Here is a 72,089-nt window from a genome sequence, read left to right on the forward strand (position 1 = left end):
TGCAGCTTGTTATTGGGAGGAGCTGGGAAGTCCGATGAGGAGAGCATTGGAACAGTCAAGCCTGGAGGTGAGAAAGGCATGGATGAGATAGGCTTCGGGTGCTGATTCAGAGCAGAAATCAAACTCTTGGTGTGAATATCTGCCAGAGAAACCTCTTCATTTGAATGCGCTTCACATTCTTACGTATGTCTTTCTTTCTTAATTAAAGGCTCTTCTGTTAAATCTGGTAGAGATCTCAATCAAGCTGACATGCTTCAATGACATCAGGCAGGATCCCTGCAGAGTGTCTCTGTGGGGAGCCACTGACTGATGGAGTGTATCTGCCCTTTACAGCCTGCCTAGGAGTTATTTGTTCATGACATCACTGTGGTATTGTTAATGCATGCAGCAAACCTCATCCATGACTTTGCTTAGAAAGAGAATTTCCCAAGCAATCTAGGGAGAGATGAGTGATGTGGAAATTGTGTTCTGCAACGATACCTGTCTAATGACTGCTTTGTTTCTGTTTGATTCGAAAAAGTTCTAAACTCCATGAAGGAGCTCTTGAAACGGACCATTTCTACGAAAGTAAACAAGGCATTTAAAATAAGGGACTGGAGCACATAATAGAGTATATCATTTACATTCAAAAGTACTTACCTTCAACCCTGCAGGAGTTACTTGGGTAATTAACATGGAGTTGAGGACCTTGATATTATCTTGGTTTCACAAACGTGCAACAGTCTAATTATGCTTTTCCAAATTCGCTTTGAATGCATGAAAAAGCAGGCATTGTGATAACGGCGATGAAAGTGACTAGATTTAGCAATCTCCGGAAGCAATTAGCAACATGGATGCAGTAAGTGAAACATCATCTGTTCATAAGATCACAAGATTGTTTCGAATGAAGAAGGCCCTTTGGCCCATCTGATCTGTTCTTCCAGAACACCCACTCTGGCATCCTCCCATCACAGCATCAAGGCCTTTGTTAAACAAGTCCATTGTCCCAGCCTCAACTCGCCCCCTCCCAGCAATCTGTTCCATTTGTAATTATCCTCTAGATACCCTCAATCCATGACTGTTTGTGGGAAATTGCTGTGCATAATTGACCGCTGTATTTTGCCTATAAAATATACATTCGGTTCACTTTACATTACATATATTCTGTGAAGTGCTTTGAAACGTCTCAATGATGTGAAAAGGTTCTATATCAATTGCAAGGATGATTATTATTATTACCCTCTGGGTAAAGAAAGACTTCCTCGTGTCTGTCGAGAAATTGCTCTTTGCAACACTAAACGTATGTGCTCTTGTTCTACCATCTTGGGGCAATTCTAAAGTATTGTTCTTTACTTTATCTATCATTTAAAATATTATACATCTCCGTAAGATCCTCTCTGAGATGAATCATTCTGGCAATCTCTGCCCGCCTTATCCTTTCGATTTCTCTGCTGCCTTCGACACTGTCGACCACTTTATTCTGCTCCACCAACTCTCCTCACAGCTCCACCTTCACGGTTCTGTCCTCGCCTGGTTTCACTCTTACCTTTTCCATCATCTCTACTTTGTATCTGCCATCGGCTTCTCCTCCAGCCCTCACACCATAACATGTGGCGTCCCTCTGACCTTTGTCCTCTCCTCTTTAATATTTACATGCTCATTGATGGCATCCCCAGGTTTGATGGTAATTTCCAAATGTATGCCGATGACACCCAACTCATCTTTCTACATCCACCCTTGATTGTTGACAGGTTGCCTGTCAGACATCAAGTCCTGGATGAGAGCTAACTTTCTCCAATTGAAGGTTGACAAGACCGAGGCGCTCCTGCTTGGCTCCCATCAGCGCCTTCTCACTTCAGGCACTGACAGCATCACTATGCATGGATGCACATCTCACCTCAGCAAGCCAGTACAGAACCTTTGTGTCATGTTCGACTCTCAACTTCCTTTAAATCCCAACTGCGTGCCACGGCCCATTGAGGCTTCCCCCATCTCCACAACATTGGCTGCCTCCATTTATACCTCTCCCCTCAGACCAGAGATCCTCATTCTTTTATTAGGTCCAGGCTTGACTATGCTAACTCCTTTAGGCGTTATGAAGCTAGAGAAAAATATTACTGTGTGCTTGAATTACATCAAATAAAAGAGAACTGACTCATTGAACCACAGGATGCTGACTCATTCCCAGATCCCAACTTCCCTGAAGTGACTCTTGTGACAATATCAAAACGTACCTTCTGCAGCACTTTAGTAATACTCCTTGGACCTTCAAATGCAAGCATTGGGTTTATAGCCATGCTCAGGGTAGTGAATGGACCATGGCATAAATAATTCTACCACTGAATTTATGTGAGGTTTCTGTTGTGCTAGCGGGTAAATCCCTTTAAGTACTTCACAATGTTCGGGACTCAATAGAGCAAAGAATATAATATTCTCTTCAACTATGCATGAGTAATACATTGCAGAGAAGCCTCATCACAGATGATTGAAGACAGCTGAACATCACAACAAAACCTTGCATTTATATAGTGCCTTGCTCATCAGGAGGACACTCCAACTGACGTTGGGCAGTCAAGGGTTTGCACCTGAGCTGAGCGTTGTAGTTAAGAGGGATGGAAAGCAAGGGGAGTGGAGATGGGAGGAAGATCAATGAGAAAGATCTTGAGATGGGCCTTGAAGGAAGCAAGGGAGGGGCTGAGCCAGAGGTACTCTGGGAGGGAGTTCCAGAGGGTGGGGGCAGAAAGGTTGAAGGCCCGACCGCCGATGGTGAGACAGCCATTGTCCACGTGAGCGAAACGCAGCAGCCAATTGCGCGCATCAGTGTCCTGCAAAAGGTCGTGGATTGAGTGACCACATTTTTGTTGCATGATGGTGGGGAAGGGGTGGGTTTATTACGATCTGGCAATCGACTAACAATTAGATTATTGCTAGATAAACAGAGGTGTGTGGAATAAGAAAACTTGCCTAAGGTTTTGCCCCACCTGGGAATCCAACCTAGGTCCTCTCGCTTGCGAGGCGAGGGTGCTAACCACTATGCTACCGACTCCACTGGCCAATTAACGTAGCCAATTTACACTGGCCATGTCAGTTGAACAAATTGAAATACAGTGAATGAAGAAAAATGAATGAGTTCGGGGAGAAAAGTCATTAAAAGAGAACCACAAGTTAAAGCCATATAGAGATTTTGTTACACTAAAAGTGAATTGTTTCTATGAGTGAAAGAATTTAAGAACAGAAATCAACCAGGAGGGAAGTTTTCACGTTACGCAGTCACTCATATATAAGGTCAACATAAAACACTCCCTTCCTCAAAACCCTCTGCACCTGCAAAATCGCAAAATTGTGTTTCTAGCCACCTTCTCGGTAACAAATGAATTATGAATTATGGTCATTAAAAAAGAAATCTGCCAATAAATGGACAGCCTGAACCCAATTATCAAATAAACGTATGAAATTTGCGATGCTTCCTAACAGGTCCATTTATTAGTGTGATCTGTGATGGAATGTGACATTTTTCAGCTGTACTCGGTTCCTTGTCCATCATCTCTTGTAACACTTGAAGAAAATCTCTCTGCTACACCTTCTGGCAGTTTTATTTCCTTTCATTGAGATTCATGTAATATTATTATATGATGACCACCTTTTGCATCAGTGCAGCTAACTGGTCTGCTGGCGAGATCATATCCACTTAAATTATCTAACCAGGGAGATCCCTAAATGTGTAGGAAGATTCTTAAACATCAATAGACTTGACCTTTTGTCAGAGGAGCATATTGCATTTGGTGAGGGGTGAGGGTGTTTTTCTCAGAGAAGCAGTGAATAATGATAATATTCCTTGCATTTGATATGGAGCCTTATCATGTGGTTGAGACATCTCAAACCGCTTCACAGTACATATTGTAAAGTTGTTTGAGTGTGTATTTTGTGGGCGAAATGTCCATGGGATCATTTGGTTACACAACACATAAAGTCCCTCACACCCAAGGGGAGATTGAATTGCTCACTTCCACAAAACACAATCCAGCCCTTTTCAGTCTGGTCACTGCAGGCCCAGATGTGAGGGGAAAAAATACTCTACATTATTAAATGATCCAAATAATAATCCTTACATTTGATATTAAGTCTTTCACGACAAGAGGATGGCTTGAAGGGGCTTCACAGGATAGATATGCTGTGTATTTGGTAGACGAATGCTGCAATAAATAAAATACCAATTGATAATTACAACAGTAAAAGCAACCATAAGGCTTCTTCAGTCTCTGGCCTGTTCTGTCACTCCTGGAGATTGGCCTCTGTACTCTGGGTTATGGAGGGAGTAATCAACTAGAGATTCTGCTCTTTATTGCTATCCAATAACACCCGCAGGTTGTCAATCTACTGTCATAGGTTATTGTCGTACGACAATAGGATCTGGCTCAGTGGCTGTATAACCGACTGTCAAATTACATTCCAATACTCACTGCCAGGGCTCACATTCATAGGCAAGGCACCAGCAAAGGGAAAAGGAGAAGCTTGGCAAGGAAGCTGACAAGGAAAAATAATTCAATCATCTGAGGTACATCAATCAATGAAGCAAATTTTTACACTTTCTTTTTTCCTAGACCTACTGACAAGATTGTTTTTTTGGTGCATGGTTAACAACCACAAGGCCTACTGAGTACACCCTCATGACGTTGGCAGGATTTCAGGTTGGCTGTGCATCACATTAACGGCTGTTGTGCATTAGAACACCTCATGTAAATCATGATGATTTGGTTACTGCTAGGCTATTCCACAGACAAATGTGGACACCTCCTGTTGTTGAGTTTAACACTGGAATCTCCGCTTGGTATTTGTGTTCTCTCTACAACAAAAAGCATGTGTCGAACTGTAATTTGATACAGATTCACTTGTGTCGTGCCATGGGAAGTAAGTCCCATATTCTGTAAATAAGGCCTCAGTTATGTTTATAATAATCCTTGCATTTGATATAGCGCCTTATCACATGGTTGAGATGTCTCAAAGCGCTTTACAGAATATATTGTAAAGTGAATTTGACTGTATATTTTGTAAGTGAAACGCAGCAGTCAATTGATCACAGCTGTGTCCCGCAAGCAGTCGTGGATTGAGTGAATAAATCATTATTATTTTATTCTTGCAGGGAGTTTTACCCCAGAAATTTGAATCATTTACATTCTGTCAGAAATCAAGATGTCTGTCACTGTCCAGACATATTGTTAATAATTTAGAAACTCATTTATTATAGATATGTCTTAAATGTATTCTAGAAAACAAATGTATTGCCGACACGAAAAAAAATCCTGAAATATATTTGTGGGTCTTCTACCATTATTCCAAAGTATATAAATGCTTTTGACTCAATATAAATTATTCAGCTTTGATTCCCAAGAATTTTATTGCCATAGAGATCTTTTAGTGGTCGTTAAAATAAGTTCTGATGAAATCTCAGAGGATATAGTAAAATGTTTGAGATGCACTGTTAAAACCTACTGTATCAGACATGCTTTACGAATTCAGTAGGAATGTCTCACCAGAGTGGAGGCAGTTTAATGGGCTCAGTGGAATATTATGCCTGGTATGATGGTATCACAATCCACTTAGGTAAAATTACACAGCTTAGCACATGAGGTACAAGTGAGAGTGGCACAATTCAATGGAAGGTTAAATCCTTAACCACTCGCTCATTCTGCTTTTATATATCAAAATAAATCCTTCCAGTTAAAATTAAAGTTTTATGATTGGAAACATTTTTGTTACTAAGCAATTCATAGTTTCAGGGCACAAAGTGTCAGATTATGCAGATCGGACAGCCATTGAATCAGTGTTGAGAATCCATTAGGAGCTGTGCCAAACGGTGGCGTGAAGAGGGGCTACTCCCATTTTTTACCTCAGCCAGGTTTGTTAGTGAAAAGTGCTGACTGCTGGCAAAACACATTTCCATTTGAAGATTTCAAATCACATCATGAGTCACCACCTTTCCCAGTCCAGAGACTCCTTCTACGCACCTAGCAAACACTTAAAGCACTTAATCCACAGGGAGTGAATCACCCACAAGCTGTTTTTACACACGTCCACCAGTCAGTTACAAAGCAGAAGACGCATCGGGCAATGTCTTGGCAGTAGGTTTTTCTCCTTCTCCTGGCCAACAATTCTCCCAGATAAAATTGGTCATTTACTTTATGACTTTTTGTGGCACATTGCTGTGCCTAAATTGCCGGCTATAGTTTTCACCTACAAAACACACAGTCACTACGCTTTATACAGTAAATCTCGCAAAGTCCCTTGAAACATCCTCCTGAAGTGAAAAACACCATATTCAATGGAATGATTATAATTTCACTATTATATTAGTCCGGAAAAGAGAGACGCTTCAGCTGTGACATATTCATACCTAGGGTCACCTCCCCCTCCTCCCTTGAGCAGTAATATAAGTATATCCTGTGAGGCCTTTTAAGTCGTATCAATGACGTGATAAGGCGCTATATCAAATGCATGGATTATTACATTATTGTCTTCCTCGGGCTTCACTGGACTAGGGGACATAGGTTTAGAGATGTAAAGGGCGACTTCAGGGCAGATACCAGGAAGTTTTTCTTTACTCAGAGGGTAATCAATGACTGGAAGAGGTTGCCAGGAAAGGTGATGAAGCCCAGGACACAAGACTCATTTAAAGCAGCTTGACCCAATGAATGGGGGAGGAACGTAGGGTAGGTGGTCTGAAGAGATGAGTTCAGATGGGCCGAAGGGCCTTCTTCATCCAGACCAATCTTGTGATGTTTGACACAAAAGCTAATTTTCAGGATCAATTAATTCTCAATGTAAGATCAATACAACAGTGTGAATTTCTTTATTGGATTACAGTACTAACAGTTCTCCTTAACTAACATCTGCTTTGGTGTGTGCTTTACATCGTCAAAGTTCCAGACCGCTCTGGTATGAAAGAAAGTGCAACACCTGCAATGAAAGGTTTATAATGGGATCCACCTGCCTTATTCCAGCAAAAAAGTAGGTCCCTGGCAGTGATGGAGTTAAAGCACGCTTTTGAACTGAAATCTCATGAAAGCAGGTTTCTTCTCCTGACATCAAGCAGTAAGATGTATACACCTGATGGAAAGTGTATCTATATGATTGTAGCTGGACAGATTAAATTCATGAGGTTTATATCTGAACATCATCTCGATTAAGCTAAAGATGCTGGTAAAAACTTCCTGGTATCTGCCCTGAAGTCGCCCTTTACATCTCTAAACGTACGTAAAGACCATTCAGAGTTTGACAGTTGTTCAAGGAAGTACAGTAGCTACCTGCATCCAAATAAAAGCAAAACAGAAAGCAATCTTCTTAAGTTCTTCTAAAAGAGACTCTTTGCTTAGGTTATTTTACAAACTGCCATCGTCTATTCATGTAAACCTTTTTAATTGCTTGCCCCCCAAATACACAGTCAAATATACAGTCAATTCATTTTACAGTATATTCTGTGAAGCGCTTTGGGACGTCTAGAAGACGTGAAAAGCGCTGTATCAAATGCAAGGATTATTATTATTATTATTATTCATTGTTCCTGGTGAAGTTCGTGAAATGAACGTGAAGACTGAGAATAAGTCCAATCTAAATCTTGTCACTTCAGACACTGCAGTGTCTTAAGACAGCTTTCAATTTTGAAAAGGTTATTTTCTTCCCCTCCCCCAAGTTCAAACGGAACGCTGGAAACCACAGCAACTGTGAGCTCTTGGTAATAGAAACGGAGCCATCAGCGATGTGGCAATCCTGTATGTTCAGCAAGCGGATGTGTGTATTCAAAGTGCCGTCTGTTCATCCGTTACACCCACTGTTGAACTACCACATTAGCTTCTAAGCTGGTTGCAGCACTGTGTGCTTCTGTCACTTCAGCTCAGACTGAAGCAACCAGCTGAATTCTGTTCCCCTGCATCCTTCCCACATTGAAATCTATTGCGTCAAAGCAAATCCATCACATAGAAAAGCTCTATTCTCATTAAACACTGGTCATTGTTCCAGTCAGAACAATGAAAGCTGGGACTGATCGTGCACAGAAGATCTGGTTTAACATTGCAAAATATATAGAGTCAACAGAGATATTTATAAGCACAAGTATTACTGTCAAGGGACTAAAGGGAAAGGACGGGTTCACAGGCCTTGCTTCAATTCCCTGGCGTACAGTTTTTTGTTCAATTACAGCTTCAAAATATGGTGCAAAATAATTTCTTAGTTGAAGAAGCTGAATTTATTCTCACCCACAAAATATACAGTCTATTAACTTTTACAGTATATATTGTGAAGCGCTTTGAGATGTCTCAACGATGTGATAAGGTGCTATATCAAATGCAAGGATTAATATTATTATTATTTTATAATAATAATAATCCTTGCATTTGATATAGCGCTTTTCACGTCGGAAGGACGTCCCAAAACGTTTCACAGAATATACTGTAAAGTGAATTGACTGTATATTTGTGGGTGAACGCGGCAGCCAATTGCGCACAGCAATGTCCCACAAACAGCCATGGATTGAAAATGACCAATTTATTATTGTTTTTGGAGGGATTATTATTAGGCTCTGTGTGGAGTAAGGAAACTTGCCCAAGGTTTCGCCCTCTGCCTGGAATTGAACTCAGGTCTCTCACTTGCAAAGCGAGTGCTCTAACCACTGAGCTACAGGACTCCATTTTGTCTTTAGAATCAGCACTAATTTTACTCTGGGTTGCAAACAGCAAAGTTCAGAGTACAGTAAATATGGAGGGAGTTTCTCCCAGTGTTCTGGCCAACAATCCCCAGGTAAAATTGGTCATTCACTTAATGGTTGTTGTGGGACATTGTTGCATGCAAATTGGCTGCTGTGTCTACCTACAAATATAGCCTTACCTACAAATACACAGTCAAATTACATACCCTTTACAGTACATTTTGTGAAGTGTTTTGAGATGTATTGCCAACGTGATAACATAACATAACATGTAGGAGCAGGAGTAGGCCATTCGGACCTTCGAGTCTGCCCCGGCATTCAATCATGGCTGATCTTCTAATCTAACTCCAGCTAATAACCTGACCCTGCCTTATCCCCATATCCCTTAATCCCTTTTGCAATAAGAAATCTATCTATCTCAGTCTTGAATATGTTCAAGGACTGAGCGTCAACAGCCCTTTGGGGTAGTGAGTTCCATACATTCACCACCCTTTGAGTGAAGACGTTCTTCCTCAACTCAGTGCGAAAGGGCTGCCTCTGATTTTAAGGTTGTGACCCCTGGTTTTAGTTTCTCCAACCAGGGGAAACAATCTCCCACGATCTACTCTATCATGCCCTTTGATGATCTTATAGGTTTCTATAAGATTCCCTCTAATTCTTCCATATTCTAGAGAATATAGGCCCAAATTGGTCAGCCTACTCTCATAACTCAACCCCTTCATCCCCGGTACTAACCAAATAAATCTACGCTGCACCCCCTCCAAGGCAAGTACACCCTTCCTTAAATGAGGAGACCAAAACTGCACACAGTATTCCAGGTGTGGTCTCACCAGGGCCCTATACAGTTGCAGCAAGACTTCCCTACTCTTATACTCTAATCCTTTCATAATGAATGCTAACATACCGTTCGCCTTCCTAATTGCTGCTGCACCTGTATACAAAATATAAGGCACTCTATCAAATACAACGATTATTATATTACGCTTTTCAATCTTGTGAGCCTTGGCTTGTCACACAGGTTTTCAATATAGGAAATTAATTCAATTAAATCAGGTAGACTTGATCATTTGGGACCTGATTTAAAAACCTTAAATTATCAATCAGATCCTTTCAAAGGAAGGCACCGCAGCCATTACACAGGCAGAGGTAACCCTCTTTTTGTGCTCATTTTATCCAGTATCTGCAATGACATTTTCATGTGATCATTATTCATTTATGTAGTCCAAAGTTACCAATTCCTCACACAACCTTATAAACTACTGACAGCTTTATTTGTGATTTGCGGTTCATCATAAGAGGGCCTCCTTTGACAAAGTTGCTAACTTAAGCTAGATTCTCAGTGCGATCTCCCTTAGGTACTTTATTTCCTTGAGCCCTCACATGGTTCACACATTTACGGTGTTGGCAACACAAATGTTTGAGTCTTGGGAGACTTCAGAAGTTGAAACCTAAATCCAGAACCATGAATCAATGGCACAAGATTAGACATCAGCTTCAACATCTGATGTGATATTTGCCTGCATGAACACTGCAACAAACTCCTTGCTGCACAGTGTATTTCCATGATTGCCAGACTGAAACATTTTATTTCCATCTTTCAACTCTGATACTGGCCAACTGGATAAACATTCAAGCTGAATGAACAAATGTTCCTGGCCATAATATGGCATGGTCATTATTTGTTCATCTTGGTTTTAACATTTTTGTAATGTTTTAATTGAAAGGTACATTTAATAATAATAATCCTCGCACTTGATTATAGCGCTTTATCACGTCTTCGAGACGTCTCAAAAGGCTTCACTAAATATATTACCAAGTGAATTTACTGTGGGCAAAATATACATTTCATATAATCGAGGAATATTGGACAGGAGGAAATTTGAGACAGAAATATGTTGTGCACATCAAAATCTAGGTTAGATGGAAAGGCATCCCCTTTATGTTGGAGCCTTGGATATTGTAGAGCCCACGCTGTTTATGCTGCAGGACAAATGTCACAGGATTGATAAAACCAATTGATACAGATACACGCAGACATCATGCAGAGCAGATGTTTCTAATATAAATAATAATCCTTGCATTTGAGACGTCTCAAAGCGCTTCAGAATATACCATAAAGTGAATTGACTGCATATTCTGTGGGTTAAACGTACGAGCATAAAGCATGCATGCATTTCTGCACGTCGCACTTAGATGGAGAAAGTGCTCTTCTGGGAAGCAATAGCTTCACCATTGGGTTCAGGGCAATGGCCCAAACTGCATCTCAATCAGGTCCCCTGTAAGTTGCTTGTTGTTGAGGGCTTGTAAATCAATGTACGTGAAGTATTTTTTTTGATGCAGATGCAGTTTTTTTTCTGCAAGGCACTTTATCTGGTGACAAGGCTCCAGTAACTACTGTTTTCCTGACAAAGCAGTGATCGAGTATCTTATAATGAACATATTTTATATCAAAATAAAGCATGGAGTTAAAGAACAGACGTTTGTTTAACACAATCAATGTTAATGTTAAAAATAATAACCATTGCGTGTGATATTCATTTGCCTTAATTGCCCCATGATCCTAACCTGATTGGTAAGATTTGCTTGGACTGGTGGGTATGAAGATCCTTTGGAGAGTTTCAGAGCAGTAATTGCAGAGTTAGCATTGACTGAGCACTGTTCTCAGCTCCACTGAGCTTTTACATTCTGCCAGTGTGCAGGAACAAGAAATAATTACAGTTCAGCATAGGACAAGTGAAATGAAACCCTTGATCCCTTCAAGTACCAATTGCTTTTTTAAAAAAATAGCAAAGAAGACAATGTTTGTCGACTGTTTGTGGGACACTGCTGTGCGCAATTGGCTGCCGCGTTTCACCCACAAAATACACCGTCAATCCCCTTTACAGTATATTGTGTAAAGAGTTTTGAGACGTCTCAACAGAGATGATAAGGCGCGATATCAAATGCAAGGATTATTAGTAGTAGTAGTACGACTACACCAGGCATTGGTATTGAATTGCTATGACTTTTGTAGCTATCCATTAAGAAAGGTGAAGTAAACTTCAAGATGGAATAGTCCAATTCAAAACCAAATCACATTAGAACCAACCTGTTAATCAATTTGAGGAGGTGATTCTCCATATTTCAATATGGGGTTAAGATCCCATAACCATAACCAAACTTGCTGATTTCTACCAAATACCCATTTGCTAATTCAGTTGAATACACTGCCATGGATCTCAGGTGCCTGAATCAAATGCAATACTTTACAACCGTTTGTCATTTTTAAAATTATTTTTGAGCATTACTTGTATACATACGGTGTTTACTAAAACCTTATTAATAAGCTTCCTTTAAGGAAAACACATTACATATCGATAAGTTACAAACTGTATTCTAAATAATAATAATCTTTGCATTTGATATAGCACCTTATCACGCGTTCTAGACATCTCAAAGCGCTTCACAGAATATACCGTTAAGTGAATTGACTGTATATTTTGTGGGTGAAACGTGGCAACTACAGCAGTGTCAAAAAATTAGAAAGGAAAATTCATTCATTACCAAGATCACTCAATCCATAGACTATAGACAGTTTTGGATTGAGTGATTTCGGTAATACATGAATTTTCCTTTCTAATTTTTTGATGGAATTACTTCCCTCATAAAAGCGATCCACCAACTAGGTAAACAGAGTAAGAAAACTAGCCCAACATTTCACCCTGCCGGGAATCTAACCCAGGTCCTCTCGCTTGCGAGGCAAGTGCGCTAACCACTGAGCTACGGGACTACACATAACAGATAGCATTGCATATGAAAGCTACTGATAATCACGGTTTGTGTTTTGAATCGACTGTCCTTACTGAGTATTGAAGTGAAAACATGTAATGTGAGAGTTTTTTTTTGTTGCTTACACATTATTGTCCATCTCTGACGAGCACTTCAGGGAATATAAAGGCTAATGATTCAGTCACACAAGGCTCCTAGCAAGGGTAATAGTCATGATATTTGAGTACTGTATTGACACAACATCCTCTGCATCAGCGCCTTGGGACGTTCTCCCAACATGAAAGGCACTTTACAAATGTAATTTTGCATTTTTGTATTATTTAATGTAAAATTACATAGAACACTCATTTTAATATTAAGATGAGTGTTTTATTACTGAGTGAATAACACTGGGACCTAACAAGTTATACTTGCAAACCAAGCCCTTTCATTACTTATTACTTAACGGTATATTCTGTGAAGCGCTTTGAGATGTTTCAAAGACGTGATAAGGCGCTATATCAAATGCAAGGATTATTATTATTTCTTCCAGTTTGCCAATATTGCATTGAAAGATTCATAAATAGTTTCAGTGTATTTTGCTTTGAACAAAAAATAATCTGCCTAACTTCAACATCCGTTTTTTCTAGGAACAATTAAGAATTCCCCATAAAATAATATCACCAAATTCTATCCTTCCTAAAACATTTAAACTCGGTTAATCTACACTCAACTTTGTTTTAGCCACATTTCATTTCCTCTTATTATGGAGTGGAGTACTGTAGCTAAGTGATTAGAGCACAAGCGAGAGACCTGGGTTTGATTCCCAGCAGAACGAAACATTGGGTAAGTTTCCTGACTCCACACGCCTGTTTACCTAGCAGTAAGTAGGAACCCAGTCGTTAGTCGATTGGCAGATCGCTTTTCCGGGAATAATAAATAACTCCTTGAAAAAAAATTAATCACTCAATCCGCGACTGTTTGTGGGACGCTGCTGTACGCAATTGGCTGCCGTGTTTTGCCCACAAAATGTATATAGTCAATTCACTTTACAGGATATTCTGTGAAGCACTTCAAGATGTCTCAAAGATATAATAAGGGACTATATCAAATGCAAGGATTATTATTATTACTCTCACGATGACCACATCCTCCCTGCTTATGCGCTCTTTCATTTTGTTGCTTATAACCCTTGCATTCATATAAACACTAACAAGCCTTCTGAGTCCATCTTTTTAAAAAATATATATCTTGCTTGTGTTCTTTTTTTCCCTTGCCTTCCAAATTTGAATAAACCTTTCTGTTAAATGTGGGTCTCCTTCCAAAGAGATTTCTGATGCTCCAAAATTGTCCAAACGTTTAACAAATTTCAATCTTTCTTCCTGCACAATATCTCAAACTACATCTTTGTATGTCTGATCTACTATTCCCTAACTAGCCTAACATGCGACATGGAGACTACTACCTTTACAATCTGCCCTTTAACCCCAACTCCCTTTGGAAGAACTCAATCCTAAATCTTGGGTCATTGCTGCGGCCTGCTCTATGTCCCCCGCCCGGCCTGCCCCACCATCGGCGGTCGAGCCTTCAGCCTCTCTGCCCCCACCCTTTGGAACTCATTCCCACAGTTCCTTCGCCTTGCTCCCTCCTTTGTCTCCTTCCAGGCATGTCTCATGACCCTCCTCATCAACCGTGCCTTCGGCCACCCTTCTACCCTACGTGCTCTCAACCCTCCCTGCTCTCAACCGTCCCTTACCCTAACCCACCCATCCTCTATGCTCGGGTTCAAATCACTGACTGTCCAGAGCCTTAGGATGTCCTCCCGACATGAAAGTTGCTGTACAAATGTAATTTGGTATTTGTATCTTACTGTTCTTGTTAACAACTTTACATTGTTCATTCCTTTCTCAGATTTCCTGACTGCTTCAAATTGGACTGAACTTTCCAGACAATGCCCTCGGCCAACAACCTGATGATTTCATTAACCACGATAACTGCAGTGATTGTACGCTTGTGCAATAATACAATGGACTCCTCTGATAGCTCAGTCATTGCAAAAGTACAACATGTATTACTGAGCAATGTAGATGCAATAGGAATAAAATTCTATCCCTAGTCAAAAGCAAATGATCTAGATTCAATCAGGGCAGCAGCACTAACAACACAATTCACTTTCTAAGCAGGTGAGGGGTGGAGTAGAAGAATAACTAATGAACCCAGGTTTCCACTCATAATTGTTATTGAACAAGTCCTGGTGGAATGTTCCCTGAAAGACAAACTTTGGACACGATTGGGTTTAGTTTTCCAACATAGCTACTGAGTGCTTGATAACAACCACTGGCTGCCCAAAATAGAAGTGTTCCATTCCACAGTGCTGACATCAACCCATCCCAAGGACTGCAAAGAATAATTTAATACAAATGTGATCATTTCTAATGCTGCATTGCCCTGAAAGGCTATGTTTACACACGGCAGAGCACAAACCTCAGTTACTGAGAAAGAATTCCTGGACTGGTCTTTATATTTTTATTCAGCTACATTTTCTCAATCTCCCCCCCACCCCAACCATCACTCGCCCCCATCAAAATGACCAGAATATTATTCTTTGCTGTGACCACTATCATCTATCACATCTATGTTCCTCTACTGATTGCACAGAAAGTACAGAAATATTTGAATGCAAGAGTTCATACCAGTCTTCGAGAGCAATCATGTGGTGTTACAAACAATGGTGCATTCATGTTCTAGTCCATAATAATGGATTTAGGAAGTAATTGTCATAGCACTACTTCAATACTGTAACAATACCACATTACAGTGTTTTTATTTGTGTAACCCATTTACGCTATTTGAGCTTCAGGAAATAGACCTCTCTGCTGCCTTCGATATGGATGACCACTCTATTCTCCTCCACCGCATCTCCTCTCACCTCAACTTTCATGGTTCTGTCCCCGAATGGTTCAGATCGTACCTCTCACACCATCTCCACTTCATCTCCACAATTGGTTTCTCCTCTAGCCCTCGAACCATCTTGTGCGGTGTTCCTCAGGGCTCTGTCCTTGGTCCACTCTTCTTCAATTCATGTTCCCTGCCTCGCTCGCCCCACCATTGGCGGGCAGGCCTTCAGGCACTCTGCCTCCACCCTCTGGAACTTCACCTTGCAGTTCCTCCACCTCGGCCCCTTCCTTGCCTTCTTCAAGACCCTCCTCTTCGACCATGCCTTCGATCACCCTCCTTCCCATCACACAGAGGATACAGTTCAAGATCCTGGTTCTCACCTTCAAAGCCCTCCATGGTCTTGCTCCCCACTACCTCTCCAACCTCCTAACCCCCTACCATCCTGTTCGCTCCCTCCCTCCGCTCAGCGGGCTCTGGCCTGCTTCACATCCCCCTCCTTACTCGCCCCACTATCGGCGAGTGGGCCTTCCACCACTCTGCGCCCACCCTCTGGAACTCCATCCCGTAGTCTCTCCATCTCGCCCCCTCTCTCGCCACCTTCAAGATCCACCTCAAGACTCACTTCTTCGACCATGCTTTCGATCTCCCTGCTTCCCCCTCTGCCCTCCACCTTCCCTGATCCCAATCCCCAGCTCGGGTCCGTAACTCTGTCTGTCCTGCGCCTTGGGATGTCCTCTTGATGTGAAAAGCGCTATACAAATGTAATTTTGTTGTTGTTGTTCCCCCCCTGCCCTCCACCCTCCCCGATCCTGATCCCCAGCTCGGGTCCAAAACACTGATTGTCCAGGGCCTTTGGACGTCCTCCTGATGCGATAGGCACTAGACAAATGTAGTTTTATTGCTGTTGTTGTTACTTATACTCTTTGTCAGGCTCCACTGGCTCCCAATTACCAAACTGATCGATTTAAAGATCCTCTCATTCATTTTCAAATCCCTTCATGTGTCGCACCTCCCAAGCTATCCAACCTGCTTACTCCCAATCCACCACCCGCTGCCTCCACTCAGCCAGCTCCAGCCTCCTGTACCTTGTTCCCTCCACCTTCAGTGGTCGTGCCTTCAGCCACTAAACTCCGAAACTCTGGAACTCTTTCCCTCAATCCCTCTACCTTGCCCCCTCCCTCCCCACCTTCAAATCCCACCTAAAGACCTTTCTATTTGATCATGCTTACTGTCACCTCCCCGCTCCCTCTGGCTTGTTGCCAGACTCTGCCAATGTCAAGCACTTTGGGATGCTACCCTGCATGAAGTTGTTGTTGTTGTTTAGTCAATGTATCCTAATTAGATCTAACATACAGAAGAAAACTTTTATTTTGTTTTAGCACCCTAATAGTTTAAAATGTGACAAAATGCTTAATTCTTGACAAATTTGTAGGGATTGTTTGTTTGGGAAAACTAATTAGTATCTCAAAAAAAGCCAAGCAATGAATGACTAAATTAATCAGGATTGTTGGCTAGGTCAGAAAGAAATGCTCCCTTTTTCCTAGTTATATATGCAAATAGGATCAGAAACATGTTAATTATACATGGTTATGTTTATCAACATATTAGACAAATCTAATACAGGTAATTAATTTAAAACTATGGAAAAGCTATTTGTTTTCTTCAACCCCTCCCCCACCAAAACTCATCATTCCAGCACTTTGCTGAACTCTATATCATCACTCACCTAAGTTTGAAATGAACTTCATGCCAATATTATCTAAGGGATTGTTTGTAAGGACACCAGGAGAAACTCCCTTCTCTTTTCAAATATTGCCACAGCCCACCCGAACAGGCAGGTGGGACCTTAGTTAATGTCTCATCCAAAGAAAGGCATCTCCAACAATTCAATGCTACCCCCGGCATTGTGTTGGAGGATCAGTCGATTATAACCTCAATTATTGAGGTTAAAATGTGTTGAACCTTTTAGCATTTTACCTGATATAAAGTGTTCTCTCAGGTGATAAAATTTAAAGCAAAAATGCTACAGTGGCTTCAGAATTTTTATACAAAAGTAATTTGTTGCATAAGAAAGGTTAAACAGTGAAGGCTAATGAGATCAGAATACGATTGCGTGCTTCTTAACATTGCTTGGACCTCTGGGAAAATTGGTAAATTCTCTCCGGATTACCTGCTATAATTCAACATTTCGTCTCATTAAGAAAATCATTACCCACCTTTACCCACAGGAAGCAAAGCTGCTGAAAGTCTCACAGGACAGTACAAGAAGAGCAGGCTCAGCAACCAGCTTTAATAGAAAAGTTTCAATTGTTTCCCAGGTAGACTGCATGTGTGCCTCTGACAATCCAATGAATACATCTTCTATATCCATGCTAACAAAGACAAAATGTCAGTTTGTCTGCCAAGAACTCAATAACCGATTGACCTGGAGACATGATTTATACCTCATCGGAAAGGTCTTGCACGTACGAGTGTAATGGGCATGTTTTTTTTCAGGGATCTCCTATCGTTGATGAGCTATATTAAAATATATATTAAAAAATGCTTTAATAGAGCCCCCAAAAGGTTATGCATGGTATTCTGCAACAAAGTAGCGACAGTGGTCCTACACCCTTCTATACAGATACATCTATACTAATAAAGACAAAATGTCTGTCTGTGTGTCTGTCTAACCAAGGCCTCCGACTAGGGAGTCCTCCCAAAAGGATATATCTGCAAATATGTGAACAGGGATACTAACGAGTTCAATAGCACAGTTTCTTAATCTTAAGGGATAAAGATGCCTAAGAAGCGAAGATCAAGCCTTTCAAGAACAAATAAAAATGCTGGATGAAAGAGAAGGCCGATTAAATGAAACTGGTTGCAAGAGTAGCTGCAACGGGTACACATAGTATAGAATAAAAACACTTAGAATTACCCTGTAGCTTTAAAAGTTAAATGAGGGTCAAGTAATCTATGTGTCAGTCTGATTCAGTTGGTAACATCCTTGCTTTCGAGTCAGAGGATTGTGGATTCAAGCTCTACTCTTGATACTTTTGAGCTCATTTTTGGGGGTCAACTGGGTGACTGCCACATGCAGAAACCCATCACCATGCTCAAGAGTATCCAAACCAAGCTGATATTTCCACACATCCCACCTACACGTGGGAGATCCCAGAGATAGATTGTTGGAATGGAACGCACACTCTCTCCCTGGAAGGACACATCCTGCTTGACTAATTCGGTAAAGTATTAGGCGCAGGTTGGCAAGAGCCAAGATGGTTGTGGGTTTAAGCTCCACTCTTGACACTTTTGAGTTCCTAGTCCAGGCTGACACTTCAGTGCAAAGCTGGGGAGTGTTGCACTATCAGAGGTACCACCCATCAAATGATGGCGTTAAACCGAGGTACCGTCTGACCTTTTGAGTGGATGTTAGAGATTTCATTGCACTATTCGAAAAGAGAAGAGAATTTCTCCCAGTGTTGTACCCAACAATCCCCTGGATAAAATTGGTCACCATCACTGTGTTCAAATTGGCTGCTTCATTCGGAGTAAACTTTAGGGGTACAGGCAAAGAGAGGGTAAATGGGGACAAAAGGATTGCGGTTAAGAGTCCGCACAGGCACAATGAGCAGGATCCTTCTTTGCTGTAAATTTCTATAGTTATATTCGCTGAGTCATCACACTTTACAGTAAAACCTATGATACCTTTTGAGACATTAACAACGTGATAAGACACTATGTTAAGTGCAAGGATTATTGATGTGAATACTGTAGACTGACCATACTGATAAATCCAAATGTTTGTTGCACAAAACCCAAGATTGACAGAAATACATACTGTATGGCCAGAGACAGTAAGCAGCATTGCATAGCAAACTGACGTTCCATCTCCTCCAAGCCCGCTCAGGGGAAGACAGACGGGTGCCAATGATTCAGCACACATTCCCAAAATGGAACTGGCTTTAATGGTGGTGCATTTTCTTAGGAGTACTTTGGTCTGCTTTCATTCAAGACAAAAGACTAGTGTAATATCAACTGAATCATCTGTTCTTAAAGTTCACCATGCCTCAAGGGAGAACTTCCTTCATAATAGGCCTTTGATCTCTGCACGCACAGATATTACGACCAAGTTTGTCATATACACAGCTCTTAAAATTAATGAAGTCTGCATTGTACACCTGTAGGCAGGCAGACTGAGGCACCAGCACAGTGTGAAAATGCAGCCCTAAGTGAATACCAGCATCACTTAAATATTCCCCAGTTGCATGACTGGTTTAAAGATTGATATGTATAGTTTGATAAATGTAGAACTGTCATTTTAGAACACAGCATGTTTAAATCACCAGAAGTAAGTTATTCGACCATCGACAATTCTCAGGTCAACTGCAGGTTCGAGAGTGATCCACCTTCCATTTGTGACCTTCCTGACTTTTGACAGTGAAATCAAGTGAGAACTTAACTCAAGCACAAAGTACACAAAGGTTTGCACCTGTAAACTAAATCAAATCGATAATTAGTTAGTCCACCTGCCAAACTCTTGTGCCTTCTTGAAGTACAAGTCCCTAAAAAGCTAATTTAGTGCTTATTTCCCAAAATACATACACCAGTTTACCTCGGGAACAAATTATGAAAGGAACTACAGTACATCATTCCTCAACACGGCTGATTCAGAACCATATCAACAAGGAAAGATTTACGTAATATGTACAAAAGGGAAAGGTTTCACAAAGGTTTTAGACATTAAAATGTTACATAATTTTATTAAGCTCACTGACATCCACGATGGTACAGACCAAGTTAAAAAATGCAGTAGTAATGAACACCAATATTGTAGTCAGTAGTTTTCTAAGAACCTTTTACATTTTCACGAATGACAAAAGGTGGTCCCATGTTTAACTTCTACCAGGTTGTTTTCTTTATATTAAGTATAACCAAATAAACTGTGGAACCCACCCTTTCCTCAATCAGAAAATGTTTAACAAAGAATGTCCTGGTTGACGTAAAAACTTCACACCAGCAAGGCACATCAAGTTTTTAATAATAATAATCCTTGCATTTGATATCGCGCTTTTTACATCTTCTAGACGTCTCAATGCGCTTCACAGAATATACTGTAAAGTGAATTGATTGTATATTTGTGGGAGAAACAGGCAGTCAATTGCGCACAGCAGTGTCCCACAAACAGTCATGGATTGAAAATGGCCAATTATTTATTTATTTATTTGGAGGGATTATTAATAGGCTCTGTGTGGAGTAAAGAAACTTGCCCAAGGTTTCGGCCTGCCTGGAATTGAACCCAGGTGTCTCGCTTGCAAGGCGAGTGCTCTAATCACTCAGCTACAGGACTCCACTATCTATTTGGAATAGATTATAAATAAACCTGGTGAATTGTTGGTTTTCTGTGTCCTAATCACCTCTTTTGTGAAGTGAGCATTTAAAAGCAAGTAAATCTTACAAAACAGGTTGTAGTTTTTCATTCTTTATATGACATCTTCTGCAACACGAGCACCATTTTCTCCTAGTATAGGTTGTACTATTTTTCTTAATTATATTGGTTGGACAAATCAAAAAAATTCTTGCATAAATTAACTATATAGTTCATACAAATAACCAATATGCTTGGCCAATGTCACTGAAATGCATAAACTTAACCCCAGGAATTTGCAAATTCTCCTTAGGCCCATTGTTGGTCTGCAACTGCCTGAGAACCTATGGACTATGTAGCTTTATATTAAATATAAAAATTAATACAATGATTGTGGCCCTGCCTGCTTGTCAGAGATGGTATACATGTACTCATTTCAAACTTAGTTTACATAGCACTCATAATCTACCCAAAATGAATGACTGCAAAGTTGGTCAAATGATTGTAACATCCATAAAGAAAAAAGGCTCAAATTTACATTGTGAAGAACTTTCAGAAACTAGTACATGAAGACAATTCACTAAATGGCAACTTTTACTGAAATATCTCATGGATACATTTTTTTATATCACAACATAGGAGTACAGGAATCCACTTACACAAAAAAGGTGGTAAGTTTTCAAAATAAAACAACTTTTAACAGTCAAAAAGTTTGACATTTAAGACCATTCAGAAACCAATGAACAGAAACAAGATTAAAAGATTTGAATTCTAACACTAATGTAGAACTTTTGGTAACAATCTATGAACTGCTATCCTGTATAGCAGGAAGCAACCAAAGTGGATTGTAATTTTTGTGATTGAAAAATTATTTATTTATATTTCTGGGGGGGGTCAGCCAAATGTCTGACACATGTGGAATCCCAGATCACCATACTTAAGAGTAACCAAACGGAGAATTTCATGCATCCCACATCACATGGAAATTCCAGAGATAACTTGAAAAGGAATGCACAATCTCTCACTGGAGGGACACATCCTGCTTATCTAATTCCAGAAAATATCAGGCGCAAGTTGGCAAGAGTCAAGACTTGGCGATCCTAGAGTACTGCTGGAGTCGAACCAGCTAAAACCACAATTGATATCACTATTGCCATTGATATTACTGTCTGCCAAGCTTTCACACTGCTTCTCCAGGCTAGGGCTACCCTACCCATTAGGGCTTTGGTTTGTAGGGTTAACAGGCCCCCAGTGACTGGTCTGCCCTTCCAATTTAAAATTTACATAATCAAAGAACAGCTTTTAAAAAATACACAAAAAACATACTTTTTTTCCTTACCAACATAAACTCAAGTTATCTCTTCTAGTATCACTAACCAGAATTCTCATCTTGTAAGCTCCTACACAGAAAGGATATCCTTTGAATCAAGTGGATTTCCATTAAGTCACATTTCTGTGGTGGAGCGTAAACTGGTTTTCAAACATTTCATTACATATATTCAGTGATATATTGGTTCAAAATCATCTTCCAACTGTTAAGAACAATACTTTCAAAAGACATACAAATTTTAATTCTTATTTACAAACAAAATTCAATTTGCTTCAGTTTAAAAGTTATAAAATTTGAGCATTACCTTTAAGGCAATACACAAGAACAGACAACTAGTATTCAATCTGCTGTGAAAGCAACAATGGACATGGTAAAATGTGTCCTCAAATGGAGAGGTGAATACCAGCGCTGCACCCAATTACTGTATGAAAACAAATAAGGTGGGCACATTAAAACAGCTAGCTTAAAGAATCCATGCTTCATGCTGCCAAGCAAAGTATTTTACATAATTAGAAAGACATGCAGAAACAAACGAAAAAGGAATTTATGTACTTTAAGAACTCAAATATTCTCCTCCTGAAAGGAAGTCTGACTTAAGAGCCCTTAGAGGAAAAAAAACTTTAAAAAAGCTTTACAATAAACGTTGGTACAAATATAGGCATACGTACAAATTAGACAATTCTGAATGTGGACTACTCTAATTACTTTAAAAAATTTACAAGAACATAAATATAGCTGTTAAAACTAGTAAATTGTACAGTACTGGTCCATCCATCAGCGTATGCTGCTTAGTATTTAGCTCCAAAGCAGACGGCTTTATGTCTGCTTAGATGTTCTCCTTCAATCTGCAAAGAAAATGAGCCAAGATTTAAAATAGATTTAATGCCTTTGTCATTTAAATACTTCCACTCAGAAATATCATCCACAGGCATGGAGTTAACTTCCACATGGGTGCAGGTGACACCAAAATATATCTCTCTACCTCCACCCTCAATTCCAGGACCAATTCCATTCTGACTGATTCGCCTCCCACACTTCACTTTTCGTTCCAAATTCATATATTTCCACTGTTTTTCTTCTCATCCACTCAATAGTGTGAAGATGAGTAGCACACCAACAAAGAAAGAAATTTACGTGGACAAGGGATGGAACTGAACGCTAGCGAGGATACAGCCTGAAACTCAAAATGCTGGTGCAGGTGGTCTCCATCTTCTCCTGATGCAAGTGTAAAAAAACTGCTTCAATCAGCAGTTTAACAGTAGATGGTCTGAAACACTTGGCAAGCATCCTCTGACAGTCTGTTAGATAATGCTTTTAATAAAGTGGGACTGCCAAGGAATTGGCTGCAAATCCTATTTGACTGCTTATTATTGCAATGAGCTTATAAAATGTAATGCAACTTACCGCTTGTTTCAACAGCTTTAGAACAAACCACAGTCTTTTAAGTTATTCTTTATGATGACATCAGTAACTGCATCGAACACAAACTGCACATTCTTGGTGTCGGTGGCACATGTGAAGTGAGTGTAGATTTCCTTGGTGTCCTTTCGTTTATTCAGATCCTCAAACTGACACTGTATGTAGGCTGCAGCCTCTTCATATGTGTTTGATCCTATAAATCAAAATTCAACTCAATAGTCAATGATGTACTAATGGAACTATTTCCACAAAGGATTAACTCAATTACACTTTAGGCTCCATTGTTTGAAGACTGCAAATACGTTAAAAATGCAGAAGATATTTGTTCTACATTTTGTCAGCTCTATATAATGCAACAGAACACTTCACAGAATTATGGATGACCAATCATGTTATATAATTAATCTTTAGTGCTCGTCCTATTTTTTAAATGCATCTGAACGTACACATAAAATGAACAGATCATCCAAAGATGACTATACTCTTGGGAAGAATGCTATATTGGAAGTATGGTATTCTACATGCTCCCTTGTATTTTCACAGCATTTTAGAAGTCGCATTCTGTGACTCACTTCTAGCCACTAGACGTTGCCCAAAACCTCAGGAAAGCCGAGAGCTCATCCAAAAGAAAAGACAACACATTTCTGCATCTAAAGGCCCCGAGAAAAGCATTTCTTAAAATAACTCACAAATCAATCACTCTTTCCAGAAGGTTTTGAATTCTACACAAAGCCTTGCCATTAAAATAAAATGGAAAACCACGTCATTTACAATGCTGAAAGGATTAATTCAGCTTGAATTAATTATGAAGTTAATAGATTTTGAAAATCCCCTTATTTTTCCCCAATACAATTATACAATAATACTCCAGTTTAAGTAAATTTTTAATAATGCTAGAATAGTGACTTTCTATGAAATATTTCAGTCATACATGCAACAAATTCAAAGACCTAGAAGTATGTTTGAAGTGCAATTGCATTTACTGCTATTTAGAGGATACCAAGGAATACAATTCCTCAACATTCTCTTTAAACGTTAAATCAATGACATTAAATATTTGTCGTTTAATCCAATTCTTCAAGTAGAATGCATCTTAGCAGTTGCCCAAAATGCAAATTAACATTCAACATGTGGCAAAAATCAACTGCTTTGGCCACAACACAAAAATTTTTCCAAAATATTATGCCCTCCATTAGAAATATGAAAGTCATCCCTTCGTTATGGAACCACTACTCAAGTGATGACTTGATATACTGGGATTACTCTAGTTTTAAGTTTAGGAATTGGATCTACAATAAATGAGTAATCTAAGGAATAAAAACTCTGGAGAAACTCAAATGCGTCTCGTTAGGTGGAATGGAAAGAATGTTTATAAAGCAATTTAGATTGATCTTATGTGCAGCCGCAAATTCATATTAGGAAATCACACCTTGAATGAGGATATGATGTAATTTTGTATTGTCATAACTAAACCTAATGCAACCATTCCACATACTGTAACCATAGTCTGAACAATTAATGCTGTTGCAGAAAAACAGGCAACAATTTTGGGCAGAAATTGCTAATAGAAAACTACGTTATTCAACATCATCAATTTAATATTCAAAAAATCTCAACCCAAAATAATTTCAACTCAGAATGCCACTGACATACATTTGAATAGAGCACAATCTTTCCCGGGGCCACAGTGCAGATGCGTTCAGATCTCTCGTTGTTAACTTAACGCTTAATAGGTCAGTTTTGAGCCAATTAATTTGTCTTAAAACATGGTAAGAACAAGAAAATGAAAGGCAAGGGACGCGTCTCTGGCTGCAATCACCCCAAGTTAGAAGGACTAAACAAAAAATCATCCATAGTTTAATCAAACAGTTGTTAATGTTTTGCAAATTTTCACACTGCTCAAAGTTTATATTGTTTACCTGCATATTCAGGGAAGCAAATTGTGAGCGGACTCCTTTTAATCTTTTCTTCAAAGAGATCCTTTTTGTTCAAGAACAGAATGATGGATGTATCTGTAAACCATTTGTTGTTACAGATACTGTCGAACAGTTTCATACTCTCATGCATTCGGTTCTATAAAAAAGCATTTTAAAAATTAAATTTACAACATGACATTATCACCAACAGACTCGATAGACAGCAAAGTGCTGGAAGGTTACAATTAAAACAGCAATAGATTATGTATAGCGCAGGCACCAGTTTGATAACAGTCTGTCAGCTCAGAGCAACATGGAACACCGCAAATGTGCATCCACATATTTATGTACAGCCACACTAATATATTATTACAAATGAAGAGTTGGTGAATCTTTAACATTAAATAATTTCATGCTATCCAAACAACTTCAAGCTACTAGTTAAATTTGCCCAATTAATCCATAGGAAAAGATCAGAAAGTTAACTATGCTAGAGCTGTGCAAGAGCCAAGGTAATGACAACTACTTGCCCTGTAGAATAAATAAATTAATAATGCTGTTCTGCTCTACTATCTGCGGAACCCGTGGTTTGCATAGCTTAACGATGGTCTTCCTGCTTACTGTCATCTACTAGTTACAGCCAATTACGAGGCACACAATAGCATCTCAAAAATGATTGAATTTCCTCACAAACTACATAGTGGAGATGCAGGTGCCTCTCAACAGTGTGAGAAAAGTTACAATTCGCAAACAGTGGCAGCCACTTTAACTGGACACATCGGGCCAGCTGTTACGTCCGTTTTGACCTGGTGTCCATGGTTAACCGGTGTCCGGCTGTACTTGGTTCATGCATTTTTTAAAAACCCGTTTAAACTTAAGTATACGTTCAAAAAAANTATATAATTCAGGCACAACACTAGTACAGGGTAAGCCTGTTGAAACGCAGCCCAATTTATTGCAGGTTCACTTAAAAATGCACTGAAAATCTGAGCTACGTTAGAAGACCTAGCTTAACAACACTGACAACACAGATTACTATGCGTAGGAAACAACGCTGAAAATTCTTGTGGCTAGCATGCAATTCATAGCTTGCAGGCAGGAAGTAACATCAATGGCAACCCAACAACCCAGAAATTAAGATTTTTTTTACCCTTTGTTTTAAACATTCAAGTTTAAACATAGGTTTAATAGGTTTGCTTTGCATACATGCCTGTGATTTCATTTTAGTTGTGTACAAAACATTTTTTGCAAAAGTATTCAATGAGCCAAAACAGTAACAACTTACCATTTCCTCATCCTCTGCAAGAACCAGGTCATAATCACTGAGCGCCACACAGAATATGATAGCAGTTACTCCTTCAAAGCAGTGGATCCATTTCTTGCGCTCAGACCTCTGGCCACCCACATCAAACATTCTAAGAAAACAAATTAAGAAAAGAAATAGCATTTTTCCTGTTTTAAAGTCTGCATATTCTCTGATGCCTATCATTCGGGGTGGGGTAGATGGATAGGTGCTGAACTTTGAGCAAGCCATCTTTTAAACTAAAATTGTACTGGTATAAAAATAGTCTCCATTTACCTGGGATCTTATTAAATGGGATTGAAATGACCAATCTCGTAATCAGTTACTTACAAACATTACTTACTTAAAGTGTAGATCCTTAAATGTGAAATGAGTTTCCACAATGCCTGTAGTTTTAATTCTGGTTCTCAAAACATCTTGCTGAGTTGGAACATAGCTTGCTTGTGATATCCTGTCTAAGTCATTCAGATAACTAAAAAAAGAAGATGCATTTGTGAAACCAAGCTATATAGTCTTTATGTACAATCTTTTCAGGAACAATTTCCACAGTCCTTACAATGTCGTAGTATTTCGTTTTTGAGCTAGTTCAACTGTCTGTATTTATGATTGATTTTGAATAAAGCTATGGTAAACTAAGGATGCTGAATGGAACAAATTAGCTAGTTCTAGCAATCAGGAAGGTAATGCGTTGATGGAGACCACAGTACAAAATTGGTCAGTTACACAACCTAACAGCGAGATGACATCTGGGGAGGAGTAGTTAAGGAATGCTTCATTGCTCTGGATCCCAAGTTCTGGGTCAACAGGACGAGTAAAAGATCTACATCGGGAGTTTACGCATGTAAAGTCACTGACCAAAAAAAGGCATAGTAAACTGTGTAATGCAGCGCTGGAGTGTGTTTCATTGTTGGAGGTGCCATCCGTTGGATAAGATATTAAACCGAGATCCCGTCTGTGTGCTCAGGTAAATGTTAAAGGTCCCATAGCATTATTCAAAATTAGAAGGGAGTTTCAGTGTCCTGGCCACCAAACCAAACAAAATTGGTCATTCATTTCACAGGTGGTTGTGGGACATTCCTGTGTACAAGTGGTCTGTGACGTTTGCCTACAAATGGGTAGTCTACTGTGAAGCAGTTTAAAATGTCCTCTGAACGTGAAAGGGCGCTATGCCAAATATAAGGATTATTGTTAAGTTCACAGCAGATGACCACCTGTGATAAACCCATTCCAGCATGAATTTAGTTTTATACTGCAGTAGTTTTCTTTTCTAATCCTATAACATTAAATATCCAGCATTCAATACTTACTATGCAGCTGAGTCATTAAGTTGATACTCTCTGGATCTATTAAAGCAGGCCTGAACACCACTGTCTTTCCACAGCCTCTTGATTACTCCTGCAAGCTCTGCAGTCATGAACCCTTCTTCTGCTGCACCAGCCAAGACAAACAATTGGCGAGCATCATCCTAAAAAAAGCATATGGATTAGACAAAAAGGAGATTCATAATGTTCTCTTTGTGAAGACTCCGTTACTACTTTAGTTACTGCTCCTGATCAAGTGAAGTCTTCATTCTAAAATTGGAAGCATCTTGCAAAGTTAACCCAGATGAGAGAGAAAAATAATTACAAGACATTTCTCCTAGTTTAACTTGCAATATTGTCTATGTGACCTACTTTAAGGGTGAGAAATGATAACCATAGAGGTCCTTTACTCCAATAAAGGACCAGACTGTAGGTAAACCATGACCAGTAATAACACTTATGGAATGTGTCCATGCTGCAGCCCAAAAAATCCCCCACTTTTCCTCAATCCTAATTAGCATATGATTGAACCAAAGCCATGATACCCAGGTGGAACACAGGAGCCTATAAAGGAGCCAGTCATTTCTGATGGGACTAATTGATGGGCAATGGAGAACCATTAAAAATGTCTTGGAAGCATTTTAAGGGTTCCCCATTGTCCATCAATTAGTCCCATCAGAAGTGACTGGCTCCTTTTTGAGCATTTTTAACACCAGTCCAGTTTTGTAGACACTTTCAGCCCCAGGGAACCCATTTACCTACTCCCTAGAAAATACTTGTATAATGCACATTTTTGAAATTGTACTATTAACGATTATAGCCCCAAATCATACAATCCCCAAGTCTGACTGAGCTGCCCAGAATTACACAGTACACATTTCACCCTTAATCACAAGTCAACTGTTTTTAATCACTAAATAAATTCTGAGGAGAAAGCAAATTCCAATTAATAATCCAAAACAATGCAAGAATAACCATGTTGTAATAGCAGTAGGCAACTGGACTCAGATGATGCATGAGCCCCACAAGGAGACCAGATGTTTCTAATGATTTCTTTACATTCCTTTTATTGAAGCGTGCTTCCGCAAAATGTGGTGGATCCCGGAATTAGGTATGGAAGTTCAAACTAAAGAACATCTATTAAAATTATTGGTTGACCACAAAAATAAGTATTTAACATTCAAGATGTAATATTTGTCACTGCAATACTTCCCTTCACATCAACATCAAACTTGTTATTTAAAACCAAAGGCATTTGATCAAAATGAAACTTTAAAACAGCTTGCTACTACTTTGTTATAATTCATTCATAATTTATCTCTGCAGTCTACAACTGACATCCTATACTAGTAATTCAATACATTCACTTCCATTAGGTTGCAAACTGCTGTTCAGATAGATGCATTATATAACATTAATTAGAATACTTTCTATGCTTAGGCCACTGTTGTGGCAACGCTGAGCAATGCAGCCAAGACATTTGTGCTATCAATTTTACCACTGTCTGAATGCTAGAAATACTGCAGGTCATACTAAATGTACTTTTGTATTCACCTCTGCAAACGTAAACTTTGACCAGTGACGAAACAGGCACAAGTCTATTAAAATAGACACAAGTTTCCAAAATACTAAGGATTTTATAATGTAGACAGCCAGGTCATTTAACAACAAAATTACATTTGTTTAGCAACATCTAGGTTCAAAATTGCAAGACATTGGAATGAAACCTCAAGCAAGAATCACTGAATTTTAAGCACAGAAGGCAGATGTTCAGCCTGTGCCAGCTCTGAAAGAGCAATACTTTCAGTCATATTCCCTGCCATGTCACAATGGATTTCTAGATTTTTATTTTTCAAATACTTGTCCAGTTTCCTTTTAAAAAAACAATTATTCTACTTCAACCTTGATTTAACACATTTTCTTCCACAACAATCTATGGCTCTTTGGAATATTTTTCAATTTGTCAACCACCAATTTTTAAAATATATTGCAAGATTCTCTGGGAAAGAACAGGATTTAAAGTTATGAATAAGTAGATAGAAGTAAACAACAACAAGATTATTGTTAATAAGATTAATTATTATTAACAAGAATAATTAATTACTAATTATTATTAACAAGAAGTAATCAGGAAATGAAATGAATTAGGTGGAGCCCATGAGGGAATTAGGTAGAGCTCATGGAATGCACATGGCTTGTGAGAGTAATAGAATTGGTGAAAGGCGAATTCGATGGACCTTAGTCTTCTTTCGTCTCGCAATAATTATGTTTTAATGTTATGTTCTTCTGATGGGTTGAATAGCACTTATTCCCTGCCCTATTTTCAATTTTTTTACTGGTCCAGTAGGAAACTTCAGTACAATACAAACATCATTACAGACAATTCTTTACAATAATAGGTTCTTAAAATTGTCCCCATAGAACTAGTCAGAAACTGATTTCTATTGAAGTGGCTGAGGCAAATTTGCAATTAATTCCCAACTATAAAGGCTCAGGGTCAGAGATGAAATGGTATGGTTAACAAATTGAAAAAGCTTTCAGAAATTTAGTGCCATAATTAATAACTCTTAGCATTCAAAAATATTGCAAAATTCTTATCACAAAGGCCATCTTAAAATGTTCCTTAGTGAAAAGTTAAATTTCTCAAAAAAGTAGTTAGCATAGAATTTCTTAAAGACTGATTGCAGGCCATCTTATTCAGACCTATTAATAAGTCAGAATATGCCATGCCCTATAAAGACAAAATCACCTAAAAACGGGGATTTTGTCATGATGGATGAAACCCAGGTCAAACAAATGCATGTGATATACTTGACAAATGGATAAGTCAATTCTGGTAGATTATATTCACACATATTCTGCATTTCTAAAGTTAGTGACCTTATTAGTCAAGATACCATGCATGAGGCTATATTCTTAAAATGACTCATTTAACATTTCACCACAAGATTCCCTGGAACAATGTAGTTAGCTGCATCACTTGGCTGAAGCTCATGTTTTTATCATCTTCGACTCCCACCCAAACACAAAACACACTGGAATGTTCATTATTGCAATTTAATGATATTTGATGGGAGTCTTACTGAGCTACTATGGTTCAGGCCATGCCATAATCGGTAATTTCACATAAGAACAAGCGAAAGCCATTTAGCCCCTTAAGCTGTTCCACTATTCTATTAGATCATGGCTGATCTGTACCTCAACCCAATTTACTCGCCTTTGCTCCATATCCCTTAATAGTTTTACCTAACAAAAATCTATCAACCTCAGCTTGAAAATTTGAATTGATCCAGCATCCACAATCTTTTGGGGGAGAATTCCAGATTTCCTACCCTTTGTATAAAAAAAGTGCTTCCTGATTTCACTTCTAAATCAGCTAGCTCAAATTTCAAGATTAAGTTTCTCTGCATTTACCTTATGCCCAAAACTGAACTAACTGTACTCCAGATGGGGTCTGACCAAGGCTCTGTACAACTGAACCATAATTTCTTCACCTTTGTATTCCAGCCCCATTGAGATAAATCCATTAGGTTTTTTAATTATTTTTGTACCTGTGAGCTAGTTTTTAGTGATTTGTGTATGTGAGACATCCAAATCCCTTTGCTCCTTCAGTTCCTAGTTTCTGACGATAAAGAAAATATTCTAATTTGTCTTTCTTGGATCCATAGTGGATGACATCACACTTCCCCAAATTGAACTCCATCTGGCACAGATTTGCCCACTCATTTAATCGGTCTATGTCTCTTGGTAACTTCCTGCTCCCAGCTACACAATTTACTGTGCCTCCTAACTTAGTTTAATCTGCAAATCTGGATATACAACTCTATATTCTTTCATCCAAGTAATTTATATGTTTGGTGAAAAGCTGAGGCCCCAACACAGACCTCTGGAGAACACTACTTGCCACATCCTGCCAATCAGAGAACGTTCCCGTTAACCCCTCTCTCCGTTTCCTGCATCCCAACCAATTACCAAGCCATGTCACACGGTTACTTCCAATTCTATGCAATTTCATTTTTGCTAATAATCTCTGGTACAAAACCTTATCAAATGTCTCCTGAAAATCCATTTAGACGACATCCATAGACATTCTTTTATCCACCATGTTAGTGACCTCCACAAAAAATTCAACTAGATTTGTCAGACATGAATACCTTCACAAATCCATACTCTTTGATTAGCTCATACTTGTTCACGGACTGTCATGTAAGGTGACAGGTCTGCAGTTCCTTCCCTTCTTAAATAATGGAGTGATATTCTCAATTTTCCAATCTAAGGGCACGATTACCAAATAGAGTTTTGGAAAATTATGACAAACTCATCTGCAACATCCTCCCAGGGTGAAACTACCAGGTCCTGGATATTTGTTTATCTTAAGTCCCATTATTTTCCCCATTACTTTTTTAAAATTTATAATAAATCCACTTATTTTTAGTTTCCCTTGTACCGCTATCATTTTGTCCTCGTCCTCTATTGTGAAAACGGATGCAAAGGATTCATTTAACAAGTCTGCAATTTCCTTATTGTCTGTTCTCACTTACATCTGTCTTTAATGCGCCCACATTATCCTTTACCACTCTTACTCTTAATATATTTATAAAAAATGTTTACTGTTAGATTTGATATCCCTTGGAATTTTTTTCTCATATTCCTTTTTTGCACCACTTATTACTTTCCTTGTATCCCTTTGTTGCTTTTTATAGCTCTCCTAGTCAGCTGGATTTCCATTTTTCCTTGCAATTGTGCAAGCCTTTTCTTTTAGCTTGATATTGTCTCTTACTTCACTCGTTGACCATGGTTGCTTAACTATACAAATGAAGCTTTTGTATTTTAGGGGTACGTACTAGTTTTGTATTGCAAGTAAACGTTAATTTTGCTAAGTAAATGTTAATACAATCCCAATTTTTAACTGTTTTTAAACAGTGACGACTTAATGATACAAGCATTAAAACCAACTCAAAGATGCCATGCTTCAATTCTGATGGTTCCAATATCAGTTGTATAATATTAAAATATAAGTATTCAGCTAACATGCCACAGCATTTCAATGATGAGGCCAAGTCATTAGGCATTTCCTAGTGTTCTCCTTAACAGCTTAGATAGAGTTCTTACAGACAATTATCAGTGCCCAGACGATTTCAATGGTATGTAAATTTAGCTAGTCAATACTACACATATACATTGTCCTCTACATCATTTCCAAGATGTCAAGCTTCTTTTCATGCACATTCATTTCCAGAATGCGAACATTTCCAGGGAAAACATGCAAATAATCCAGTTAATAAGCTTCTTAAGCACTGTGTTGCATAAATAAGGTTACAGTTGGCAATTGCACAACTATCCCACAAACATTAAAGCATACCAGTCATACATAAACAACGTATCATAGGATTATAATAAAAATCATTCCAGGCTCTGGATGCTCCCTTCCATCACCCACCACTGGCCTGCTTCACGTCCCACCCGATCTTTCAGCGCCTTGGGACGTCCACCCGACGTGAAAGGCGCTCTATAAATGGAATCTTGTTGTTGTTATTGATCTGCCCCATCATCTGTCCAACTTTCAGTCATTCTGTCCCCATTCACTGAACTCCATCCCTGAGTCCTTCACCGTGCCTTCTCCCTCCCTGCTTTAAGACCAGTTTCAAGACTGATTGTTACAACCATGCTTTCAGCCATTACCACCCACCTTTCCATCATCCAAAGCTCAGGTTCCCAGTCAGTGCTATGAAGTGCTTGAAACAACCTCCCCATGTTAAAGGCACTATGTAAACATAAGTTGTTGTTGATCACTAAGCCATGGTGATCTGCCACTTGAAAAAACAAGAAATGCTTTCATCATATTACCCCAGTCACCCCCCATATGACTTGTATGAACACAATGTATTCCCAGTTTTAAAATAATTTAAAATGTTAGGAGTACTTTACATCAAACTCCATTGTAGGGATTGAATTAAGTCCAAAATTCAACAAAGTTCTACATATGTTAATGTATTAGGCATAATTCGGTATCTCACACAGGTGTCTAAGAAACTGCGCATGTCAGCTTAACAAGAAAACTAGGACTCACGATTAAACTGTTGTCTAGCTGACATTCGCTAATGTCACATCAGTTTCGTACTACTTACAGCTCTTGCTGGGTCACCAAAATCGATCTTCAATCTTCCCATGGCCCGAATAATGGCGATGATAGACTGAATAGTGTTGCTATACACAACAGCTTTGTACTGTTTGCATTCTTCTTCTGAATAACCATCCTCATGTATAATCCTATGGAGAGAATTTTTTTTAAACAGCTGTGATGTAAATTTTGCATTCATACTTAACAGTAATGAAAATGGAACCCCCCAAAAATGCCGTACTTACTTCATCTGTTTAACAATGGTACTTTTGCCTGATTCACCAGAACCTGTAAAACAACAAGAACTTCAGTTACAGGGAATAGACCTGACCCAACTCAAATGCATGTTTAGTATAAAATCATACAACACAGGAGGAGGCCATTCTGTTCACCATGCCTCTGCCGTTCTCTATTCATTTAGTACCACTCCCTGCACTTTGCCCAATTCCTTTATTTTTTTCACTTCTGTCCAATACTTGCCTAAATCCCTTTAAAAAGTTGTTAAGTATTCTTTCTACAACTCTGTCAACCTTTTCTCAATATAAAAAAAGATTTGTGTACATTAACGCAAGCAGTAGCACTAGTTTATTGCAATTGCTGCTGCAAGAAGATACCAGGTAACGTAATGACAGTTCCATAATGAATGCTAAGAATATTTGCGCTGTAAATATTTTTACTTTAAATTTTTTAATTATGGCTTAATGAAAAGCTCCACCAATATTAAATCACCTCTCAGTGAATGAAGCAAGCAATAAAAATGATGCTGTTAAATTAATATATTCATTGCACTCACATTTGCTGAATGCGTTTAGATAGATTTAGCCTCAAAACAGGGGAAAATATATAAAAATCAATCAAATCTGTCAAACTACTACATCCAAACTATATATACATCAATATTATGCAATTCAAAATTATAGATTGCCAGTTCAGTAATAAGTGTCACTGGGAGTTTAGTAATGCGCAAGCATTTATTTCACATTTTTGAACCACATTACTCAAACGTTTTCCACTAGGATAATGCTGGGTTTAATATATGTACAGTATTTTATTTTTCAATAATAACTTGGAACTCTGCCTTGCCCATCCCTCGCTCACTTTCAACATTCGATCTTTTGTGTTTTTGGTTACCTTCCCCTCCGCATCTCCACCAGGTCAGGCTCCCAGTTAGTTTGATGTGCTTTTGAGACCTCCTCCCAATATCAAATATGAATCCCAAACTATCTATATACACGTAAATTGTTATTGAAAAAGCAGATTTGAACCTAAATTTCATTTGTGCAGGCAACAAGGGGATTTAATGGCCACGGTAAAAAAAATCTTTAAATTCTGAATTAAGTTCATTAAACAAGCAAATTGACTTGAGTGTTATTTTTTCCCCCCTGTAGTACAACATTGTTCAATCCACTGCCTTTTTCTGGAATGAATACGGTATACCAGTTAATTAAGTTATTGAATTTATTGGCTAAACTTGCTTAGGACTGTGACTAATCTCTGATTTCATATTTAAGAAACAAAAATGTTATCTTTGAAGGTCACAGTTTGCTGTTGGGCTATCAAATCAGCAATCTTGGCACACTCAATTCAAAAATGGTGACAATTTCACTTATTTTGTTCACCCCAGTGTTCGACATGTATTAACCCATCATTGTGCCTAATACATCCATACCAGACAAACAACCACATTTGTATGCCACCTACACATGGAAATTTGGTCTGAAATGGAATTCACACTGTCCCGGAGGGGTGGGGGGGCACACCCAGTTTACCTAATCACAGAGTATTAGGCACAGATTGATTAAACAACAACAACAACAACAACAAGATTCCATTTATAGAGCGCCTTTCACGTCAGGAGGACGTCCCAAGGCGCTGCACAGTTGGGTCATGACCCGAGCAGGGGGGAAATGGTCAGGGTGAGGGGAGGGAAGGGAGGGAGAGAGGAGGGGGGAAATGGTCAGGGTGAGGGGAGGGAAGGGAGGGAGCGAGGAGGAGGAAGAGAGTCGAGAGGGGAGCTGAAGGCTCGGTCAAAGAGAAAGGTTTTGAGACCGGCCTTGAAGGAGGAAAGGGAGGAAGCAAGGCGAAGGCACTGGGGGATGGAGTTCCAGAGCCTCGGGGCTGAGAGGCTGAAGGCCCGACCACCGATAGTAGGGCGGTTGGGGCGGGGGACGTGGAGCAGACCGGAGCCAGAGGAACGGAGGGTACGGGCAGGTAGGTAGGGGGATAGTAGGTTGGAGAGGTAGGAGGGAGCAAGGCCGTGAATGGCCTTGTAGGTGAGGATGAGGATCTTGAAATCAATCCTCTGGGGGATGGGGAGCCAGTGGAGGCGAGCGAGGGTGGGAGTGATGTGGTCCCGAAGCCTGGTGCGGGACAGTACACGAGCTGCAGAGTTCTGAATGACCTGCAGCTTGTGGAGGGAGGTGGCGGGAAGGCCGGCGAGGAGAGAGTTCCCATAGTCCAGCCTTGAGGTGACAAAGGCGTGAACCAGGGTTTCAGCAGCGTGAGGGGTGAGGTAGTGCCGTAATCTGGCGATATTCCGGAGGTGATGGAAGGCGGTGCCAGTTGTGGTGCGGATGTGAGGGAGAAAGGACAGCTCAGGGTCGAACAAAACGCCGAGGTTCCTGACTGGCTTTGAGAGGTGGAGAGTGCAGCCTTGGATGCTGATGGTGTCAGCGCCTGAGGTGCGGAGGCGCTGACGTGAGCCAATCAGGAGGGCCTCGGTTTTTCGCACGTTGAGCTGAAGAAAGTTGTCTCTCGTCCAGGACTCGATGTCGGACAGGCAGCTGTCAGGACATCGGTGGTCGTGGAGTTGAGAGTAGAGGAGGAAAGGTAGAGTTGGGTGTCATCCGCATACATGTGGAAGTTAACCCCATGTTTGCGGATGATGTCACCGAGGGGGAGCATATAGAGGGTGAAGAGGAGGGGACCGAGGACAGAGCCCTGAGGGACACCACATGAGACAGTACGGGGGGTGGAGGAGAAGCCATTCGTTGAGACGAAGTGAAGACGGTGGGAAAGGTAAGAGCTAAACCATTCAAGGACAGTGCCTTGAAGGTTGAGGTGGGAGGACAAGCGGTGGAGTAGGATAGCGTGGTCGACCGTATCGAGCGTATCAAACCCCAAGTCTGGAGTGTGCACTGAGGTATTTGTGAATTAACCAGCTAAAAATGCATCGCGAACACTTTCTGGCGAGCATGTTTATCAGCTACAAACATATTAGCACCTGTTAGAGCTTTGTTCAGTTAACAGAAGCAGAGTGGGAAGAATCCCTTTCAATCTGTCCCTCTAAGTCTCAGCAGCAAGCCACACTGGCTGGTCTGTTATCAGCAGGAGTACTGAGGACCTGCCTGATTCAGGAAGCAGACTATTGAGGCCCCCACAGATGATTGAGGATGTTGGCTTTATGCTTGCCAACTATCTCGGAGCTGCTCAACTTAAGAAGTCAGTTTACCATCCATCTCCTCCCCATCCGCCCCCGATAATCAAGTGTTAATCATTTAACATCCGACAAGCACAAGTTTGATTCCTCAAAAAGAGAGCTTACATATGTATACATATGAGCATAAGCATGCAGTTCTTGCATTAATGTACCTTTAGAATATATAATAAACTCAGGAGTCAATCAGTAATCACCTTTGAAACCGGTTTCATGGACTTGTGGGCAGAGACATTCATTTAACAGAAGTTCATTTACTGCTGTAAATTCCATTAACAACAATTATCACCAAGAATTTTACATTTATATAGTGGTTTTCATATTGCAATGACATCTCAAAAAGCTTTACAAAACTGCGTGGCAGCCCTCGGAGGGGGTGAGAGATTATCAGAAACACAGTCCTAAGTCAGGCTTTAAAAATAGGGCTGGAAGAAGACCTGAGGCAGAGGGACTCCAGGATGAAATTCCAGAGAGCTGGAGCAGAAGCACTAAGGAAGGTTCACGTAAACTTTTCACAGCGATCTGACGCATATCATGGTAATCCTTATATTTGATATAATACCTTTTGTATTGGAGGACATCTCAAAAGTATTTAGACAGGATATAATGTAAAAATCATTTGATCCGCGATACAAATTGGGGTTAAGCTATACTATACTACAAGTGAACTGCAATGGAGCTTCACTGCCAAGACGAACATGAAACAGAGGCTCTGAAATCTTGATTGACATCTGTGCACTCCCAAGCGGTTCCTTTTTTTGGCAATCCATGGATGAAAAAAGAACTGCCAAGGGACCAAATTTTTATGTTTAAAAAGCCAGTGACATGATTTCCTCATCACACAACTAGCTTTTTAATATTAAAAAGCACACCCAATTTTAGAGTTCTTCGCATGCACTTGCAGGATTCCAATATCAGGTGTAAACTGTGCCCTTTCAGACTCCAAGCTCTATTGCAAGTGTAAGTTCACTCTGCTTCTGTTAATCGTGTTCCACAAAATGCTACAGCAGGAAGCATTATTTCTGTGCTCACAACAGTGTAAAACATTCAGAAGACCTAGCCATGCAGTGACCTTTTGAACATTTGACTGTAAAACACAATGAATGTTAGTTCAGAGGCAGTTAAGCACTGGTTATATACTTCAACAGCAATTATAAGCACTATTTACTCTGCCTAGCAGCCAAGAACATAGAAACCACAATCGCAATGGCAACATTCAAAGTATTAAAGGTACAACACAACCATTTTAATTCTATAATCCAGCCCTAAAAGCTTCAAGGATTACCTGAAATTTGAAATGCCTTAACTACAAGGAAGGCTTCGGTTGTTGTACATATCTAATCAGCATTTCTAAAGGACAATGACAGAGGTAGGCAGGAGCAATACAAAAGCTCCGTGGAAGAAGAACCTTTGTTTAACGAGCATGTTTTGCAGCTTTGACCAGCAGTTTTGATGCATAACTTCACAGGTACCAAGATAAGAAACAAGTCTAATATTGTACACATAACAGTTTTGTACTTTCGTATGAGAGAAAAGATTACTGAATTTCATGAGTGAGGAAAACCTAAACTGATGAACGAGTTAAGGCTTGCTCTGTGTGCAGCATCCTATAATCTGCAGTTTAACATTCTGTGCATTTAACTCTGTTCTAGATTGAATAAATAAGATGGCATGACCCATTTGGATCACAGGTCTGCCAGTTCAAGAAGCATTGGGGTGACATATTGGCAATGAAGAGGAAGCTCTGGAACTCTATCCCCCAGTGCCTTCGCCGCCTCCTCCCTTTCCTCCTTCAAGGCCGGTCTCAAAACCTTTCTCTTTGACCGTGCCTTCAGCTCCCCTCTCGACTCTCTACCCCCTCCTCGCTCCCTCCCTCCCCTCACCCTGACCATTTCCCTCCTGCTCGGGTCCTGACCCAACTGTACAGCGCCTTGGGACGTACTCCCGACGTGAAAGGCACTCTATAAATCGAATCTTGTTGTTGTGGTTGTTGAAGCCCAAAAAGTCATAGCTTGAATGGCTTATTGAATTACTGAGTGGAGGGGCAACTGCTGTTTTAAATCTTTTTTTAATACTAGCTTCACCCGTTGCAGCTATGCTTGCAACCAGTTTAATTTAATCGGCCTTTTCTCTTTCGCCTGGCATTTTATTTGTCCTTGAAAGGCTTGATCTTCGCTTCTTAGGCATCATGATCCGTTAAGATTAAGAAAATGTGCCATTGAACTCATTAGTATACCTTGTTCACATATTTGTACACATATCCGGTTGGGAGGACTCCCGATTGGGAGTCTCTACGTCAGTCGGTTAGACAGACACACATATGCCTTATTAGCATAGATGTATCTCACTAGAAGGATGTGTGACCTCTGTCGTGAAAGGTGCTATACAAAAGTAATTTTGTTGTTGTTTATTAGTATAGAAGAAAACTACTGGCAAACTTATTTTTAAATATATTAACCTGCTGTTCAGGATTGAAATGATTCAAAGCTACTTAATCCGACATAGTGGACACATGATTTTATTTACTTGTTGGCTAAATTCACTGCTTCCTTTATCACCAGTACAAATTTAGAGGCAGAGATAAAAAAAAACAATAGAACGTGGAGAACAATTCTTTTGAATTGCCTTAGCAGTGTCTTTTTGAACAACTTTGGATTATTAAATAGTCCAACATAAGGAGCAGAAAGCTATTCTATTTGCAAGCTTCAGGTCTATGTGTTATGCACATTTATAACCTAGAAAACTGAAGCAGCAGCTACAACACTAAATGAGCCAACTTAATTTATAATGCTGTCACAAAACATCTTCATTTGAAAGATGGGAAGACATAGTGAAATTCCAATTAAAATGGAATATTAGGAAGCCACTGTACTACGGATGGTCCAAATTACTGTTTTTTAAAAAAATACAGTAATTAAGTCTCATATTTTAGAGATCAAAGGCCCTTGGAAAAAAATCACCACAGCTCAGGAACATCTTTTTAGTGAGTCAATTTACCCTTTTTCACTATAGGTGAACAGAAAAGAAACTCAAAAGGTGCTTTTTTTCCCTCAATACAGTGAAATTCTGTTAATTAAACACTCAATTTGAAAGTGAAAATTATTCAATAAAGCGAACTATTCATATAATCCAACTGAACACAACAGGAGATTCATCTCCCCGAGCTCTAAATTCTTTTCAACAAACCAAACTTTCAATTATCCAATATTCAATTAAACAAATTGTATAACTCAGTTTAATACAGCAGAACCCCATTATAACAGGATTCATAATAGCACTCATAATAGTCTCATTACATGATGGGCAGGTAATGGATTCTGACATTTTGCAATATCAATCCATCCAAATTTCATTAGTATAAGTATCTTACAACTCAGTTCGTTTGTGCATTACACATTGTGAAATTACATTGTGTAATGCACCCCAGCAACAACGAAACCCAGAAACACTGATTGGTAACGGCTGGTTGAAATTTTCTGCATCATATAGCAGGGTTTTCAAGCCTACAGTAGGCAAACATCTCAAACACAGAATACGTTACAATTACAAGAATAAAATAAGTGAAAGACATTTAATTTCAGTGCCAGCTTTATGCCATTGGACCAATCAAATCATTTCCTAATACAGCTCATGTACAATCTCCCTACTAATCCCCAAATCAGAGAAAATACTATTTCATATATGAAATAGAAAATATAAAAGGAAAGCTTTGAAATATAAAAGGAATGTTTTGTCAAAACACCATATGTTTAACAGTCCTTATGTTTTACATAGCACCATACCACAGTCCTTATGTTTTACCATGTTAAAACATCTCAGAATACTTCAGAATTTTCCTGTAGAGTGCAGTGACTATCTGAAGGCAAATGTAGAAACTAATTTGCACACAGCAAAGTCCCACAAATAGCCATGAAGCAAATTTAATTTGTAAGTGACACTTACATTTAATAGTAAGTACTATGACACATCTGTGCTGTAGAATCATACAGCACCCTAAATGCAACTTAATAACTCAGTCATCTTCATATATGATACAAGCTGGAACACATCCAGTCCATCACCAAAACTGTCTTCCTTCATCTCCGCCAGATCGCCCTCCTATTCCCGCCAAATGCCGAATGCTGCCGAAATGCTAATTCACATTCCGTACAGACTAATCTCTCCTACCATTCACAAGCTCCAACTCATCCTGATGCCCAACCTTCTCACTCACACCAAACAACATCGCCCAATCTTTGCCAGGCTGTACTTTTCTAAAGGTTTCTGAATCACAATTGTGATTTACAACAAGTATGAAGGATAAAGCACAATATATTTCAGTACACACAATAGCTTATAACCTTGACTATTTGACATGACACACCATGACATGACTGGATGTGATAATGCAAATGCTTTAAAAAACATTGGAAAGGTAGGAAAATTGCACAAATGGCCTGATATTTACAGCCCTGTCATTTATTGACCAAAGAAAAAATAATGCATCATCCTAACACTACTAAAACTATCCAGGCTCCTGTTACAGAGTTACAGGCTATGTAACACATCGCCTCATTTGATGACAAACCACAATATAAAACAATTTTTTTTTAAATTTGATATACTGCCTAAAACATCAAAATGTTTCACAGTGACTATTTGTAAACAGACGCAGCAGCCGTTTTATACACAGCAAAGTCCCAAAGTCATGAATTGAATGATCAATTTCCGTGGAAGATTTTGCGCCATAGCCTCAGGAAAAACTTGATTCTCTTTTTGAATGTCATGGGAACTTTAACGTCCACTGGGATAATTAAAATTGACTTTGATTAAAGGTCTCATCCAAAAGTTTTTCCTTCATCTCCAACATCATACACTTACTCTATATTCCATTCATTTTATGCTTATCAAATTTAAAGATTAGTGCCAAGAAATGATTGATGTTTGATTCCTTGCCTTAGCATTCTTAGTTTAGATATACAGAGTAGCCCCATTATAGTAGTCGTCTGGGTCCAATATCTTTTTGATCTCATTATAGGTGCAGCACACTCTGTGAAGTGAGAGAAACAACACTTCTTGCACTAGACTCGACATTAATGGAAGTGATACCAACTATTTTTTGCGCATAGCACACAGAATGCAGATTCCGCCGTGAACTGACAAATCAGCAGTCGGCTCTTTTTTGAGAGCCAGTTAGTCAGCACCAGAAGCATCATACTTCTGGTTAGCGCAGGGCCAAGATACCAAAACTATAAGTAATGCCGCGATAAAGTAGGGGGTTAAAAAAAAATCCCTCAAACCAGGATGTCTTGTTGTGTGTGAAATGCAGAGTAAAACTCCATTTGCTCCATCATGTCACTGCCTCAACTTCAGGAAAGTACCCCATCCCAGTGTGATATTTTCCAATTAAACTAAGACATCCAGTGACTGTTTTGAGTGAGACTGCCGATGTCTGCAATGTTGTACTGTGAGTTATCAGTCCTAAGGTCTGAGTTGAAATGGCCAAAATAATTTTGCATAGCATCCTTACAACAACAACAAAATTACATTTATAGAGCGCCTTTCACATCGGGAGGACGTCCCAACTAAAGACATTTCATTCCATCAAACCCAGGGCCAAGAAAGATAAAAGGCCAATGTGCTAATCCACATTTAAATTTCTGGATTGCCTTTTTGGACTGAGACAATGACCACCAAACTAGTCATACAAAACCATATGATTCACTGGTGTCCAAGCACACAATACTGAAAGTGGGGGGTGGGGGTGTAAGACTGTTTGAACTTAGCAAAAGTCCCCAGCAGGTTAGAGAAGAAAGCACGCATTTCCACTCTATTCCTGACAGCTAAAGTAATCATCATTAAAACTTATTTTTTAAAAATGCCTCATCAGTATTACAGACCTAGTTCCTGTCAACTATATTCAACTAATGAGTTCATCACAAAGGATCAAACAAATTCTAATCTTTCATTGTCAGACATGTCACCTTGGAGTCACTCAGCTCCAAACAACCCTGTTTGACTTCTCTTCCCCTCATACAATAAAAAAAATGCCTAAGGTATTCCACAGCTAAAAAGAAAATATAAATGTTGACACACAAACTTAAGATTCATAAATCTACTTTTATTTATTTTACAGAAAAAAATTGTGACACAATCTCATCCAAATCTGCCAAAAGAACATTCTTTTCTGGCTACTGTACGGTATACAAGGCTGAAATATTGCATATATTCCAGTCAGACTTTGTAAACAAAACTTAATATGGAAATAAACTTCATTCACCACACCTTGCATTTATTTAAATAACATTTTTTTTCCAGTCAATTACAATCTTCAATTTGTAATGCCTTTTCCTAATACCAAAAAATTCCACTCTCCATGATTTGCATGGAGACTTTACTACAATGTAAAATGGGAGAGGACAAGAAACAGGAAAGAAAACAATGTTGATTTAAAGTAAATTTCAAATGCCTATAACATTTCATATATCTGAAATAGTTTATAAGCTGCTTTTTCCATGAACCTGACCTCACAACCTACCGTGCCTTCGATCACATCCCCTCTCTGCCTGGCTCGGCATTGTGCTCCGCCATGGTCAAACGCTCGGGGGCGTTACCCTGTGTGAGAGGTGCTATATCAATACAAGTTGTTCTTGTTATACCCCATCAATTTAAACAGTTAGTGCAGACACAGCTTTCCGGTCATTTAGCATTCATCAATCTGCAATACATCAAGTTAGCTTGGTTCAACAGGCTATAATGTGTTGCGTAAAAAGGGTCGGTGCCCACAATTCAATGCAGCTTCCCAATCTCAGATAGGACATGGCCATGTTGCTCATGTATACAATTTTCCACAAGTTTCACTCTCAATTGGGAAAGCAATTTTCCTTTCCCTTCAAACCATATGCATTTAAATGTCACCATGAAATAAATGTATAAAAAATAATTGAACCTAATTGCCAGAAAGTAGAATTGCGAAAAAAAATTCTGGTAATTTAATGCTAAATTGAGCATTATGCTTTCACTCAGGTTTAATCAGGGTGTATCAAGACAAATTCTACACCAACTCATTTTCCCAGGAATGAAAGATTATTCATCCACGTCCTTTAGTTTTCCTTCTTCTGAAAACATTAAAAGAAACTTGCAGTGAACCGAACTACATGAAAATTCATTTCTTCTTATTCTATGCAACCCTAATGAAATGCTCCATCAGTGAGAATTTGCCTGTCACATAAATGTTTTAATAAAAATATGAAATTATAATCCTTGCATTTGATACAAAGCCTGTAACATTGAAATGTCTCAAAGCATTTCACAGATACAGTATTTGTCGTCAACTAAAGTGTGGCAGCTATTTTGCGTACCATAAGGTCACACAGCCATAAAATGAACACCTAATTTATTTGGATCATTGATGGCCAGGACAGATGGAGAAACTTGCTTCTGTTTTTGAGCACTATAGAATTTATAACGTCACTGGAACACACAAATCTTGGTTTAATATCTCGTTCAAAAAAAACTAAGCCATATGGACACATCCTGATCAAGACAAGAAAAGCACAGTAAGCATAATATTCAACTTTGCTTTTAAATTCAGGGAGGTTGGGGGGTTACAACTCAACTGACAGCATTGACATTAATATTTTTCTTACGTTTATATTTCATGACACTGCAGAGAGTAGAAATCAACAAGCCTCTGCTATCCCCTTAGGCTACCAATCCTGTGCAAATTGTCTCCTCACTTTAGCTGGAGAAAAATGACATCTAATGTCAACAGAGGGAGGGATCATTTATGCTTTCTCCAACAATGCTGCCTCCGAATGCCAGACGAAGACCCACACCTGGGACCCAACAGTAAAGCTTAATAAAACATTCAAGGCCACAGAATTGCTTAATTTAAATTGGAATCTGTGGCAAAGGCAGGCTGTCAACACAATCAGCAATACAATACAAAATTACATTTGTAAAGCGCCCTTCACATCAGGAGGATGTCCTAAGGTGCTGAACAGTCAGGGATTAGGACAAGAGCAGGGGGAGAGGGAGATCAGGGAGGGTGGCGGGCAGAAGGGTGGATGAAGGCACGGTCGAAGAGGAGGGTCTTGAGACGTGCCCTAAAGGAGACAAGGGAGAGAGTGAAGCCAAGGGAATGTGGGATGGCTTTTCGGAGGGTGGGGGCAGAGACGTTGAAGGCCAGATCTCCGATGGTGGGGCGGACCGGGCGGGGTACATTTAGCAGGCCAGAGCCTGCTGAGCGGAGGCAGCTGACAAGTACTGCAATATAAACACCAAATAACTGAACATATTAAAACAAACTTCCATCCACATAGATTTCTGACTATAAATATATTCAGTTATTCACACAAGATACATGATGCCAAACGTAATTACATGAAGTTTCTTACTAATCCAATTCTGGCTGTTGATACTGTGTGAGCTCATATACTTATTCGCACAAACAGGAACATCTCATTGTCTCCTTTCCTTTAGCTAAGAGTGCAGTAGACTAGATAAACCAGTTAACCTCTGAAAGCTTGTTTAACTATCTTCCGACTCCCAAAACATTTGCAGCCAATTGGGTTACATTAGTTGGAGCTCATATAGTGATTCAGCAACCTCCTGCTACAGTCATAAAGAAGAATGGTAGACTTGTAAGTATAGGTAATCTCACGTAAATCGTATCAGTCGGGAACATAACATTTATTATGACTTAGGCAAAGTATGAGTTCATGGGAAACTTCCATAAATCGGATTTTATATGACTAACAGAGCAAATACAGTAAACAAGGACAAAGTCCTCGTCACTAAGCTGTACCTGTATTGCCCGATGCCATAATGACGACTCAAGACCTTGTTTTCCTTGCTTGTTTCAAAGAAGTGTACTGTGCTATACTGCGCATGCAACACTTAATTACTGCAGCCGATAAGTGCGCATGTGTTGACAGGTCAAGACTTTGTTTGCGAGTTAGGAGATAATTTGCATTGGATACAGGATTATTTGGGTCCAAGAAATTGTTACAATTTAGCTCTTTATCCAACTAACAAAACACAACTAGTCAAAGAAATAAGCGTATCTGATAGAAACTGAATGCGACTTGTGTACACAAATTACTTAGGCGATTATACAATTTATAAAGAGTTGATATGTGCGAGTTTTACTGTACTAAATTTGACTATTAAAGCTCAATAGGGAAGTTCAAAGAGGTTCTTCCGAGTCTTCAAAAAGCTATAAGCCAAAATAATGAAATAACTTGGATCGGGGAGGTGTGTGTGCGTGTGGGGTGGGTGAAAGAAAAGTACAACAACAACAACAAGATTCCATTTATAGAGCGCCTTTCATGTCGGGAGGACGTCCCAAGGCGCTGTACAGTTGGGTCAGACCCAAGCAAGGAGGAAATGGTCAGGGGGAGGGAAGGGAGAGAGCAAGGAGGGGGTAGAGAGTCGAGAAGGGAGCTGAAGGCACGTTCAAAGAGAAAGGTTTCTTTGGGACTGAACTGGCTTCAAGGTCACATGCCTAGCAATACAATCAAATTTCTGTGGCAGTCTCACTTGTCTAGTTCTTGAGCCGGGCAGGTCTGTACTACTCCAAGGCACCTCCTTCGAACAACAGCAGAAATGGTGGCTGGAACATTTCCTACTCAGCTCCTAAAATTCTGCAAATCAAAGCTCTAATTGGAAGGGTGGTCTTAGCTGGGCAACAAGACGATTGTCAATGTCTGCAATGACAAACAGTTCAGTTTTAACTGGTTAGATTCCAGCAGTACTTTATGTCAGGGTTATATACATCTTTTGGCTGCTGAGCACCAAATGCCCCATTTGTGAACGTCTGTGGGCCACATAAGCAATATTTTGGTGTTTCCCTTCCAGAAACATAACAACATTTACACAAGCAGCCCGAAGTTGGAAATGGTTCTGGGGCCGATTGAATTCCAAAGAATTACACGTGCATCCATCCATGGGTGTTGCTGGTGCAACTCAGTCACCAACGTGATCCGACATATTAAATAACAAATTGATAATCATATTGCAGAGAAGCTTCAATTGAACATGCATTCACGTTAAAGAAAGTGGTAAGTTGTAAATACAGTTTTTAGAAAAATAAATGTAAAATACTGATCCAGAGTTCAATGTATTAAATGAAGAAAGGATAGTTAGTCGAAGTCCACTCTTCACCTACATCTATTCAGTCATAAAAATCAACCCAATCTCCTAAGATGAAGCTCTGCGTAATGATTCACCGATTCCCAAAGGTAATCGAGCAAAACTCCATAATATTCATCCATCTCCATGCCTGGATTTCATAGACCTCATTTCCCTGCTCACCTCAATCCAATGATAACAATAATCATTGTTCCCCATTAACTATTTGATCATCTCAGTTTTTCCATTTCCCTATAACCTTTAATGGAATCCCCATGTATTTATTCACATCCATCTAAGAAGTGAAATCAACCAAGCTTTTACTTTTTCTTCTGTCTATTTCACATATCTATAAACCTTGTGGAAATATTTAACATAATAGTTACGTAAATCTTATTCATTTGAAACCTAAATCTAGATCCCAGGCTCATTGTCCATTTATCAAAATAGTTTGCTTAAATCTAAAACGCCTCTATTTTTAAAAACAAATTCACCTTGAGTCTCTCCTCACAACGTAAAACCCCAAGTTCCAAAAACATCTTTGGTTGTTCTCTGAACATTCTGCAATGCATTAATATCCTCTTGAATGAAGGACCTCTAAACTTCAAATAGTATAACAAATGTTATAACTTATTGAATAGCTCATATCATTTGATTTCCTTAATTGGATATCATGTGATTTTGCTTAGATGATCTTGAACACCATTTCATGCAGCTCATATTATCCAATGCCCACAATGTTTTTTTAAAATCAATAAAATGTTGGATTTATGCCTGGATAATTGTCACTCCCAGAGACATTTGCATTTACAAACTTCTGCTTCCCACCTCCAAGAAAGTTTCAAATCCATCCTATGAGTTCCTTAGAACTGGGTGTACTGAATGAAAATACCAATGGCTCAGTCCTTTCATGCCAGTTCATCAAAATAACTTTAAAAAACTTTTTTTTAAACTCTGCTCTTGTGCCCACTTATCCAGTTAAGAGAACAATGTTTTGTATGACTACCAGAATGCCTTATAGGGAAGATCTCATCTAATGCAATTACACTGCTAAATCCATTAGTGGATAAGTTGCTTTAACCACATAAGCAGAGTTAACCACATGCTGTGCCTATAAAGTAAGAAACTAGTTTATACCGCTCCAATAAACAAGTTTTCTATTAGTACAATGGGAATGAATTGGTGCATAAGCAAAGGGTCCCATTATCAACAGCATAACAACAACAACATGCACTTGTATAGCACCCCTCACAGGTTAGCATCCCAGACTGCTTGACAGTTAGGGATGGTCAGAAGAGGTGGGTTTTCAGGCATGACCTGAAGATTGTAGGCACGATCGAAGAGGAAGGTTTTCAGATGTGACCTGAAGATTGGGAAGGAAGGGGCAAATCGGTGGGATAGAGGAAGAGTGTTCTAGAGTTTCGGGGCGTAGTGGCTGAAAGCACAGTCACCGATGGTGGAATGGAGGGCACAAGGAACATGCAGAAAACCGGAGCCAGTTGAGGGAGGCAGCAGTTAGTGGGTTGGGGGTAAGCAGGACGGAGAGGAGCCAGGGCATGAAAGGATTTGAAAACAAGTGTGAAGATCTTGAAATGATCCGTTCGGCTCCAGGGAGCAACTGGAGCCTGGCTAGAACTGGCGTGATGGTGGTACGGGTGAGTATGCAGGCAGCAGTTTGGATCATCTGGATCCTGTGCATGGTGGAGCTGGAGAGACTGGCAAAGAGAGCATTTGAGAAGTCGAATCGGGAGGTGACGAATGCATGGATGAGTGCTTCGGCTGCATCTGGGGTAAATTACGCTCGGAGGTGGGCAATGTGCGGAGGTGGGCAATATGTGGAGGTAGAGGAAGGCAATCCTGGTCAGGGACCGGATGTGGGAAAGATTACTGTAATATTGTGATAGAATACTGTACATTCTGTGCAGTTGTGACCTTTCAGTTAGACTGCTACTTACTTTACTGTAGCAAAATAAATTGCTGATCTCGAGCCTTGACGTTTTTCATAGAACTAACAGCCAAGTGGATCAACTTTAACTTCAAGGTTCAAAAATATTCTCAGTAAGATTGGACCTACTATCTTAAGTTCAAAATGTGTTTTTTAAACTAATATCAGTGGACCTTGTGAACAATCAGCAGTTGGGCAATGTTAGAAATCAAAATCACCGCTAATTATCCCATCCATAATCAAATGTCTTTAATTGTTCAGCACATGCCCAAAATTATGCCTCGCTCTAACATCTTCATGGCTGTGCATATTATGTAAAACTTAAGATTTAAATTCTGTTCAATACAGTAAAATTATTAACCTTGAAGACATGATGTAGCGCTATATCAAATGCAAGGATGTGGAGTCCTGTAGCTCAGTGATTAGAGCACTCGCCTTGCAAGCAAGACACCTGGGTTCAATTCCAGGCAGGCCGAAACCTTGGGCAAGTTTCTTTACTCCACACGTCTAATAATAATCCCTCCAAAAACAAAAATAAATTGATCATTTTCAATCCACGACTGTTTGTGGGACACTGCTGTGCGCAATTGGCTGCCGCGTTTCGCCCACAAATATACTGTCAATTCACTTTACAGCATATTCTGTGAAGCACTTTGAGACATCTAGAAGACGTGAAAAGCGCTATATCAAATGCAAGGATTATTATTAGTATATAAGGATTATTCTTATTATTATAACCTATATTAGAACTCGTCCAGCCAAGATAGGTTGATATTGAAGTAAAATCATTATTGCATCAGGAAGCACACTTACAACTTCTACAAGGTTGTACCCTCAAAGGTATAGTACTTTATTATAATATGCTTGCATTAAGTACATCCCAAGCAGTTAAACGTCAACACTGAAAGTTTAACAATGTTCAAAACAAATAGATAATAGTGTTATTAATTGTCCTCCCACCATGAAAGGCACTTTATAAATGTAAATTGTATTATCTAGAAAAAGGAAATGATTGTTACCGAGTATCCCAGTAACAGTACATACACTTAGCATACCTTATGGTGTCCAATAGCTAAATAAGATTCTATAAAGCTCATAGGGGATAGTTAATGCAGATACTGGTTTCCCACAATGCCAGTACAGTATAGTAAAACTTATATATCTTATTGCAACAACAACGTATATTTATATAGCACCCCTCACACAGGGTAGCGTCCCAGAGCACTTAACAGTAATGCACAACGCCAAGCCAGGGGGAGGTGACCATAACATTTAATAAGCCTTACGCAAAGTTGCAGGCAAACTAGTATGATGTGTAAAATGCAATTTAATCAATAATCTACACTGCGCATGTGTAATTCAACTTAAGTGCGCATGGTTATTTCATCATTGCAGTCGGTTAGTGCGCATGCGGTGATGGGTCAAAACTATGCTTCCAGTGATTCGATGCGTCCTGACTCGTCGTGCCATGTGTACTTGCTGACCAGCATTGGAATTACAGGAAATTAAGTTTTTCTGTGCATGCATCAACTGATCTAGATTTCTCTTCCCACAATTTAACACAGCTAGCCAGTAAGTACACATGCGTCAACAGGTCAGGACGTCAATTCCTGCGATTCAATGCAGCTGGTAAGTGTGGAAGTAATGGAGAATAGGGGAGCCGCATTATGAGTTAGGAGGTGATTAATACGACTAGTACAAAGAAATCTAAGTGGTTTTGATAGGAAACTCGGGTGCGCGTACAACCTAGGCGATTATACAATTAATAAAGATGAGAGATGTGCAAGTTTTGCTGTAGCACAGCAATGTGACACAGCAGACTAAGCTTTTACAACCAGCACTGCAATACTGCAACGTGACCTCCGTGACAGCCCACAATAGATAGGTCGTACAGTACTAAAGTCATTGAGATTACTCCAAGGCTCTGAAAACAACGATTACTTTTTTAGTAACAATGTTGGTTACTTGCGAACTGGTTAACAAACTGTCTAAACGTTCAAATGAAAAACAAAAAAAGATTATCTGTGCTACCTCGCTTACTTCAACTCAATGCATTGCACTTCAATTGAAGTTTCAACTAACCAGCTTGAAAATAACTTATTTCGCCCCCACCCCCCCACCCCCAGAAACCTAAAGTTTTTTTTTAACAAGGGCCAATTGGAAAAGGGCATTTCGTTGCGATTATATAGGGTAGAAAGATCACCCACCCATCCAGTGGCAGGACTCAACTCAGTGACAATTAAATATCGCCCAAAGTGCGGTGCTGCAGCTTCGTGCGTTTGCGACTTCTGCTGGAACAAAAAATACGCCCTCTGTAACCCAAATACTTCGCTCACTGCGGTTTTAATCAAACCGGCATTTACAATCTGGAGCAACGTTTAAGATGTCTGCAGGAACTGGTTTCTGGTCAACGACAAGACAGCATCTTCTTGGTGTCGAGACGCAAATCCACGTAGGACCGAGAGAGAAAAAAAACCCCACACAAATCCACTTCGCGAACTGTCTTGAATTGCAATCCTCGGTGAAGGAAAATTTGAAAGGATTTTTTTTTGGGGGGGGAAAAAAAAAGTCCTTTACAAAAGACACTAGAGAGGCATTTCCTTTTTTTTTCTCTCACCTCCAAAAAAAAAATCTACGTTTTGCAAAAGATGTGTTGCAACTTCTCTGCAATCCGGTGAACCCAACCCGAACCCGGACAAAGCTTTTTTGGGGGGGAAAAAAATATTTTACCCATAAAAATAAACTCCTGTGTGTGTGTGTGTGTGTGAGTGTTTGTGGGAAAAAAAAGAGCCTGAACCGTTGGCACGACGGTAACTCAGGGGAGGAGGAGAGGGAGGGAGGGAGGAGAGGGAAAGGGTGCAAGGCACGGAGAGGAGGTTAAAGAGCCATTTTATCTCTCTCTCTCTGTCTGTCTGTCTCTATCTCCCACCCCCCCAACTCCACCTTCCAAAATTTGGGTCAGTCAGTCAGTCAGTGAGTCCTCGGGCTTCACTCACTTACCCAACAGCAGCAGTTTGACTTCTCTGGCCGCTTTCTCGCCGTCCTCCCGCAGGTTTCTGTCGATCATCTTAGACCTCTCCACGGCCGCCTTGTCGTCGGTACTCAAGGTGCACCCCATTTTCTCTCCTCTAACAGGGCGGCTGCTGCTGCTGCTGCCGTTGCCGTTGCGTTGCTGCCGTTTCTTCTTCTTCTTCTTCTTCTCCTACTACTTTCCCTCCTCCTTCTCCTCCTGCTTTCTTCTCCCAGCCCAACCCGCTTTTCACACTCACACTCAACTCACTCGCCTTTGGTTTGAAGCAGTTTGAGCCACTGACAAATCCTCCACCTTTTTTTTAAAAAAACGGCAGAGCAGCAGCAGCTCCGTTCGCCTCCTCTTCTCCTACACACGGGAAACTCGAGAGTTTTCTTTCTCTCTATATATATATACTTATATATAACGTGTGTGTGTGTGTTTACACTCTACTAGTGCACGCACATTATAGGTGAACACTAGTTTAAATCAATCATCGAAACGTGCAGAAAGCGAGCGAGCGGACAGGGTTAGTTGAGTGGAGTCGAGCCGCGCCGCGTCGTCCTCTCTCCTTCTCTCTCGTCGACGTCTCGCGCGTCCATCCAGCGCCGCGCGGGGGGTCACACAGGAGCGCTGGCGGTTGGACGCGCGCGCACTCGCGTCCGCGTCCGCGCGCGAGCGCACCGCCCGGCGCCCCGAGACCCGGATGATTTTCCGTTTTTTTTCAAACCACCCCCCCCCCCAAGCGCTTTCCCTGGTGCGCGCGCGCGCGCTCGCGTTTGTGCGCGCGTGAGTGAGGAGGAGGAGGAGGAGGAGGGGGAGGATGGGCGGGTGGTTGGGGAGGGGAGGGGAGGGGAGGAGGGGAAGTGGTCTGCGCTTGCGTCACCGCGCACTGTAACCCGTGGCAACCACCACAAGACTCCACTTCCGATCGGTGTCTCGCTCTCTTGTCTGTCTCCACCACCGCCACCAACTCCCGCCAGAGGCTCCTCCACTGTTTGGCTTCCTTGACGGGGCCGAGAGACTGGAACGACTCGGGGGACCCGCCCGCCCGCCCGAGACCGGGAAGCGACCGGGGCCCCCGGACGGACCGTGGGTTCGAACCCGGGGGGGGGGGGGGGGCTGTCCTGACGGGGCTCCGCCCTGAAGACCGCCGTCGTTGCTCGGGTTCGACGCGGTGGCCTTTCGCAGGACGTGTCGTTCGAGGCGTCTCGAAAGTGCGCGGCGCAGGAAAGCGGGTCGAGACCGTAAGGCGGTTTGGCTTGACTCTGTATTTGGCGGTCAAAGTGCGGTCAAGCAAACAGCCGCGGAGGGAGTGACCGATTTTGTTTGGGGTGGTGACGGTGGGGGGGGGGGATTGTTGGCAAGGAGACCGGGGGAAAAACTCCCTTCTCTTTTCGATTAGTGCTGTGGAATCTTTAATGTCCACTGGATCTCGGCTTAACGTCTCGTCCGAAGGACGGCACCTCTGCCAATGCAACGCGCTCCCCAACACTGCATTGGAGTGTCAGCTTAGACAACAACATTACATTTGTATAGTGCCCTTCACGTCGGGAGGACTATGGGATTCTCAATCCCAATGTGAGGTTTGAGCCCACGACCTCCCGACTCCGGAGAGAGGGCTACCAATGAGCTAGGCTGACATCCAAAGAGTAGTGATTGTGTATTTTGTAGGCAAACGGCTCCTTTATATACATATATATATATATATAATAATCCTCGCATTTGACATAGCACCTTATCACGTCTTCAAGATGTCTCAAAATGCTTCACAGAATATGTATAGCGAATTGACTGTATGTTTTGTGGGCGAAATGTGGCAGCCAATTGCACACAGTCGTGGACTGAGTGACCAGTTCATTTTTTTGAAGGAATTATTACCCCCGGAAAAGCGCTCCACCAATCGACTAACAACCGGATTCCTACTTAGGGACTTTGGGCACAAACCAACTTCTTCATCAGCAGTATTAATCACAATATGTGTCAGATTATTATCTGTTCATCATTTAGAGCCCAAATGCCACTTCCGCATTTGTTGTTCAATCTTGCAGTTTGCACAGGGGCAGAGAGTTTAGCAATGATCAGCAGTGCAAAGGAAGGGTGGGGTTTTTGGTGAGAGATGCACAGTTTGGTAGGATTCTGCTTGAAATGAGAAGTCAGGTCATACTTGATTCAGCACAGAAACAGACCATTCACCCCACCAGATTTGTGCTGGAGATTTTCTTCACACAAACCCCTAATATAGAAACAGTATCAGGCACATTTCACCCAGGATTTGAGACACTAATTTAGTACAAAAAAAATCATAGATCCTATTCATCTAATCTAATAGTTCACCCAAAGTACAATGTCTTAATAAAGAGTCAGGAAGAAGGGAGAAAATGTGGAGTCCTGTAGCTCAGTGGACAGAGCACTCGCCTGGCAGGCTAGACACCTGGGTTTGATTCCCGGGCAGGGCGGAATGGTGTGCAAGTTTCCTCAACACATCTCGGTTTACCTAGCAGTCAGTAGGAACTTTTATTAAAATTTTATTAAAATTACAAATGAAAGTCAGTAGGAACTTTTATTAACATTTTATTAAAATTAGAAATGAATACAGGGGCATGTTGCACATGGTTTCTGTTGCAGATTTTGAGCTGTATACAAAAGGTATGCTACTTCAATTGCTCCATTCATACTACTGTACTGTCTCAGGAATCGAGATTAGAGCAAACGTTGGATCTGCCACCTTTGAAAAAGAAGCTTGCCTTCATTGAGACACTAATGATTTTGAAGAGCAGGAAGCACTCAGCGACATACAGAGACTATCAGACTACAAGGAAATCCCAGATCACCATCAGACTAGTTAAACAATCCACCTTGAATCATGAATTATCTGTTAATTTTTAGTAAGTTTCTCATTCTAATATTATCACGACGAAAGCAACACCATAGGATAAACATTTACAATGTGTTAATCAACCTACTAGTTTGACTATACAATCATATAAACTTTAATGGGTACTTTATACATGCATACTGCGAGGCTTGAGTATGCAAGCTGAACTCCTCCCTCCACAGGCTGCAGATCATCCAGAACTCTGCAGCCCATGTCCTCTCCTGCACTAGGTTCCGCGACCCTATCACCTCCATCCTCACCCGACTCTACTGGCTTCCCATCTCACAGAGGCTACAGTTGAAGATCCTGGTCCTCACCTTCAAAGCCCTCCATGGTCTTGCTCCCCCCTACCTCTGCGACCTAACCCGCTACCATCCTGTTCGCTCCCTCCACTCAGCGGGCTCCAGCCTGCTTCATTTCGCCCGCCTTGCTCGCCACACTATTGGCGGGTGGGCCTTCTGTCACTCTGCCCCCACCCTCTGGAACTCCATCCCGGAGTCCCTGTGCCTCGCCCCTCCCCTGCCACTTTTAAGACCCATCTCAAGACCCTCTCTTTTCAACCGTGCTTTCGATCTCCCTACTTCCCCCCCCATGCCCTCCATCTTCCCCGACGCTGACCCCCAGCTTGCGTCCGAAACTCTGTCTGTCCACCGCCTTGAGATATCCCCCCGACATAAAAGGCGCTATACAAATGTAATTTTGTTGTTGTTTCACTCTGATTAAAACATTCTGATGTATTTTTTAGCAAAAATAAAACTCATTCCTCACCATCATCTCCATTACTTGCATTTTATGTGTGAAAATATTGGATAGAATCAGAAAAAGATTGTTTTAGTTGACAAGTTACAATATTCACAAATGATTTGTATATAGAACTCTGGAGCTCTACAAAGACATTAATATTTTATTTTCGTCCACAAAATAGTCAATTCACTTTACAATATATTCTGTGAAGCACTTTGAGATGTCACAACAACGTAATAAGGTGCTATACCAAATGCAGGGATTATTATTATTATCTCCTGCTGAATGCCACTTTTGTTTGGTGTCCATAGAAGTAAACTTGTGCACCTGTAGGACTCATGATTTATAATCCCCTTTCTGAATATTGCAAATTAGACCTCAATGTGTTTTAGATATTCCCATAATAATTTTATTATGAGGCATTAAAGTAAAATAAATTTACACGTGATCTATAATAATAATCCTTGCATTTGATATAGCACTTTTCATATCTTTTCAACGTCTCAAAGCCCTTCACAGAATAGATTGTAAAGTGAATTGAGCGTATATTTGTGGGCGAAACGCGGCAGCCAATTGGGCACAGCAGTATTCCACAAACATTAGAAATTAGAAATTAAAAATTTACATTAAACTGTTAGTTATAACGTTTGTAAAGTAAAGTTGTGTCCTTTTTAATTATTTTATTTAAAAAAATCATCCGACCCTCAATGTATCTATCTGCAAGTAGCATGTATCGCATCATGTATCAACAGCATCTTTTGTAGTGCCAAATAGAAAGGATGTCTCAACCCACTTCACAACAATGATGCGTAGAAAAGGACGGAGCCTTTAAATGTGCTGATCAAAGGGACAGTTACGTTTTTAAGAGGGTTTTGGAAGCAAGTGGATCAGACGTAGGCAAAATAATTTTGGGAGAGAATTCCAGAGAGTAGTGGCATAGAACCTGAAGGTTAGGCGACAGATAGTGGATTGGAGAGAGCGTGGGAAGAAAATTGGAAGAGCCAAGGAACTCAATAGGTAGTCTCTATTATGCCCAAGACTTGAGATTTTCAGTATTTTGAAAACACCGATAATAAGAGCAAATAGAGAGACAGGTTTCCTGTATATTATCACTGCTGTTTAATACTTAAAATGAATCTTAACCTGTACTGTCTAGTGAGTCTCTATATCTCCTATCCTTGCTTTTCTGCTACTTTGTTTACGATATTAAATTGCTAGGTTATTGCTGAAGGTTTACTGTCAGCTGTGGAAAATACCTGCAGAGGTAAAAGCTGTTGCCAACAGTGGTTAACACAACAACAACTTGCATTTATATAGCGCTCAACAGTGGCGGAGTCTGACCCCAAGCCAGGGGGAGAGGGAGAGGGGAGGAGACCGTAAGCACAATCAAGAGGGAAGGATTTGAGAGAGAGTTTCACAGTATCGGGGCGTAGTGACTGCAGGCACAGCCACCGATGGTAGAGCTGAGGGGTCGAGGGAGAAACAGGAGGCTGGAGCCAGCGGAGCAGAAGCAACAAGTGGAGTGGGTTATAAGCAGATCGGAGAAGTAAAGAGGTGCGAGGGCATGAAGGGATCTAAAAACGAGTGAGAGGATCTTGAAATCAATCTGTTCAGTGATTGGGATCCAGTGGAGCCTGGCAAGGACTGGTGTGATGGGGTTATGGAGATTTGTGCGGGTAAGTATCCGGGCGGCGGAGTTTTGAATTAGTTGAATTTGTGTATGGTGGAGCTGGGGAGTCCAGCAAGGAAGGCATTGGAATAGGTCTAGCCGGGAAGTGCTCTGAGATCTATGAAGTCAACCATCTGAGAAATGGGGAACATTTTGTCATTAGTGTTCCTTCTCAAAAGGATAATAATAATAATCCTTGCATGTGATATAGTGCTTTTCACGTCTTCTAGACGTCCCAAAGTGCTTCACAAAAGTGAATTGACTGTATATTTGTGGGCAAAATGAGGCAGCCAATTGTGCACAGCAGTGTCCCACAAACAGTCGTGGATTAAAGTGACCAATTTATTACTAATTATTTTTTCTTGAGGGATTATTATCAGGTGTGTGGAGTGAGGAAACCTGCCCAAGGTTTCGCCCTGCCGGGAATCGAACCCAGATCTCTCACTTGCGAGGCGAGTGCTCTAACTAGTGAGCTATAGGACTCCAGATAAGGAGGAACAGCAGCCACCTTAGCAGCAGATTGCTGCTCAGTGATCTAATGTTGGTAAACTTGCATTTCTTGCCATTACAAAAGATTCACCATTAGAACTATGTATTTAATAAAAAGAAACAGCAGATAATTATGAAATGTTGCAAGATGATTCTTTTCTTCTTAAGCTTTTCCACTACATAAATCATGGACGGTTAATTGGAAGCATTCCCTGTACAGTATTTGATGGAGGAAATACTCTCCCAGAGATGTCGTACTGAGTAAATATGACATTTTCCAGGTGTTCCACTATTTTAGAGAGTTAAAGATAATAAATGCTGAGGAATGAAACATTTTCCATTGAGCAGTTCCAGGCAACCCAGAATTTCAGTGTCCATTTTGAGGCAATTAAGATCACTGCTTTGGTAATTAAAAGCTTTCATCTGATCTGTTCTCAAATCCCTTCATGCCCTCGCACCTCCCTACCTTTCTGACTTGTTCACCCCCTACTCCACTACCTTGGCTCGGCCAGCTCTGGCCTCCTGTTCATTCCTCGCCCCTTCCGCTCCATCATTGGCGGCCATGCTTTCAGTTACTACGCCCCGAAGCTCTGGAATTTCTCCCCCAATCCCTCCGCCTTACCCCCTCCATCCCCACTTTCAAATCCCGCCTAAAGAACTTCCGTTCTGCTCGTGCTTACGGTCACTTCCCCCTCCCTCTCCCCCTGGCTTGGGGTCAGACTCCGCCACTGTTAAACGCTCCGGGACGCTACCCGGCATGAAGGGTGCTATATAAATGTGAGTTGTTATCCTTCTTCTCTGTTAAAAGCAGAACAACATAAGAAAATACCAAGCAGGAAAATGTGATTTGGCCATGAAGACTTTTCCTTTCCCGGCCTTGCTGAGGCCAGAAGGTTATGGGTTTGTGCCCCACTTTATGATTTTGAACTCACTGTCTAGGTTGTCACTCTAGTGCAGTGATGGGGGAAAGATACATTGTCAAAGTTGCATCCATTGGTTGTGACATTAAAACTGAGGTCCTGTCTGCTTGTTCAGGTGAATGTTAAAAATGCCATGGAAAAAGAGAAAGGAATTTCTCCTGATAACCTGGGCTACAATTACCCAAGATAAAGTTGATCATTCATGTCATGGCTGTTTGTGAGATATTGTTGTGCAAGAATTGGCTGCCTAAACGATTAAAATCCCTATGAAGTGCTTTGAGACATTTTGACAACGTGCTAAGGCACTATATAAATTGCAAGTTATTTATTTACTTGCTTATAAATACCTTTCCATCATGTATATGTGGTTCGTGTTTCCTGTTCCAATTTGCATATTTTCTCATTCATATTTAATTTAAAAATCCATCTGCCATTCCTTAACACATCCACTTAATCGTCTCAGATTCCTTTCAATGCAATTGATATTCCTAATGCTTGTCACCTGACCAAATAGCTTAATGACAACAAAAAATTGTCATCATTATATTCTTATGATATCTCCTTAGGAGCATCCCATATTTTTAGTCTGTGTACTCTGACCAGGAGCGAGGAAATGTAGAAATATAAAATTATACTATTCTCATGTTTTTTAATGACTTGATTAGTGTGATAGAACCATATGCACTGCTCAGTCATGTTCGTGTAAATCTGTTCCAGATTATTAGCTTCTTAAAGTGGCTGCTTCATCGCTCTAACTTTGGACAGAACTTTGCAGCATTCCTGAAATCTGATCTGAAATTAGGACTCACACATTTCACCAATTTACATTCATTGTTAAAATTCTTTTACAATAATTTGCAATACAGATATCTGTAAAAATGTTTGTGTGAGATTTATTCCTGTATACATTTGCCAAGTGTATCTAAAAGGACATTTTAAAAATATGGATAATCTGTAGGTATAACCTATATGAATAATAATTCTTGCATTTGATATATCAAGCATTATCACATCATCGAAACATCTCAAAGTACTTCACAGGATTTTACTGTAAAGTATAGTGATGGTGTACTTGTAGGTGAACCCGACAGCCATACAACATTAGCGCAGGGCTACCCCCATCACTGTACTGCAATCTCAGACCTAAACAATGAGCTCAAAGTTGCCGTCCTTCCACTCATAGTTTCCCTAAAGTTCAGTGACTCATAGAAAGCTTCAAAAGTGGGGACTCTGTGTTAATGCATGTTGCACAATGTCACTTAAACTCAACAGTTGAGGAAAGATTTGGGTGTGCCGGTGTGTAATGCGACTTTCGTTTTATTTCTAACTGAATGCAGAACCGCAACTACCCTCAAACCAAGAGCATAATCAAATATAATTCTAATGGTATCCAAGATTAACTTTTACCGATTGGCCCAGAGAAGTCAGCCTAGCCCACTTGATTGCCAAAACTCAATCTTTTGCTTAAGATGGGCAAGAAATTCAGCCATTCTTCCAGGCAAATGAACCCTGGAAAAGCAATTGTTAAACGAAAACATGAAAGTTTAATTGTATGGCTGAACATTCACAAAAAATAAAATTGCTCATCTCAGGCTCACAAAATAACAACAACAACTTGCATTAATATAGTGCGCTTCACACCGGGTAGAGTCCCGGAGAACTTAACAGTGGCAGAGTCTGACCCCGAGCGAGGGGGAGAGGGAGGGGGAAGGTGAGCGTAAGCACAATCAAAAAGCAAGGTCTTTAAGCGGGATTTGAAAGTGGGGAGGGAAGGGGCAAGAAGGACGGATTGGCGGAGAGTTTCAGAGCTTCGGGGCGTAGTGACTGAAAGCACGGCTGCCGATTGTGGAGCGGAGGGGGCGAGGGACGAACAGGAGGCCGGCCAGAGCCGGCCAAGCGGAGGCAGCGGGTGGTGGAGTTGGCTAATTAGGGAGGTGCGAGGACATGAAGGGATTTGCAAACAAGAGAGAGGAGCTTGAAGTCCATCCGTTTGGAAACTAGGGAGCCAGTGCAGCCTGGCAAGGACTGGTGTGATGGTGCGTTTTGTGCGGGTTAGCGTTCAGGCGGTGGAGTTCTGAATTAATTGTATTCTATGTATGGTGCAACAGGAGAGGCCAGCGAGGAGAGCATCGGAATAGTCCAGCTGGGAAACGACAACAGCACAACAGCCCCAGAGGAACAATCCACCTCCCTGGAAAGGGGAGGGGGGAGAAATACATAACTGCTAGATGAGAAAGTTGTATGTTTGATTCCCCTGGGCTGTTTTGAGTTAGTTAATTTCAGAGAGAATGCAGTTAGGAACATAAGGACAAAAATAGGCCATTTGGCCATTGAGACTCTTTCACCGTTTTATTAAATGGCAGATCTTTTAATCCTATATCTCCACCTTTTCTTCATACTCTTTATTGATGTCACTTCTCAACTTCTTTCTCTCTCTGTTAAGTATTCCAACAGCAACAACAACAAATTACATTTGTATAAAGCCTTTCATGTCGGGAGGATGTCCCAAGTCCCTGGGACGCCTTGAATTCCAATTGATTCTGCATCTTGCAGATTTCTAGGGCATTTTGGGTGCTACAAATTGTCTATGGATCTTTTGGGTTAGGGAAAGGAATAAGTCAACCAGGACACGATTCCCTATCTTGATTGCTTCCCTTCCTGAAAAGTGTACCAGAATGGGCAATTTTGATACCTCTCATTGTCAAATAAATCAGCTGACACTCAAAAGTTTACAATCACAATGAAAGTGAGGTCAAGGTGTCCGAAAGCATTCATTACTCATGGATTTATACCTGAGGAAACAGTGAAGAAAGGAGAAAGTTAGCTGAAAAGAAAAAATGCATTTTTAATCTTCTATTAATCACTCTAATAAAGCCTCAATTGTACCAATATTTTTAATCTCTCCAGCAGCAAATCTGAAGAGAAAAAAATTCCTAATCTTGTTACGATCCTTGCTAATAGTTTCTCCAAAGCAGTTCATTATTGCAATCTTTCCAAATATCTTCCACGTGGGAGAAAGGCACATATTTACATGTTAGCTCATATAGTTACACTTGACCACAAACATTCAATGGGTCACTGAAGTCAGCATTTCCAAGCATTAGTACTGCTAGCATATGACCACATACTGTGTGTTAGTCAACAAATAACCGTATGTCATTAGTATCCAGCAACAAAAGAAATTTGAATGTATATTTGTAATTACTGTAAAAAGCACATTTATTTATTCATCTGCTATTACCAGAACAACTTTCCAGATAAGATACACTTAGCAAACAGCTGGGAATGTGTTGCTATTTTATAAATCAAAGAGTTCAGTAATGTCATATATCATGATAGAATGTCTCTTTTATCTTAGTTTATAATGTTTTCCTCCTTTAAAATACAATCATATTCTTGATATCTAACAAGGAATGTCTTTCAGTCTTTCCATTCTAACACAACAGATGTATGGCTCAGTACAGTGACTATCAGCCTGGCTCAGTTGCTACTAGGTCAGAAAGTTGTTGGTTAAATCCCACATCGGGTCTTAGTCATAGTTCATTAGTCCATTCTGTGTGACTGTCCAACATGAAAGGCACTATATAAGTGTAAATTGTATTGTATTGATACACTTGGTTGTCGCAGAGATGTGGTCTTTTGCACAAGACATTAAGCCAATATAATAATAAGAATAATAATCCTTGCATTTGGTATAGCGCCTTTCAATTTGAGGGGATCATAGGATTTACTGTGAAGTAGAGTGACTGTGTGTTTTGTGGGTGAAAGTGACAGCCAATTTGTGCAGAGCAACATCCCACAAACAGCCATTAAGTGAACGGCCACAAAATACAGTCAATTCACTTTACTGACCTGTGAAGCGCTTTGAGATATCTCAACAACATGATAAGGTGTTATATAAATTGCAAGGATTATTATTATTGGCCAGGACATTGGGGAAAAAAAAACCTTCTCTTTTCGAATAGTGCCAGGAGATCTTTGAATAGGCGGATGGGACCTCGGTTTAACATCTCATCTAGAGGACAGCACCTCCAACAATGCGGGACAAACCCCCATCTTAGACGATGTGAGTTCAAGTTTTGACGTGGGACTTGAACCCACAACCATCTGGCGCAGGGGAAGAGTGCTACCACTGAGCCAAGTTGACACGCAGATCCCATCTACCTATTCAAGTGAATCTTAAAGATCTATGGCACTATTCAAAATGATGAGAGTAATTACCTGTGAAACGCTTTAATATGTTCTTAATTTACAGGCTCTGTATCAAATGAAAGTTCTTCTGAAATTAGATTAATTTCAAACGGACCAGTATCTCATGGTTTTCCTTCTGGAGACCAGTGCTTAAACACGTTCATTGTCAATGCCACCCAATATGTTTCAACACAACGCCAACAACAACAAATTGTATTTATTTAGAGCCTTTCACATTGTGAGGACGTCCCAAGGCACTGGACAGTCGAGAGTTTGCACCCGAGCTGGGGGTTGGATTTGAGAGTGGTGGGGGCCATTGGTGGAGGGGTTGTGGGAAGATGGCCGAAGGCACGGTCAAAGGAAGGTCTTGAGGCAGACCTTTAAGAAAGCGAGGAAACGGATGAAGTGAAGAGACTCCAGGATGGAGTTCCAGAGAGGGGACAGAAAGGCTGAAGGCCCAACCGCTGATAGTGAGATGGGCAGGGCAGAGTGGAACATGTAACTGGCTTGAGGAAATGCTTTGCAATGTTTCTTCCAAACTCTACAGGTACATTAAGGGAACTCTTGACTATTTATCTTAACTTGCAACCTCCTTATTCATCCTCAATGGGTTGCCTTCCATTGTCCCAATACTTCCATTGTCCTACCAGCTCAGTATCTATCAATCGTGTTTCATAGAGCATTCAATCATCTTTAGCAATACGTACAGCCATAAACCCTGTTCCAAACAAAATACTGTATTCACCACTTCTTTTGGTTGATGTTAATACAACACTAGCATCATTTTTACTAGGATTTCATTCAACTTATAAATTAAATAATAATCCTTGCATTTGTGAAAGCTGATTTACTATTAAAGGGTAGTGACTGTAGATTTTGTAGATAAATGAGGCAGCCAATTTGTGCACCGCAATGTGCTACAAAGAGCCAGTGTACTAATTGACTGACAAGGCCCAAATTGCTCCAGGAAAAGCCTAAGCATTGTCAGGCACCTCAGTCACAAGATCATCAAAAGAGATTTTGGATGAAGAAAGTCCTTCAGCCTGTTTGATCTCTTGGCTTCTTGTGTTAGTTAAGACAGGAACTTTCAGCCTGTCTATAAATAAAATAGTTTTAAAATAAAAACCTATTGATTTTAGATCATGTGTTTTCAAAATTCAACCAACTTTTATAATTAAAAGGTTGATTTTCCACCAGACATTTACCTTATGCGTTTCGCCCACAAAATATACAGTCAATTCACTTTACAGAATATTCTGTGAAGCGCTTTGAGACATCTCGAAGACTTGATAAGACACTATATCCTTGCAAATGCAAGGTGGATTATTATTATTATTATCTTTCTCATGTGTTTTACTTGTTGCTAACAATGTTGGTCGAATATAACCATTTTCTTTCTGTTGGCAATGCTTATTGCCAATCTGGAAGAATAAATCAATGATAATAATAATAATCCTTGCATTTGTTATAGCGCTTTTCACGTCTTCTAGACATCTCAAAGTGTTTCACAGAATATATTGTAAAGTGAATTGATAATAAGCCCATATCACAGCCTCAACCACTCTTCCTGGTAATCTGTTCCAGTCGTAATTACCCTTTGGGTAAAGAAACACTTCCTGGGAGTCACTGCTTTAAATGGTCTTGTATAGATCCATACGGATTTGAAATACATGTGTGGGTCTATTGATAATTATAGCATGTAATTGAACTGCGTTTCCAAAACAGTCTTATGAAGAAAGCCTGTTATGATGTTATATAAGGAAGTTTCTGCTATTCCTAAAATAACCATTTTATTTTACTAGAGAAACAGAGAAATATGCAGTCAGGGAAACTCCCCGATGAAACTTCCTTTGCCTTTGATTTTTAGGAATATGCTATGAAATCTATACAATTTATTGTTATCACTTTACAGCAATCCTTCACATGTTTTATTGTTCCTTGGATTTGAATATGTTTTTCATGAGCTCATCCTCAGCAACACTGTGAAGCCATTTCACCGACTTTCTTGAACTCCTCTGCAAAAAAGCTTGGAAAAGGATAGATCACGGAAGCAGATTCAACCCATTGTTTATGAGGATGCCTTGGATTTGCTGTCTTCTGACAGATAATAATATAAATAATTATTGATAGATTGCATAAGGTTGCAGTAATTACCTTCCTGCAGCTTTGAAACTAGAAATATATTATTCCGAATTCAGAGTTGTTCCCCTCTGTTTCTTCCCACCTCTCTTTAAGAAGAATCTTCAGTCCTGGCAGGCAAACTGCTGTATTGGACTTTGAAAAAATGTCAAGGTAGAAAAATTAATTGTGGAGACATGAGACAATGTTATTAATCGATTTGGGCAGTCAATGAACCGAAGATGGTTTTAAAATATTATTTCTTCCAGAAAGGCAGAAAATCAATACTTAATTTACTTACTGCGTATAAAGAAACCGGTTATGGTCAAAGAATATCATGTGACACATTTCCAAAACTTGACTCAATGTTATTAGTGTGTATATTCACAGATGACATTATGAACATTATTTATATAATACCATCAGTTGATGAAAAAATGGATTCTTCCAATGGAAAATAATAATGATCCTTGCATTTCATACAGTGCTTTTCACATGAAGAGGATGTCTAAAAGTGCTTCACAGGATATGATGTACTATAAACTGTGTACTTTATAAATGTGTAAACTATTATATAAAATGCAAGTTGTTATTTTGTAGGTGAATCTGGCAGCCAATTTGTGCCATGACAGTGTCCCACAAATAATATTCCTTGCATTTGATACAGTGCCTTATTATGTCATTGAGATATCTCAAAGTGCTTCATAAAATATACTATAAAGTGAATTGACTGTATATTTTGTCAGCGAAACGTGGCAGCCAAGTGCGCACAGCAGTGTCTCACAAATAGTCATGGACTGAGTGACCAAATTTTTTTTAAGGGATTATTATCCCCAGAAAAGCGATCTGACAATTGACTAACAACCAAGTTCCTACTTACTGCTAGGTAAACAGGGCGTGTGGAGTAAGGAAGCTTGCCCAACATTTTGCCCTACCGGGAATCTAACCTAGACCTTCTTGTTTGTGAGGCGAGTGCTCTAATCACTGAGCTACAGGACTCCACAAAGAGCCATGAAGTGAATGACCAATTGTTATTTGGTGGATTGTTGGCCAGGACACCGGGAGACACTTACTTCTCCTTTCAAATAGTGCTGTGGGCCCTGTAATGTGCACCTAACGGCAAACAAGATCTCAACAACAGCAGCAACAAGATTACATTTGTATAGTGCCTTTCACGTCGGGAGGACGTCCCAAGACGCTGGACAGTGTACAGCATTTCAGACCCGAGCTGGGGTCAGGGAAGAGAAGGAAGGGGAGGGGAAGGGGGGTGACCAATGGCATGGTCAAAGAGGAGGGTTTTGAGGCGGGACATGAAGGAGGCCAAGGAGGGAGCAAGGCGGAGTGATTGGGGGATGGAGTTCCAGAGGTTGGGGGCAGAGTGGCTGAAGGCTCTCCCACCAATGGTGGGGTGGGTGGGTCGGGGGACGTGGAGCAGGCTGGAGCCGGCTGAGAGGAGGAAGCGGGCGGGTTGGTAGGGGGTTAGGAGGTCACAGAGGTAGGGTGGGTCGAGGCCATGGAGGGCTTTGTAGGTGAGGACCACGATTTTGAACTGGATCCTCTGAAGGATAGGGAGTCAATGCGAGAATGAGGGAGATGGGGTCACGGAGTTTGGTGCGGGAGAGGACACGGGCTGCAGAGTTCTGGATTATCTGCAGTCTGTGGAGGGAGGAGTTTGGAAGGCCGACAAGCAGGGCGTTTGCACAGTCGAGCCTGGCGGTGATGAAGGCATGAACAAGAGTTTCAGCGGCCTAAGCGGTGAGGTAGTGGCAGAATCGGGCGATGTTACGGAGGTGAAGGAAGGCAGAGCGGGTCATGGCTGGGATGTGGGGAAGAAAAGACAATTGAGGGTCGAACAAGACACCGAGGTTGCTGACTGGCTTGGTGAGTTGTAGTGTACAAGCATGGAGAGCCTGAGGTGCGGAAGCGCTGGCGCGAGCCAATCAGGAGGGCCTCAGTCTTGTTCACATTCAACTGTAGGAAATTTGCCTCCATCCAGGACTTGATGTCCGACAGGCAGTCTGTCAGGACAGCAGTGGTCCTGGAGTTGAGGGTGGAGGCAGAAAGATAGAATTGGGTGTCATCCGCATACATATGGAGTTGACCCCATGTCTGAGGATGATGTCACCAAGGGGGGGGGGGGGCATATAGATATTAAAGAAGAGAGGGCCAAGGACAGAGCCCTGGGGGCTGCCAGATGAGACAGTGCGGGGACTGGAGGAGAAACCGTTAGCAGCATCAAAGTGGAGACGGTGAGAGAGATATGATTTGATCCAGGCAAGGGCAGGTCCGCGAAGATTAACTAAAGAGGAGAAGCTGTGTATGAGGATGGAGTGGTCAGTCGACAGTGTCGAAGGCGGCAGAGAGGTCGAGGAGGACAAGGAGACAGAGGGAGTCCTGATCACAGATGTTCAGAATGTCATTAGTGACTTTGACCAGGGCTGTTTCCGTGCTATGGGCAGCGCGGAAGCCAGATTGGAGGGGTTCAAAGAGCGAATGGTGAGAGAGAAAGGAGCGGAGCTGGGACACGAGGACTCGTTCCAGGACCTTGGAGAGGAATGGGAGGTTAGAGATAGGGCCGTAGCTGGAGAGGAGTGATGGGTCCAGGGAAGGATTTTTCAAGATGGGGGTGATGATGGCTGTTTTTAGGGAGGTGGGAACTAAACCGGTGGACAAAGACAGGTTGATGACGTTGGACAGGAGAGAGGCCAGAAGGTGGAGCTGGGAGATGAGGAGAGAGGTGGGGATGGGATCGAAGGAGCAGGTGATGGGATTGAGTTTGCACGCAGTTGTGGTGAGGGAGGAGGGAGAGATAAGTTCGAATGAATATCGGGGGGGAATGGGTGCAGAGTGGGTCATGAGGGAGAGGTGATGTGGGGGTAGCTGTGGACGGGGCAGAGGTGGCTGAACGTATCCTCGATTTTGGATTCGTTTTAACATCTCATTCAAAGGAAAGCACCTTTCACAATGGAACAAATACTAGTGATAAACATTCCAAAAAAAATCCTTCAGTCAAATAGGCCTCACTTAGGTTACGTTTATGGCTCTTGCTCCTTTAAACCTGCAATCTTCAAATGCAAAATCACAATTGCTTCACAAGTGCTGATCCATAGAGCAGAGTTCTAAAAATAAGTGCTTTGATATAAATGGAGAGTATTTTAGCAACTGAGTCTGCACTGCACATTGTATGTAAATCAACACACTAAAAAGTACAACTTTAGTCACCGTGACGTAGATTGAATAAGAAAAACAATGGGCTAGGTCGGAAGTGGTTTTAAAAAATGGTGAATGGAGCAATCTGCTACAATGCCCCGAATGTTTAAAATTGCATTGCTAAAGCATTACTGAGCACCACCTGGTGGGTAATCTGAGCGTGTTGGCAAATGTCTGGCTCAACCAGATCAACACAAGTAACACCTTTCAGTTCCTGAAGTTGTGCAAACACTTGGCTGTCCAGCGCCTTAGGATACAAAATACAATACAAAATTATATTTGTAAAGTGCCTTTCACGTCAGGAGGCCCTCCCAAGGCACTGAACAGTCAGGGCTTGTGCTGGGGTGGCAGTGGGGGCGGTTTTGGGATCAGGGAGGGTGGAGGGCAGAGAGGGTAAGAGGGTGGCTGAAGGCATGCTCAAAGAGGAGGGTCTTGAGGCGTGCCTTGAAGGGGACAATGGAGGGAGCGAGGTAAAGGAAATATGGTATGGAGTTCCAGAGAGTGGGGGCAGATAGGCTGAAGTCAGGAAACATGGAGTAGGCTGGAGCCTGCTGAGCAGAGAAAGCGCACAGGTTGATAAGGGTCGGAGAGGTAGGAGGGGGCCAGGCCATGGAGGGGCTTGAAGGTGAGGATGAGGATGTCCTCCCGACACGAAATACACTATATAAACAATAAGCAATTTCTTGTTGTTTGAAATTCAGTTCACTGATTCCTTTATAAATATGAAAGAAAGGTATTAAAGTAATATGAATGAGGGAATATTTGATTACACATTGTAAATCTTTGCTCGAGTGTTCAAAGCAGCGAATAATACCTTTGCAGAAATATTGAACCAAATTCTCCATACTCATAGTTTAGTAAAATATGGACAACATTCAATGCTATGCAGTACAAATTTACATTTGCAATCAGCTCATGTATATCCTTGAATACCACTATACTTGTTGGTGAAGAATTTCTTATTTTGGATTTTGTTACGAGTTTCTTCGACGGGTTAATAAAGTCTTTTGGATTGCCAAGTTTTATTTAAAACAGATTGTTTACAAGATGTCATGCCTGAGCTAAAAGAAGTTACTATAGCAATAAACTCAGTGAATAGACTTGGAAAGGACTCAGCAAACCAAATCCAAATAAATAATTAAATGTTCAGCATTTCCTTTTGATCTCTCCACTCCACTCCCCCACCCCCCACCCACCTTATTCCAAGACAAGAGGATCCATTCATACACCACTTACTTGCTTACCAACTCAGTTGTTAGTCAATTGATGGATCATTTTCGGGGGGTAATAAGCTCTTCATAAATAAATAAGAATTTGGTCACTCAATCCACGGCTGTTTGTGGACACTGCTGTGTGCAATTGGCTGCCGCATTTCGCCCACAAAACAGTCAATTCACTTTACAGTATATTCTGTGAAGCTCTTTGAGACATCTAGAAGACGTGATAAGGTGCTACATCAAATCCAAGGATTATTATTATAATTATGATTATTTATCTTGTGAGGGATCTCCAGTGCCAAATGCGGATAGTGCAACAATTTCTGAGGCGCAAAAGGCAGATGCTGGAAATCTGAAATAAAAACAGAAGTCACTGGGAACACTCAGCAGGTCAGTCAGCATCTGTGGAGAGAGGAAAGTGAGTTATCGTTTCAGGTCGATGACCCGTTCTGACAAAAGGTCATCGACCTGAAACATTAACTCACCTTCCTCTTTCCATTGATGCTGCCTGACTTGCTGAATGCTCCCAATTTCTGAGGTGCCATTCTTTAGATGAAACGTTTAACCAAAGCCCAAACTACTTGTTCATGGGAGTTCAAGTAGGGATGAAAGATCCAATTATACTATTGCAAAGAAAAACATGGGATTCTCCAAGTACACTAGTCAGTATTTTTTTCCTTGATCTAAATTCACCCAAATTTTTTTAAAGAACTGATTTGTTGTGTGTGACCTAACCGCTATTTTCAGATTTGTTTTGTCTTTTCTGTTGTAAATTTTAGTGGTGTCCTAAAGTGAATCCGTCAGGTTGGATGCAAACAAGGAAACTGAGCAGCTTCCATGACAACTGTTGCTGATGGGAGAAAAAAAAGGCTTCAAACAAAATAAGATTGGCCACTGTATTGGTTGTACTGTATGTATCATAAAAGTAATGATACTTTGGAATAATCCAAGAGTTGTAATTTGACCTCTGTATTTAAAAAAAGCTCAGACAGAGGAAACGTTATATTACGCTCTATAAAAAATATAATAGATACCGTGGTGTTAATTTTATAGATATGATCTCATTGTAAACATAGAAGATGCTGGTTATATACTGCTCAATTCAGTGTTTGGTCTCTTAGTTTGTTATGTCACGTGAAAGATTAATCATTCCTGCCTAAAGGTATTTCTGATTCTAACAATTAAAATGAGAATTCCTAACAGTGTTCAACTGCTTTATGTGCACTTCATTTGCAGATAATTACACAAAGTGACCTCAAATCTGTAGATGGAATTTAACCTTCACAATCCAGATATGAATTTGAATTTCCTCAGCGGTGACTCTGAAATTCTATTAATTTCTTACACAAGTTCCTTAAAGTGGTTTCTAAGGATGGTTCATAAACCAGAATGAGAAAACAATCACTAGTTGGTTCTGGCCAATCTAGGAAGCTCAAGAAACAGACTCTGGGACTCATTAGGTGCTGGGTCAAGGTATTGTTATAGTGGAATACAATCCATCTTCAACACGATTTGTCCTAAGGTCTAATTTGTGAGAGTCTCAAACTGATTTGTGATTAGTGAATCCTGTAGGTATCAAAGACCAACCCACTAAAACTCATCTCCCACTCTGATCTGTTCTAACGTCTGTGAAAGTGGTTTGAGGAGGAAAGTGGCCACCGGAGAATGAAAAGTGCTAAATCAAATGCAAGGATTATAAGTCACCTGGTACGGTTAATCATCGAAGTGGAGTTCTACCAGATTGACTCATCTAGATACGTGCAATTTAGATTACTATCCACATATATGGCACCTACTCGGGTTCAGGATACACTTTGCAGAGCTCCAGATGTCTTCCCGCTCCAAAAACAACAAAAAATGTTACTTATATAGAGCATTTCACGCGGGTAGCTTCTAGGCATGCTTAACAGTGGTGTGGCTTGACGCTGAGCCCGAAAGGGAGGTGACCGAAGGCACAGTCGAAAAGGCACTATACAAATGTAATTATGTATTGGATTATAAATAAGAACTCTGTAATTTCTGTTGCAGTTGTTTTTAAGATGAGAATCGCCACAAATGCTATTTGCATTATACACCAAATAAATCAGGTT

General features: G+C 40.5%; 1 protein-coding gene across 1 annotated transcript; it reads right to left on the reverse strand.

Annotated features, from left to right (window-relative positions):
- Positions 1 to 20,047: 20,047 nt before the first annotated feature.
- Positions 20,048 to 53,190, reverse strand: LOC103176999 (guanine nucleotide-binding protein G(i) subunit alpha-1). The gene is made up of 9 exons (XM_007890918.2): positions 52,554 to 53,190; positions 34,305 to 34,347; positions 34,067 to 34,208; positions 27,945 to 28,102; positions 26,981 to 27,109; positions 26,620 to 26,749; positions 25,338 to 25,491; positions 23,404 to 23,611; positions 20,048 to 22,844 (listed from the first exon to the last, which is right to left on the reverse strand). The coding sequence occupies exons 1-8, from the start codon at positions 52,669 to 52,671 to the stop codon at positions 23,421 to 23,423; spliced, it is 1,065 nt and encodes a 354-aa protein (XP_007889109.2). The 5' UTR covers positions 52,672 to 53,190; the 3' UTR covers positions 20,048 to 22,844; positions 23,404 to 23,420.
- Between the last annotated feature and the right edge of the window lie 18,899 nt (positions 53,191 to 72,089).

Source organism: Callorhinchus milii, unplaced genomic scaffold (genome assembly GCF_018977255.1).
Source record: "Callorhinchus milii isolate IMCB2004 unplaced genomic scaffold, IMCB_Cmil_1.0 Scaffold5, whole genome shotgun sequence".
Taxonomy (NCBI): Eukaryota; Metazoa; Chordata; class Chondrichthyes; order Chimaeriformes; family Callorhinchidae; genus Callorhinchus; species Callorhinchus milii.

What these genes read in the sequence shown, in the direction of transcription:
- LOC103176999 (XM_007890918.2), bottom strand. Translation starts at nt 52,671, where the DNA reads ATGGGGTGCACCTTGAGTACCGACGACAAGGCGGCCGTGGAGAGGTCT. An exon ending in AGTCAAACTGCTGCTGTTGG is followed by an intron (nt 34,348 to 52,553) that starts GTAAGTGAGTGA and finishes GTTGTTTTACAG; the next exon opens with GTTCTGGTGAATCAGGCAAA. An exon ending in CTTAATGACTCAGCTGCATA is followed by an intron (nt 27,110 to 27,944) that starts GTAAGTATTGAA and finishes TTCTTTTTTTAG; the next exon opens with TTATCTGAATGACTTAGACA.